General features: G+C 47.2%; 1 protein-coding gene across 1 annotated transcript; it reads left to right on the forward strand.

Annotated features, from left to right (window-relative positions):
- Positions 1-22917: 22917 nt before the first annotated feature.
- Positions 22918-44508, forward strand: ATIC (5-aminoimidazole-4-carboxamide ribonucleotide formyltransferase/IMP cyclohydrolase). Its single transcript, XM_063933160.1, has 16 exons — positions 22918-23058; positions 33374-33500; positions 35631-35707; positions 36480-36546; positions 36675-36763; positions 38135-38286; positions 38381-38537; positions 39956-40081; positions 40845-40952; positions 41051-41136; positions 41241-41330; positions 42070-42198; positions 42271-42363; positions 42870-43052; positions 43175-43327; positions 44322-44508. The coding sequence occupies exons 1-16, from the start codon at positions 23037-23039 to the stop codon at positions 44439-44441; spliced, it is 1779 nt and encodes a 592-aa protein (XP_063789230.1). The 5' UTR covers positions 22918-23036; the 3' UTR covers positions 44442-44508.
- The last annotated feature ends 18717 nt before the right edge of the window (positions 44509-63225 follow it).

A 63225-nucleotide genomic window follows, 5' to 3' on the forward strand; every position in this document is an offset into this window, starting at 1 on the left:
GACTCATTGCAGGATATTTTGGATTTACTAGACAAATTTGGACAAATTTCAGGATTCCAGGTTAATCTATCAAAATCTATAGGGCTATATTTAAAACTCGGGGTTAAGCGCCCGGGTTGGGGAAAACAGATCCCTATAAACTGGGCTAATACTCACATAACATATCTGGGCATTAAACTTCCGAAATATCCTTCGGATCTATATAGGCTGAATATAAAGACGACAATCACCCTCATTGCGAAAGAGCTTGAAGGATGGAACCATTTAATGCTTTCGTATTTAGGCAGAGCTGCTTTGATAAAAATGTGTACATTTCCACGGTTATTATATGTTTTGCAATCCCTCCCGATATTACTCAGTAGATCTGATCTTACCCACATAACTAAACTGTTTCGGCAGTTTATATGGAAAGGCAAGAGGCCTCGTATTGCCATGCACAAACTACAACAACCAAAGTCTAATGGCGGAATTAACTTCCCAAACGTTTTGCTTTATAACCACGCGTCTTTATTGAGATTTCTGAAAGACTGGCTAAATGATACGGACACATATGCAAATACACACCTTGAAACACAATTCATAACATCTAAGAATTTGATAAACTTCCTCCATTGTACGGAGGCGGACTGCGATCAGGATCTGAAAGATAACCCCCTTCTGTGGTCGGTCTATCGCCTTTGGCACTCCTTAAGAAGATCGGGAAGTTTGGGGAGTCACAAATCCTTGTTTCTGCGGTTTCTAGGTAATCCTGACTTCCAGCGTGGGGAGGCGGGGTTCCCCTTCACGATGTTCCATGAGGAGGGTCTGCAGGACGTAGGACACATAGTTAACACAGCAACAGGGAAACCTTTCACATTCACTCAATCGCAGGAAAAATTTCCATTCCTACGAGATTATCCATTGGCCTTTCTCCAGTTGCAACATTACACCTGTTCGGTACTTAGGGTATTGTTAGGGAAAGACTTGAATAATACACTGGATACCCTGTTACGTACACCTCCATCCACAAGGAAAGCCCTTTCACTACATTACAAACGTTTAAGCACACAACTAGATCACTCTCATTCAGACTCAGGAATACGCAAATGGATATCAGACTTCCCTGGACTGACATGTGATACACTATTGAAAAGTTTGCTACATTCCTGCAAACTGTTACCCTCAGCACAATACCAGGAGATGTTTTATAATATAGTTCATAGAGCTTACTTTTGCCCATATAAACAATATAAGGCAGGCATGACAGACTCGGACAAATGTCTGAAATGTCATGCTCCCAAAGCGGACTTATTACACTGCTTCTGGTCGTGCCCAATTCTTCGTCGCTTTTGGCTTCTGATACGCCAATATGCAATGGAACATCTGGTAAATTTTATCCCTTTTACAGCAGAATGGGCAATTTTTGGAATAATCCCAGCGGGGCAAAAGGTAACGAAGCGGGGTAGACGGTTGCTGTTGGCAATCAGTGCAGCTGCACGTAAAGCTATCCTACAGTCCTGGATACATAGAGATCCTCCTACTTTATCTCTGTTTAAAGGGAAACTACATCATATATTTCAAATGCACTGGATAGAAACATCTTTACATAAAGACAAACTAGTAGGGCAATTTTTTAACTCCTGGGAAAGTTATGTGGCTACCCTTCTGGTAGATTTCCAAACTAGAATTCAAACCTCACTTAAAAACACTGAATGGTTTGAAACACGATTGGCAATCGGAGATCCTCCCATAATATTGACAGACTAGGGGTTGGAGGTGCCGCGGGGCCCCGGCCTCCTCATATCTCTGCTACGGTTAGACTGACAGGTCTTTGGTATATACTTTTGTTTTGCACTCTCTTTTACATGATGTCTGTGAGTTTGCATAGTGTATATGAGAAGAATTGCTAACGATCATTCAATGTTCTCACTCCATCATGTTGTGACGCTATTTAAAAGCATTTGTTTATTATTGATGCAACCGACTATGTAACATGAAGCAATGTTTTAATAAAAAAAATGTTGTACTTAAAAAAAAAAAAACCTAAGAATTCACATGTACATAAGTATTCACAGCCTTTGCCATGAACCTCAGAATTGAGCTCAGGTGCATCCTGTTTCCACTGATCATCCTTGAGATGTTCCTACATCTTAATTGGAGTTCACCTATGGTAAATTCAGTTGATTGGACACACCTGTCTATGGGGGTAATTTCGAGTTGATCGCTAGCTGCCGTTGTTGGCAGCGCAGCGATTAGGTAAAAAATCAGCAATTCTACGCATGGGGCACAGTGCGCACGCGCGTCATACTTTCACAAACGCCGACGTAGTTTCACACAAGGTCTAGCAACACTTTTCAGTCGCACTGCTCGCCGCAGAGTGATTGACAGGAAGTGGGTGTTTCTGGGTGGCAACTGACCGTTTTCAGGGAGTGTGCGGAAAAACGTAGGCATGCCTGATGAAAATGCAGGCGTGGCGGGGGAAACGGAGACGTGGTTGGCCGAACGCAGGGCGTGTTTGTGACATCAAAACAGGAACTAAACAGTCTGAAGTGATCGCTAGCTAGGAGTAAGTCTCGAGCTACTCTGAAACTGCACAATCTTTTTTTGTAGCAGTTCAGCGATCCTTTCGTTCGCACTTCTGCTAAGCTAAGATACACTCCCAGAGGGTGGCGGCTTAGCGTTTGCACTGCTGCTAAAAGCAGCTAGCTAGCGATCAACTCGGAATGACCCCCTATATAAGGTCTAACACTTGACAGTGCATGTCTGAGCACAAACCAAGCATGAAGTCAAAGGAATTGTCTGTAGACCTCCGAGACAGTATTGTCTCGAGGCACAAATCTGGGGAAGGGTACAGAAAAATATCTGCTGCTTTGAAGGTCCCAATGAGCACAGTGACCTCTATCATCCGTAAATGGAAGACATTTGGAACCACCAGGACTCTTCCTAGAGCTGGCCGGCCGTCTAAACTGAGCGATCGGGGGAGAAGGGCCCTAATCAGGGAGGTGACCAAGAACCTGATGGTCACTCTGTCAGAGCTACAGCATTCCTCTGTGGAGAGAGGAGAACCTTCCAGAAGGACAACCATCTCTGCAGCAATCCACCAATCAGGCCTGTATGGTAGAGTGGCCAGACGGAAGCCACTCCTTAGTAAAAGGCACATGGCAGCCTGCCTGGAGTTTGCCAAAATGCACCTGAAGGACTCTCAGACCATGAGAAACAAAATTCTCTGGTCTGATGAGACAAAGATTGAATTCTCTGGCGTGAATGCCAGGCGTCATGTTTGGAGGAAACCAGGCACCGCTCATCACCAGTCCAATACCATCCCTACAGTGAAGCATGGTGGTGGGAGCATCATGCTGTGGGGATGTTTTTCAGCGGCAGGAACTGGGAGACTAGTCAGGATAGAGGGAAAGATTAATGCAACAATGTACAGAGACATCCTGGATGAAAACCTGCTCCAGAGCGCTCTTGACCTCAGACTGGGGCGACGGTTCATCTTTCAGCAGTACAACCCTAAGCACACAGCCAAGATATCAAAGTAGTGGCTTCAGAACAACTCTTTTGATGTCCTTGAGTGGCCCAGACTTGAATCCGATTGAACATCTCTGGAGAGAGCTGAAAATGGCTGTGCACCGACGCTTCCCAACCAAACTGATGGAGCGTGAGAGGTGCTGCAAAGAGGAATGGGTGAAACTGGCCAAAGATAGGTGTGCCAAGCTTGTGGCATCATATTCAAAAAGACTTGAGGCTGTAATTGCTGCCAAAGGTGCATCAACAAAGTATTGAGCGAAGGCTGTGAATACCTATGTACATGTGATTTCTTAGTTTTTTTATTTTTAAGAAATTTGCAAAAATCTCAGAAAAACTTTTTTCACGTTCTCATTATGGGGTATTGTGTGTAGAATTTTGTGGGAAAAATGAATTTATTACATTTTGGAATAAGGCTGAAACATAACAAAATGTGGAAAAAGTGAAGCGCTGTGAATACTTTCCAGATGCACTGTAACGTTCATAGCTGACTCTCCCTCTGATCCACTTAAGCTTCTGAAATGGCTTGCAGAGTGACTGAGGTGGTACTATGCGAGACTGGATTGTCTTAGCAAGTGAAGGATTCTGTAACTTCTCGTGATGACCCTTTTTAATCCTTGTTTTATGCATATTGATGAAAAAGAGATTAATTTGCAACGTGCGTGTGAGTTAGATCTCTTTATCTTTTTGTAGAATACACTATTATATTCATTATAAAATAAGTAGAGCACCAAAGTTGCTCTTCACACTTCAGGTTAAACTGTAGACTTTGGGTCAGGGCCGCCATTAAGGGGGTGCCCTGTGTACAGTTGTCCCGGGCCCGGCCACTCTGACAGAGAGTGGAGGGCCCAGGCCACTTGTACTAGCTACCGATGCTGTTATTCCTGGCACAGCGGTACCGCCCGCAGCTGCTGCTGTTTCTATTTCTGAGCCGGCACCGGCGGTACTTCCTGCAGCCGCGGCTGTTACTATTCCCGGCACCGCTGATACTGCCCTTCTCGCTTTTACCATCGGCGCCGGGCAGCAGTTCCAACTTGCTGTACAATAACGTTTTTTGTACGGCACTATGACATCACGCCACGCCAGTGAACAGAAGAGGAGCCACCGTGCCAGAGCCAGGATGGAGGAGCGGACATTACTGGGCGTGTGGTGTGAAGAGACGGACCGAAGTGGAGGAGGTACTTTCACAGCAAGATAGGTAAGTATGTAATGATGTAATTGTTTGTGTGAGAGGCAGAAGAGGGCCCGGGGCTGGCGGTGAAGAACATTTTAGGAGGACACAGGGCCTCACTGTGCATTGCAGGGCTCATCCATAGGGGGGATCAGAGGGCTGCAGCACTCTGAATGAAGGCATATTTTTCCACTGAATTAAGGCATACTAAAGAATGTTTTCATTTATTAAAACCTTTATCAAAGAATATATATATATATTTTTTGGCTCATATTGAAGGATGAAGGAGATAAAATTAAAAAAGAAGCATAGTTCAGGTGCAATTTTCCAGATCCGACTAGGGTTGTTAACTGCTGTATAATCCCATCTGTTTCTATGCTTACTGCACACATTATTTCAAGCAAGCTGGTTGATGTAATTATTGTGGAAAAACAGACTATCTGGGTGGCAGTACAGATGGTGTAATGGTTAGAATTACTGTCTCAAAGGTTTCAATGCCCACCATGGCTCTAATTGTGTGGAGTTTGTATATTCTCCCTGTGCTTGCATGACTTTTTCCCGAGTGCTCCAAGTTACAAATATGTTTAAAACTATGCTTAAAATGCTATATGTTATACGTGTAGATGCTGCAAGAACATTAGATGACAAAGATTGATAGTGTTTTTCACATAATGCACTGCATAATATTTTTTTTATTTACCTAGATCAAACCTAGATGTGAATTGTACAGACTTGCTCTAATTGTATGAAAGGGATGCGGTTAACTGGCCGGCAGTTGGGGGGGGGCTGCCTATTTTGTCAATCCCAAGCCCTACAATTTCTGATGGCAGCCCTGCTTTGGGTTACAGTAGGCATTGTCTGTTGCTAAAATAACATAAAGCTTTAACTGGAAATTAGCCACTAGAGGGCAGCCAAATACACTTAACAGCTGAGTTACTGCAATACAATGGTGGTCATTCCAAGTTGTTCACTCGCTGCCGATTTTCGCAGCGATTATGTGAAAAAACGGCAAAAATGCGCATGTGCATGGTACGCAGCACGCATGCGCTAAGTACTTTCACACAAAACTTAGTAGATTTTACACAAGCTCAAACGTTTTTTCATCGCTCGAGTGATCGTAGTGTGATTGACAGGAAGTGGGTGTTTCTGGGCGGAAACTGGCCGTTTTCAGGGAGTGTGCTAAAAAACGCAGGCGTGCCAGGTAAAAACGCAGGAGTGGCTGGAGAAACGGGGGAGTGGCTGGCCGAATGCAGGGCGTGTTTGTGACGTCAAAGCAGGAACTAAACGGACTGAGGTGATCGCAGTCTAGGAGTAGGTCTGGAGCTACTCAGAAACTGCAGCAAATTATTTAGTAGCAGTTCTGCTAATCTTTCGTTCGCTATTTTGCTAAGCTAAGATACACTCCCAGAGGGCGGCGGCCTAGCGTTTGCAATGCTGCTAAAAGCAGCTAGCGAGCGAACAACTCGGAATGACCACCAATGTGAGTTACTTGAGAACTCCATATTTACAGCATGAAATTATCTAGCTGAATATTACATTTGACACAATCCATGCTGTTTTTGTTGTATTAAGCAATTTGCACTGACCTGTGCTCTTGCTTTGTGGTACTGGGCAAGATCCTTGTTAAAGGAGTAACAACGCAACGCACTGACTGGTGATTATGGGCCGGGTGAATGGGACAGTTGCCCTTGGCCCCCAAACTACAAGGTTTGATAAAGCAGCCTGCAAGTCTCTCATATGCTCAAATTGGCTGAGTGACATCCTCTTTTACACTGGGTGCCTCAGGTAAGCTCTAATTGAGAGTCATCACTTTTTCTGCATCTGTTCTTTTTGTTTTATGTGAGCACAAGTCACTTTATTCTAGTCATGATCAGAAACAAAAACTTTTCTTCCTTTTCTCCATACCCATGATCCAATGCACCGGCTGAGTTTTGGGGTAATAAGAGTTAGAAGTGGAGGACAGGGATGAAAGACACTGCTACAAGCTGAAAACACTTTCACTGTTGGTACGCATATATTTATTATTTTTAAAGTATAGAACATACCCAGCAAGCAGCGACACTAGGAGACTTTTCACAGAGTTTAAATTGGAAAAAACGTGAAGTTTAATTCATCACACTGCAAAGACAGGCCAACGTTTCGGGGCACAACCGCCCCTTTGTCAAGGTGAAACAAAAGTCGTAATCTATCAGCCAGAAGTTATACTTGTCGAAGTCAAAAATATTACATATAGAAAACATACAAACCCCACACGGATGAGTCGCTGTGCGTGCGAATACATGCTGCGTGCACAGCGATATATGATAGCATACGCACTCACACAGACACGCCACAAAGATATGTTCAACACATATTTCATACCACACATAAATTAAACATGTCAAACACCAGACATTATAATGTATCAAATTATATAATGGAGTATAACATCATGTATACGTATTATTGGAACAGAACAAGATAGACATGTCATGCTTGGTGTCAAAGTAATCAGAGGAATGTGTAGATTGATTTGATGCCTGTGGTTAAGTTGTAGCTCATTGCAACAATTAGTTATGATTAAATGTATGAAAGCTAAAGTCACTCTTATTGGAACAAAAGACATCCTGCTTCTTCAAGGCTGGACGTTGCTTGCATATGAACTGACCAATGACACATCATGAATGAGAAAGTTCCCTCCCCTGGACCAATAACAGAAGACATGTACTCCCCCAATATACACAGTGTATAGCTGATCCCAGAGACAAGAAGTACTGTTTTGTTGTCTTTCTGCTACTGTGAGCATCGAGAGAGAGGGAGAGAGGGAGGAAATGGAGCTGAGGGTGCATTGAGCAAATGGGGTAATTGTATGCTGATTGTAACTGTATTGATTCTTGCTTCCTATGTAATTGTTAATATATACCATATATACTGTATACTGTACATGTGTTATATTGTATACATATCCTATTAATATCAAATATATATATCAATGAGCTTTGGAACTCATAAATGTGTGCGTGTACTTGTTTTCTCTTAAGGGATGTAGTGTTTGCGACGTACAGCACACTTATCGTATATGGTAATAAGATGCGCCTTGCGTCCGCAACATATATTAGCGCTGGCATTTTAAATATTTTTTAGAAATTAATCTGAAATGCTCATACTTTTGATAATTTAAGAGAATAGCACTTAAAACCCTGCAAAAAGACACTTCAATCGTCATCAGAAGTACTGATAAGGGTGGGGCAGTGGTCCTGCAAGACTTTACTATGTATGACAGAGGAGTAAGAAAACAATTAGCTGATGGTGTTCCTTACCAACGTGTGGATTTCAGCCCAGTAATGAGAATTCAAAAACAGGTTGATGAATTGCTGACTATGGGTCAGACCAAGGGGTGGATCAGTGAGGAGGTTGTGCTTTCATTAACAGTGGACTTCCCGATCTGTCCAATACTATATACCTTACCCAAGGTATATAAATCACTCACTGACCCCCCTGGGTCGGCCAATAATCTCGGCTAAGGGCTCTTTGCTCCAGCCGTTGGCAAAATTTGTGGATTATTATCTACAACCTGTTGTAAAATCTAAAGATACCTATTTGAAGGGGTGTAGTATGGCTGACGGTCAGCATACCGACACCGGGATCCCGGCAGCATACCGACGCCGGGATTCCGGCGGGGAGGGGCGAGTGCAGCAAGCCCCTTGTGGGCTCGCTGCGCTTGGCACTCTGCGGGCTCGCTGGCGACCACTCTATGGGTGTCGTGGACACCCACAAGTGGAAATAGTCCCTGTTGGTCGGCATGCCGACCATCGGGATAGTGAGGGGTCGGGATGCTGGAGGAGGTCATGTGACAGTCGGTCTCTCGACCGCCGGTCACATGAATACCACCCATTTGAAGGATACTAGACAAATTTTGTTTGATCTTAAACAAATAGCGGTTCTACCTCATGACTGTGTACCGTGTACAATGGAAGTTTGCTCCTTATACACGGTTATCCCTCATGAAGGGGGTATCCAAGCCGTGAAGGAAGCAATTGTAGCAAGTCCTTATGATGGTCCCCCAATTGAATTTATTCTGTTGTTACAGCTAATTCTAGAGTTTAATCATTTTATGTATCAGTGGTACATCCAATTAGGCGGGACCGCTATGGGGTCGAACCTGGCGCCGGCGTGTGCCAACCTGTACATGGATCAGTATGAGTGGAAGCACATTTTGGATAGTTTTTTGGATAGACTTGTACTTTTTAGAAGATTTATAGATAATGTTTTTGATATTTGGTGGGGGGATGCTGATTCCTTTATGAATATGGTAAGCTCTTTGAACCAGCTTGAGAATCCAATATGGTTTTCAGCAGCAATTGATGCATACTTGCCTACTTTTGAAAACTAGTTTCAGGGAGATTGTAGGTGTGAGCAGAATGCACTGCGCGAAGTGCCATTTTGAGGGGGCAAGTCATGTTACGCCCAAAGGGCGTGTCTAGCTCCAATTATGCGCATATCTATTGCCACTCATTTTAGTGACTGGCAGATAATATGGAGAGCATTTTAGTGACCACCAGTCAATGTGGAAAGCATTTCAGTGATCACCAAATAATATGGAGAGCATTTTAGTGACCGCCGGACAATGCTGAGAGCATTTTAGTGACCACCAGACAAAACGGAGAGCATTTTAGTGACCACCAGATAATACAGAGAGCATTTTAGTGACCGCCAGTCAATACGGAGAGCATTTTAGTGACCACCAGACCATATGGAGAGCATTTTAGTGACTGCCAGACAATAATGAGAGCATTTTAGTGACCACTGGGCAAAACAGCATTTTAGCGACTACAAGACAATACGGAGAAAATGTTAGTGACCACCAGACAATACGGAGAGCATTTTAGTGACCACAAGACAATACGGAGAGCATTTTAGTGACCACCAGACTATACTGAGAGCATTTTAATGACCACCAGACCTTATGGAGAGCATGTTAGTGGCTGCCAGATAATACGAAGAACATTTTAGTGACTACCATACAATACTGAGAGCATTTTAATGACCACCATACAATACCTAGAGCATTTTTGTGACTACCATGCAATACTGAGAGTACTTTTATGCCCACCAGGCAATATGGAAATCATTTTAGTGACCGCTAAACAATGCAGATAGCATTTTTAGGAATATTTATATATACCACATACCCCACTTCTATAATTAGACCCCTAATAACCCCCAATATGGACCCCGTGCTGGATGTGAGGGCGCAATTGCTGGTGTATATAATTATATGCTGCCCCTTATGTTGTGCCAGAGACTCACTGGTAGCAGTGGACACTGTGGGGTAGAAGTATGACCCATTATGTGCACTGATACCACTTCCACCCCCATGTATTACAGTGGCTATGTGTGCCAGGTGACAGGGGCGGGATGCACTAAAAGACGGTACTAATTGCATATGCACTAACATCACAGTGCTACTATTTGCATATGCACTAACATATGCGATTAGTACTGCAAAGGATCGCTCTTTTAATAAGAGCTGTCCTTTGCGATGAGCGTCTGTCACTGGACTTCCGGGTATCGGCCCCAGGAGTCCGTTTGCGTATGCACTGTAGCCGCGGATTATGCTGGGAGGGATCCAACTGGATCTGTCTCACAGCACAGTGAGGAAAGAAACCCATTGGGATTCTATAGGAAGCCTGGGGATAGAGGGCTTAGCTCATAAGGGAAATGCTGTAAAAACCCAGATAACTGGGTTTTTACCACAGTGTTCCTTTAATGCATACCACTCTGAGGTGAGGGGAAAAAAAGGCTTTATTGCTGCATCAGTTTGCCCAGCTAGTTTGGACTGCCCAATCCACTATGCAGCAGCATGCAGCACCATCCACAATGCAGCAGCAGCCCCATTATGCAGTTCAATTACCTTACATTTTAGTTGTAACAGGCTACCGTTGTGGGAGGAGAAAGAAGAGACTACCAATGCTGCCGCCCGCGTAGGTGACACTGCCGCTTAGAAAGTCTCTCCTCCTCCTCCGATACTATGAGGAAGATCCTTCTATGCGGCCACCGCTATCCACAATCCAGCGGTGGCCCACATTATGACATCATCCGTGCAGGCCCCACCTCCGGCATTCTAGATTCTCTGATAATGCAAACCGCATGCGTAAACCCGGAATATCAAGGGCGGGGCCTACATGGGTGATGTCATAATGTGGGTGTCATGTTATTTAAATATAGGCTACCGCGATTGTGGGTAGCGGTAGCGGCTGTCGTTTAAATAACATGATGGCCACTTCATGATGTCACAATGCAGGTCCCGCCCCCTTGCATGTCGAACTCGTGCATGCGCAGTTCGTATAATCGGCAGGCAACACAGAAAACCGGGAGTACCCGGAGGATTTGCGGGGCAGCAGGAGGCTCGTGTAAAAAACGGGAGCCTCCCGCTGAATGCTGGAGGGTAGGCAACCCTGAGTTGATGCGGTTCAAATGAACTTTCTTAATGTGACGGTGATTCGAAGTGGATCACATCTGGATTATTCACTTTACAGGAAGGAGACAGATAGAAATACACTACTGTGGGCTACTAGTCACCACCCTGACTCCTTAAAGTCAAATCTACCTGTCTCTCAATTTGTCCGAGTCCTTAGGAATAATTCTGACCCTCCACGGGCCGAGGATCAATTGTTGGAGTGCCAACACAGGTTCAATAAACGTGGATACAAGCGTAATGATATAGAGAGATGCCTCACCAAGGCCAAATCCATTGTGTATGGCACTAATGTGAGTGTGCGGAAGGACTTAAATGATACCGATGATTCTTAACCTACATTGTGACACTGCATTAAAGTCCACCAAGAGGGCCATGAAGAAAAATTGGCCTTTGGTGGTCTCTGACCCAGCATTCAAGAATCTAAAATGCAAAACTCCACTTATAAGTGTGAGTATAGGTTGTAACTTGAAGGACTTCTTACTTAGACCAGATATGCACCAAGAAACATCAGCAAAAAGGAATTGGCTAACATGTGCTAAAGGTTGCTATAGGTGTCTTGGATGCACTATCTGCAGAGCATTGATTATTGGAATTTTTTTTTTGCCATCTGCACAGTGGCCGTAAGATTAATCTAAAACATAGGCTGACATGTCAGCTTGATCATGTGATCTAGTTCCTCACATGCCCTTGTGGGTTAATTTATGTGGGGAAACCCGTGAGAACATTCAAAGAAAGGATGACACAACATCGGTACACTATTCGATTGGTGGCGCTTGATACAGGAACTTCGGACAAACCAATGGCAATACATTTTTTAAAGGAACATCATCAATTATCTACATTACGTTACATGATAATTGATTGGATCCCTCCACTGGCTAGGGGTGGGGATTGGGACCTCCGACTCCTAAAAAAAGAAGCCAGATGGATCCATGAATTGGATACAGTGACCCCAAGGGGTCTAAATGAATGAATCCTTTAAACATTATTCTTTTTATAAATATGTATTTGCTTATTGATCTATGATCTGCTCTCCTCCTAACTATTGGGTTTATGTATTGGGTGGTGCTGACACTATAAAGGTGCAGAACACTCAAGTACATAACTTTTTAATGTAGTACTTCCAAAATGAATTGTTTCTATCTGTTCATTAATTGAATCCCACAGCTCCACATTTATATATATGTCTGTGTATATTTGAAATTGTTTTTATACTTTGTTTATTTACGGCATTTCGTGTTGTGCACTCTGGGGTGCGTGTCCACGTCATCTAGGACAGGGGGCCGGGCCATGCGTTCCACTGAATTGAGAGGTGGAACGCATTACATCACTAGTATGACCTGCAGACTCCGTACTCTTGACACTTCCGGGTCCGCGGCTGTTGTTTATGTATAGCAGCGGGTGGAAGTAGCGTGTGATCACCACACCGCGGATGTAGTATGGCTGACTGGTGGTCTCCTGACCGCCGGTCAGCTTACCGACGCCGGGATCCCGGCAGCATACCGACGCCGGGATCCCGGCGGGGTGGGGCGAGTGCCGACCATCGGGATACTGAGCCGGCGGGATGGTGGAGGAGGTCATGTGACTGTCGGTCAGCAGACCGCCGGTCACATGAATACCACCCCCACACCGCCTATATGGAAAACAAGGGCTGCAGCCTCTGTTGGGTAGGAACGGTGAAGGGGGTGACACAGCCCTCAGCAGCGGTCCAGTACTTCTGGTTTAGCGTTTGGAACGCAAACCGACATTTATCTTTATGCTGGATTAGAGAAATATGTGTGTGCTTTATGAGATGAATGAACCGCCGGTCAGCCATACTACACCCGCTTGTTTATGCTAATTATCAGGTCACTGATGTTTTTGGAGGATAATTTAAGATTTTATTGCAGCTAATTGATATTGTGGTCTAGTTCAGGTCTGTGAGACGTGGGGGCGGACCCTATGATGAGCATTTGGGTATATATAGGTCCAGATTGGCCTGGGGTGAGTTATACTTTTTTCACTTGGGCATCTGGGTCTTGAGAAAGGGCCATGCTGGGCCCAAATTGACGACTTCTAACTTGGTGACGTATGATGGTTAAATAAACTAACTTTTTTGCTATACAAAGAACACTGGTGAGTGCACTCTCTATATCTGGATATATATATATATATATATATATATATATATATATATATGTGTGTATATATATATATGTATATATATATATATATATATATATATATATAAACCCTTCTCACGCTCTAGTTGTTCTGAAAGCAGCACCTCACTGCAGAACCCCTGTTAGTGGGAACCAAACAGAAACAGACACACAAAAAAACCTGGAGGGTGCTGGGACTTTACAAATGATTGTCCACTGCAAAGTCCAAAGTTTGGGTAATTAAAATCCATTAATATAAACAGTTTATTCAGGACTTTATTTTAGATCCAAAGGGGTAAGGATCTTCAACGGAGTTTGGGCCACCAATGATAACCGAGGTGAATTAGGCAATCTAAAATAAACCCTCACACTAGAGAAATACACCCATACACAACACAAATAGGCACTTGTTAATAAATTGTCTGATAATTGAATTAATCAGAATAAAACATATAGACATGATGACTTCTTACATAATAAAATAAGTTGTTGCTATGAACCCCCGCTAAATAGGAACAGATGGAATAGATCCTCACCAAACACCCTAACAGGTGTGAGCTCTATGGTGGGTAGTTCCAGTATTAGTCGAAAGAACAAATCACCAAATCCTACGCGTTTTGTTCCTTACACGGAACTTCTTCAGGGTTAACATTTTAAATTTAAGGCAGAGAACAAAGCAATGACTTGCTGATAAAATTCCACAGGTTGTTAATAACATTTTGAAGGACCAGTGAACGCTGTCATTTAGCACAAGAAACAGTATAACAGTTCACTAGGGAAATTCCACAGGCTGCTAGTAACCTTTTAAAGCAGGGGTGGGGAACCTCAGGCCCACGGGCCATATAAGGCCCGCAAAGCCACTTGATCCGGTCCTCCCAGGCTCACCTAACCAAGGGAGATGCCGGGCGCCCGCTGAGATTTTGTTACTAGCGGGCACCCGGCTTCTTCCCCTCAGCAGCAGCCGGAAGCAGGAGCTCACTCCTGAGCTCCAGCTTTTGGCTCTGGCAGTGTGTGTGTGTGTGCCTGTGCGGTGCTATGGAAGAGATGTCATGACGTCTCTCCCATAGTTCTGAGGAGTGGGCAGCCAGGCAGAGGGCAAGGGTCCGGAAGCAGGAGCGGGGCTGGTGAGTATTGTGTTTTCTTTCTTTTAATGTGTATGTGTAAGCGGTGCTACAAGGGGTCATATCTAATTGTATGTGTAAGCGGTGCTACAAGGGGTCATATCTAATGGGGGCATATCTACTGGGGCAGGCTAATTTTTAAGTTGATAATGTTTGTATGGCCCCTGAAGGATTTTATAAATATCCAACTGGCCCTTGATAGAAAAAAGGTTCCCCACCCCTGTTTTAAAGGGACCAATGCCTTTGGAGCAAAAAAAACAATAATTTTCTAGGGAAGTTCTGCAGGATACTAGTGGCCTTTAAAAAGGCCAATATGTGTTCAATACTTTCCAAAATGACAGAGCTCCTGTTCCTTTCAAGGCTGCATGATTAACACTGTAGCCATGGAAGGAACAGGAGCTCTGTCCCTACAAAGGGAAGTGGAAACCAGAACATAGCTCTCAAAACCCACAACCCAACCCACCCCCTGGAGACCATCGATGCGACCCAGGACCCGTTCACAGCATAGGGAGAGGCCGCGCAGAGATGATCTCAACTCCCAGCACCGCCTCCACACCTGATGATGCCACGGTCCCCGACCCCAATCCGGGTCAGGAAGCCAGTGTGAAAGGGTCCAATGCCAGGTCACACCCGGGAAGGACCCGTTTCCAGTTCCCGGGTGCGACCCGGCATTGGGATGTGAAAGGGGTATTACACACATCAGAAAACAAACAATAAACAATCTCCTATATAATAGCCCAGATCTGTGACTTTGTGATTCATTTGCTAACGCTGGGCGGAGTCACAAAACTGGGCGGAGTTAGTCAAATGAGTCACAGATCTGGCCAAATCTATAGGAGACTAGGAGCAGAAGCAGATAGTATGGGCATGGCACAGGCAGGGATGCATACCTCCCAGCTTTCTTCAGGAGCTTTCTTCAGGCAGGAGGGACACACACACACACACACACACACACACACACACACGGCGAAAAGGGGCGTGGCTTCACGGGAGGGCCCCCGTTTTCGTCAGTGAGGGGGCTTGCCCAGCGCTCTGTGAGCTGCTGGCATGCCCCCAGGGGCTGATTATGAGTCCGGGGGGCCCAGGGCACTTGAGACAGGGTAGCCCTATATCATTGCTGTGCCTGCTATGGGGTTGGGGGCGTGGCCTAATCGCGTCCGCGAGGCCACGCCCCCTTATGCAAATTCCGGGGGGGGGGGTTTATGGAATTTTGGCCCCTCAGCTAGGGCTAAATCCAGAGGAGGTGGTCGCTCCCCCCTACACACCCACACAGGCAGAAGAAAGCAGGGAGACTGCTGCCTCCCTGCAACACCACAGACCTGCCAACACGCAGCAGCGTGTGCTGACTGTAGCACAATGCTGCCGCTGTTACTGGCAGGACGGGAGAGCTTCTGAGCTGGGACAGAGCTACTCGAGCCGGGGAGACCCCTAAAACTGTGGGACCAACAGTACGTACCGCCTCCCCCCCCCCTTAATCCGGCTCTGCTGCTGGAACCCCCCCTTAATCCGTACCCCCTGATGCCCCCTCTCCCTGTCTCCACTATTCACCGCTGCTCTGCTAAGCAGAACAGCGAGTACAGGAGCTTTCCAACTGCCCCCCGGGTGGGACAGCGGGACAGACCCCAAAAAATGGGACTGTCCCGTGAAAATCGTGACATTTGGGAGTTATGGGGGTGTGTGAGGGGGTATGCCGTACAGACAGACGGGCACCGGCTCACTGTGTGCTTGACCCCCCACATCAGCATACTCAGCAGGGTCTCTCTGGCGCGGAGGAGCGTCACTTTCTGGCACACTCCACGCTTCTTAGCTGCAGTTTTGTGGGTCACCAGCCACTGTGCACTTTCCGTACTGCCTCTGTTATCTCCAGCCCCGGCAACCCCACCGCTAGCTGCAGCGCTGCCACCCGCAGTGAGGTGCGCCCAGCTCCTTCACACACTTTAGCCGGCGGGTAGCGCTGCAGAAGTCCGAGCTGCTTGCAGGCTCTGACCCCCTCCTCCCTCCAGCCGCAGCGTCTCCTGGGAGCTAACCAGTCACTCCCAGTCTCCCCTTACCACAGTGCCCAGCAGCCGCGAGGTCCGCGCCACGTGCATGCTATGACCCCCTCCTCCCTCCAGCCGCAGCATCTCCTGGGGGCTAACCAGTCACTCCCAGTCTCGCCTTGACCTGCCACCCTTATCCTGGCCCTTTCAACCTTATCCTGTCCCTTTCACCCTTATCCTGGCCCTGTCACCCTTATGCTGGCCCTGTTACCCCTATCCTGGCCCTGTCACCCCTGTGCTTGCCCTGTCAACCCTATACTGGCCCTGTCACCCCTGTCCTGGTCCTGCCGCCCCTACCCTGGCCCTGTCACCCCTATCCTGTCCTGGCCCCGTCGCCCCTGTCCTGGCCCCGTCGCCCCTGTCCTGGCCCCGTCACCCCTGTCCTGGCCCCGTCACCCCTGTTCTGACCCTGTCACCCCTGTCCTGGCCCCGTCAACCCTGTTCTGACCCTGTCACCCCTGTCCTGGCCCTGTTACTGCATACCCTCCAACTACCTTTTTGGCATGTACAGTACCCGCAGCACCTCCAGACCTCTCCCCAATGCACCACACCTCCGCACCTTCCCCTCCACCACATGCGGCACTCCACCCCTCCCCCACATGCTGTGCCTCCAGACCCCCTACACCACCCGCGGCTCCCACTCCTCCGCCCCTTCACCACCCCCAGCACCTCCAGGCCCCCTCCACCATTCACCCCCCTTATATGTCTCCCCCCACACCTGCCCCCCTCCACCCGCAGCATCTGCAGACACCCTCCTCCATCCGCGGTCCCCCCCTCACCCACCCCTCCCCCACCAATGGCACCCCCGCACCTGCCCCTCCACCACCTGCAGCACCTCCAGACCTCCTTCCCCATCCGCCGCAACACCCGTACCTGCCCCTCCCCTACCCATGGCGCCTGCGGACCCCTACCCCACCAGCGGCACTCCTGCCCCTTCCCATCCCACAGCACCTCCGGAACCCTTCACCCATCCACAACATCCCCACACCTGCCCCTCTCCCACCCATGGCACCCCTGCCCCTTCCCCACCTGCAGTGCCTCTGGACCCCTCCCCCATCTGCATCCCCCACTCCTCTGCCCCTCCCCCACCCGCAGCACCTCCCGACCCTTCCCCATCCGGGCCCCACCCCCACTTCCGTCCCCCCTCCACCCGCAGCATCTACAGACACCATCCGCAGTCCCCCCCGCACCCGCTACATTCTGTACATCGTGTCCTGCAAGTGCTGTTCACGCCGTCGCAAGGGGCTGCGCCTCCTTCACCATCGCACGCCCTTTCATAGTGCAATATTTAACCACTAACAAAGGAATGCAGGTAATACTCCATATAATACAAATATTGAACCCCAGAAAGGCATGCAAGGGTTAAGGGGGCGTAGCCCCTTGCGACGGTGTGAAGAGCGCCCGTAGGGCGCGATGAAGCACCTAGTATTCATATAATCGTACACTGATTAAAGCACTTTAGCACTTAGAGGGACATTGTACTAAAATTTGGTGGCATTCCACTTATTAGTTAAGGTATCTGGTTGATAGATCTACAGTACAAAGATAGACAGTCAACAGGTTCAAAATGTCGACACAAGTTACCATCCACATGGTCAACAATTGGAAATAGTAATCTGCCAGAAGCGTGGTGTCGACCATTTCCGTGTCGACCTTTTGACCCTGTCAACCTTTTGCATTGTGACCATTTGGGGTCAATCTATTATCTTTTTACTGCAGATCTATTGTGATAAAGCCTAATATTTATCCTATATTACACACTACAAAAGGTTAAGAGACACAGTACACAATTGGCGCACGAGGTACCGTAAGGGTACGCCCTTAGCGTAGCGGACGCTGTATCGGAAGCGAGCCGCTCGAGCGACACAAACGCTCGCGAGAATACGCTGTTGGTATCGGGCACACTATAGGCGAGCGACTACCGTAATGCTACGCTATCAGCGTAGCGGACGCTCGAGACCACGAGGAGATCACGAGCAGCACAGACGCTCACAAGATAACAATCAGTAGACCTTGAATGTAACACACAGAAAGGATATTCTTATACTGTAGACCTTGTACTGAAACACTGTAGCGATATAACGCTGCTTAACCTTGTTTACACTAGAGCTGTTTGAGCGATAGAGACGCTCCTATTACCCTCTGCAATATAGTGAACACACAATACCGTGCTAAGGATCCAACACCTTTACTAACAAGCTTTAAGTTACATCGAAAAGGGGTAAAACAGTTTACAAGTCATACACTACATACTAACATATAAATATAACAGAATATCTAGACAGAAATATACAATTGAGAATAATCGCAATTACAAATACATAGACTAAGTGTGAATGGCTAACATTATACGGGTAACAAAGTGGCAACAGAGAAACATACCATACGGGGAACACTCGCAGGCGCAACCGGAATCCAGTCCTCCAATTATCAGCGATAACTGTTGAAGAGAGAGTACTGGCCGGTCTGGGGACAGTGACCCTTATATACACAACATACAGTGTACTTCAAAGGGCCCTACAACCTTATTGTTCATTGGACACAGGAATGTCTCTCTGCACTATAACAAAAGGTCATAGGTGGATTTGAACAGGTGGGCTGTGACTATTTCAAACAGCTCAGGTGGGTGGGAATCTCCGAATTCCCGCCGCATGGATAATGAACTGCAAATATAGAATATGTCCAGAAACTACTAATGGCCATAACTATATGCAGGAGCGATTAATCTGTACCTAACCAACACCGGATTATTGCTATTAAAATACTCTTCGGTTAGGTACCAGACACAACTGTTCTACCTTTATCAGACCCTTTGTACTACGTAAAGAGGGATTCCCAAGTCCGTGAACAAGTTACTTTAACCAAACTTACAGTTATCACTAAAGGCAACAATACCTATAAAACCTGCTGTATGGATTTATTAAAGAGCGATTGAGTCGCTCGCTAGACGTACACAAACCCTACCGTAAGTGCACATACCATGCGCTCAGGCGCACGCCCGTTCAGGCGCCGTCACGCATCTGCGAGTATGTGCACGCACGCCAGTGAAAGTGCACTTGCAGCGGGCACGCGCATGAGGTGAATATATGGCAACGTGCAGCGCGATATTTTTCTGACTTTGACAATTGAAACACACAAACTTACTACTGTATTACCTGTGTTCTGTGTTTTCTATTGGAAGAGGAAGACTAATGCTGGGAACACACTAGACAATGTGGCTGTCGGCCGATGGGATGACCGATGTAACGATACACCGGCTGTCCCAGACACACTAAACGATACAGCGCACGATCGCACAATATATGTTCAGTGGCGTCATTCATAATATCTTCTGATCAGAAGACGCGATAATCAACCCGCGGGAGTGTGCAATAGTCTGTATACAAACTAGACGATGTGCGCGATATATATTGGTCTGAACTGCTGGATCGGACGATATATCGTCTAGTGTGTACCCAGCTTAATTTCCAATAAACCCTGCCTCCTCCACACAATTTCATTTGTCACATCAAAAGATCGGCTGCAAATTACACCAAACTTGGTACACATATGATTTACAAACTGGAAAAAACACTGTGGGGATAAGACACCCCTAGCACCGCTGGGAGTAGGGGTGGGAAGGGGGTGACATGTAAAAATCCATAGTTTTCGTGGTCGCTGACATGAATAGTGACACTCCCAATGCCCTTTCAGTCCAAGTTCAGTCCCCAACAGCATGAGGGGTGAGAAGGGGTGAAAAATAAAATGTCCTACATGACCGACATTAGTGTCAAATCCATAGTTTTCGTGGTCGCTAAGCTGATTGGTGACAGTCTCCATGACATGCAAGCCCAAGTTTAGTCTAATAGAACGTATAGAACTCTAAACACCCGGGCAACGCCGGGTAAGGAAGGTTTGTTTGTTTGTACGTACGTACGTACGAGATAAACTCAGGAACTGCTGAAAGCATTTTTAAAATTGATATGCTCCTTAGACTGTCCGTCAACATATAGGCTATGTATCTTCACGCCAGGGACGGATCTAGACTTTTCTTTAGGGGGGGCGGTTTACTGTTTAATATTGACTCCTCCCTCTAGTCCCAACTCCTCCCATCTGCAATCCTAACTCCTCCTCTTTCAATTCTGACTGAACTTTTTGAGTGAGACTGAGATAGAGCTTTGTGATTGTTCTATGTACATGTGACTGTGCTATGGGGTAATTGTATTTATTAGCCCTAGTACCCACACACCAGCAAGTGAGGGGCAATTGCTCTGTAACCCTTGCTCTCCTGGCTCCTCTGTGCTGCTGTGGTATAAGCTGCAGCACATCGTTCTGCCTCATGCTCTCCCCGGAGAGCTCTCTTCTGCTCAAAAGTGGGCGTGGCTATGACTGTGCTAGGGGGGGGCGGTCGCCCCCTTCGCCCCCCCCCTAGATCCGGACCTGCTTCACGCTAATTCTGTTAGGGGTTGGGTAGTGAACTTAAACTTGAAGATGGTCGCAATGAAAATAGTCTTATTGCGTCAAAATTTCCACGCGGGCGAAGCCGCGGGCAAAAAGCTAGTATATGATAAACCACTCACCACATTGATGTGCTTCTGCTACACAGAGGACCTGACTAAACAATAGCTAGATAAACTTGCCCTTTACAGCTTACATGTCTGTATTGTTACACTTTGGTGTCAGTATAGCTCTGGTGAAACAGACAGACAAAGAGGTAAGAGCTGACAGTACTTTGAAGTGTGCAGTCAGTGATGAAAACATTCTGGGGGAGATGTATTAAGCATTGGAGAGTGATAAAGGGGTCTATTTACTAAGCCTTGGAGAGAGCTAAAGTGGACGTCGATAAAGTACCAGCCGATCAGCTCCTAACTGCCATGTTAGAGGCTGTTGAAATAAGAGCTGATTGGTTGGTAGTTTATTCATCCCCACTTTATTACTCTCCAAGGTTTAGTACATCGGTATCCGGACTCCAGGTCGACACCAATTGGTCGATACACCTTAGGTCGACACCTGAAATAGGTCGACATGGAAAAAGGTTGACATGAGGTTTTCACATTTTTGTTAAAATTTTTTGAACTTTTTCATACTTTACGATCCACGTGGACTACAATTGGGAACGGTAACCTGTGCCGAGCGCAGCGAGGCACCTTGCCCGAAACATGGCGAGCGAAGCGAGCCATGTGAGGGGACACGGTGCACTAATTGGGGTTCCCGGTCACATTACGAAGAAAACGACACCCAAAAGACAATAAAAACTCATGTCGACCTTTTTCCATGTCGACCTTTTGTCCATGTAGACTTATTTCAGGTGTCGACCTAAGTGGTGTTGTCCCAGACCCAGTACATCTGCCCCCCGTGAGGTGGTTGTGCTGTAAATAAATCCCTTTTAAATGGTGGATGGTCTACCCTAAATCTATACCTAAGACCCCAGGTGTACTTTCCTGGTACTAATTACTTTTAGGCAAACACCAACACTTCTATTGGGCTAAGTATACATATGGAGTGAAAACACAACAAAAAACAACCACCACCTCCTGTGATTAGGCCACGCCTCTTGATAAGTACCTGGGCCCATCCTGTGCGAAAGAAACAGGCTGATTGGGGCCGCAGGTGACATCACACACCCACCATGAAAACGCTTGAGAGCGCCTGCATTTTTCCTGACACTCCCTGAAAGTAGCCAGTTACCACCTCCAGACTGTCAATCACCTTGCATACGCGTAGCGATCAAAATGCTGAATTATTTTGCAGTTTGGTCTCACACATGCGCACTACGATCCGTACGCATGCGCGGTCAATCGATAATCGGCCCCTTGCGAATCTGCACAACAGTGATCAGGTCTGAATCGGCCCCATAATTTGGGAAAATGATTTGGTTGGCAGATTTTGACAGTGATATTTAGAATGCCAGTAACCTGGCCGGACCACCTGGCATTTGCCAAAACATGAAGATACCTTGTCATCAAGATACCCTAGCAGTCCAGGTTTTAAGGATCATGCTTGAGCACATATGCTTAAATCAAATTGTCTGAGCTACTAATTCAGTCACCTGTGCTTAAGCATGGTTCTCTGGACTGTTATGGTGCCTTGAAGACAGAGTCTGGGAAACACAAGCACTTATGATGAGTCTAAACATTAAACATTGTTACACATTTTCCCAGGGTCCCATTCCCACGTCCCTGGGCTGCCTCTGTGTAATCTGTGAGTATAACAATGTCTCTGAGCTGCTGGGCGTCCTTGATAATGGCTTACATGGAGCAGTACCAGCAATCTGCGTCACACACAGTCAATAACCCGTATCCTCCAGACCTCGCCAGGGCCTCCATAACTATGGGGCGGAGCTAGTGTCAATCAATCTGCATCTGGCCCGGCCGCCAAGCGTAGCCCCGCCCACAGCCGCACAGCCTGACAGAATCTGCCCGGGATCAGTCACGCCCCTCGCCTGTTAGCCACGCCCCCTACCTGATTGAATCCGCTATACATACAGGCCCGTTCTCTTCCTGTCCTGTCCCGGCCCCGCCCCTCAGCTGCACAGTGAATGCTCTGTGTCTGGTTGGTGCTGTCACCACGTGTTAGCCTGAGTCTAGCAGTGAGAGGCTGTGACTAGCTGCAGCAAGGATGGCACAGGCACCAGAGTTGGGTAAGAGACCTTTGTACATACACTGTGATCTGTTCTAATGCATCTGTCCCTGTGCTACAGTCTCCTCTTCCTGCTCTGTGCTCCCACCAGTCCTCCTGTTTTGTGTGCGCCTCCTCACCAGCCTGTGTGGTGCCCTGATGCAGGCCAGGCAGGGTGGCACAGGGCACGCATGCCTTGTATAGCAGGATGTGTGTGGCAGGGGCACATTGCATGTCCATCATGTGTGCCCATCATTGTTTCCACCTCTGGCTGTATGTTCCTTAACTCTATCCATTGCCTAAACTTAGTATAACTTTGGTGGTTCCCCCTTCAGATTCATCTTGATGCACTGTGGTATGCAGCCCCCCCTTGCCGCACCACAGTGCCCTTCCTAATGCATGGACATGTGGGGAGCTAATCCAATTATTACATGAGTCAGATGACTCCACGGTGTAAATGAGTTATACTGCACCACCTGACCCTGCACAGATAGGGCTTCTGCAGCCTGCAGGCATCATGGGGTCAGGTGGGGATAGTTAAGCCTCTGGTACACTTTTTGGGGAGCCCATGAGTAAGGCAGATACAGAAGCTATGGCTATTGTGGTAACTAGGAACTTTAACACCAAGGTTTAACCACTCAACACACATGTTCCCTTCAAAGCAATTTAATGCTTAAAATAAATAAAAAAATTATGTGTGTGTGTATTGTTTTTTTTTATTATTATATTGGCACATCTGCAGACCGGATCTCCTTGTCAAACTGGGACATGGTGTGGTCCCATGTGATCTGACCATGCCTGTTAAGTGGTTAATAAAAAATGACTGATATCCCTTTGTCATCCTGTTTGCCAAGATGATTTTGTCGGTTACTCTGCAGCACCTTCAGCATTGTGCCGACGGTGGCTGCCCCTTTTGCACAGCCCTAGTTATGGACCTGTCTGGAGGTGGTAAGGTGTGGCCCTGGAACAGCAGAATGGCGAAGGCCGTTACTAATCACTGCTTAATTTTATATATGTGGCTGCAGCAAGTGTATGGAGATAGAATTGCTCCTGGCTGGCGCTTTCATTACTCATCATAAAGCAAGTTACTTAGTTCCTGGACAAACAATGTTGCAATGCAAGAGGCACAAATATGATTATTATATTAATATGATACAATAAGTCCCCCCCCCCCCCCCTTCCCCCAACTCTCTGCGCAAATCATTGTTTGCCGAAGTGCAAGTTTGCTACACTTTGGTTCTGCGTAGCACCCCCCCTCTGTTTCATTTAATTATTGATACTCAAGGGAGACCTAATAAATACTCGGCACTGAGATATAAAAAAAAAAAAAAAAAAAACAGGATGGGTACACTAAAATAAATCCTCATTGATTCAGTTGCTGGTGAGTATTTTGCCTGGCTGAATTAATGTGACACCTGCTGTGCTTTAAGGCTGGGGGATCTTAAGTGTTTGCTACTTCGTAGGGTAGCGTGCACTTCTGGCTGTGCATTGGGCTGCTGTTTAAATGTGCCCCCCCCCCCCCCCCCCCCCCACAACGTCTTTTATTTATAAGATACAGGTGGAACCCACAGCACAGATGTTAGCACATAGTACTACAATAACACATCTTTCTTGTTTCATTATTTAAAAAAAAAAAAAAAAAGTTGCATAGTGATAAACCTGGAGGAAGAGAATTAACCTCTTGCAGTATTTTATGATGGCTACAGACATCCTATTATGCTGAGGTTTTACGCTGTAACATCTGACCCATGTTGAGAACTCTATCAGTTTATTGCTATTCTATACAACCATGATTCCTTATGAATCCAAAGGGCTCTCGGCCGATATGACTATTTCAGTTCATCATGAAATAAGACGTTGGGGCTATCAAATTAGCTGCGCTAATTATTTGCATGGTAAAAATAAGATTTTAAACCTAGTAAAAAATTTTTCTCCTAGTCCGTAGAGCATGATGGGACTTGTAGTTTTACAACAGCTGGAGAGCCACAGGTTGTCCAGGCCTGCCGTAGAGGATGCTGGGGACTCTGTAAGGACCATAGGGTATAGATAGGCTTCGCAGGAGACATGGGCACTTTAAGACCTCTTAATGAGTGTGAGCTGGCTCCTCCCTCTATGCACCTCCTCCAGACTTCAGTTCTAGAACTGTGCCCAGAGGAGACGGACAGTACGAGGAAAGGAGTTTTGTTAATCTAAGGGCAAGATTCATACAAGCCCATACCATACACACTGTACAACATGGTATATACTAAACCAGTTAACAGTATGAACAAACGGTATCAGCCCGAGACTGATCTCAACTGTAACATAACCCTTATGTAAGCAACAACTATATACAAGACTTGCAGATTTAGTCCGCACTGGGACGGGCGCCCAGCATCCTCTACGGACTAGGAGAAAAAGATTTACCGGTAGGTTTAAAATCTTATTTTCTCTGACGTCCTAGTGGATGCTGGGAACTCCGTAAGGACCATGGGGAATAGCGGCTCCGCAGGAGACTGGGCACAACTAAAGAAAGCTTTAGGACTACCTGGTGTGCACTGGCTCCTCCCACTATGACCCACCTCCAGACCTCAGTTAGAATCTTGTGCCCGGCTGAGCTGGATGCACACTAGGGGCTCTCCTGAGCTCCTAGAAAGAAAGTATATTTTAGGTTTTTTATTTTACAGTGAGATCTGCTGGCAACAGACTCACTGCAGCGAGGGACTAAGGGGAGAAGAAGCGAACCTACCTGACTGGAGATAGTTTGGGCTTCTTAGGCTACTGGACACCATTAGCTCCAGAGGGATCGAACACAGGACCCGACCTCGATCGTTCAGTCCCGGAGCCGCGCCGCCGTCCCCCTTACAGAGCCAGAAGCAAGAAGTGGTCCGGAAAATCGGCGGCAGAAGACCTCTGTCTTCAACAAGGTAGGGCACAGCACTGCAGCTGTGCGCCATTGCTCCTCATGCACACCTCGCACTCCAGTCACTGATGGGTGCAGGGCGCTGGGGGGGGAGGGGCGCCGGGCGCCCTGAGCAGCAATATAAACACCTTGGCCGGCAAATCATCACAATATATAGTCCCAGGGCTATATATGTGATAAATTACCCCTGCCAGAATTCCTAAAAAAAGCGGGAGAAAAGTCCGCCGAAAAAGGGGCGGGGCTAACTCCCTCGGCACACTGGCGCCATTTTTTCTTCACAGTGCAGCTGGAAGACAGCTCCCCAGGCTCTCCCCTGTAATTTTCAGGCTCAAAGGGTTAAAAAGAGGGGGGGCACCAAATTTAGGTGCAATATTGTGTATACAAGCAGCTATTGGGGGAAAAAATCACTCAGTTATAGTGTTAATCCCTGCATTATATAGCGCTCTGGTGTGTGCTGGCATACTCTCTCTCTGTCTCCCCAAAGGACCTTGTGGGGTCCTGTCCTCGGTCAGAGCATTCCCTGTGTGCGGTGTGTCTGTACGGCTGTGTCGACATGTTTGAGGATACGTGGAGTCGGAGCAGATGCCGATAAATGTGATGTCGCCCCCTGTGGGGCCGACACCAGAGTGGATGGATAAGTGGAAGGTATTAACCGACAGTGTCAACTCCTTATGTAAAGGGCTGAATGACGTAACGGCTATGGGACAGCCGGCTTCTCAGCCCGCGCCTGCCCAGGCATCTCAAAGGCCATCAGGGGCTCAAAAACGCCCGCTACCTCAGATGGCAGATACAGATGTTGACACGGAGTCTGACTCCAGAAGAGTTGAAGACGTGCCCCTACCGGTGCGGACTCCCGCAGCGGAACCCCAGCGTCATGCGGTGGATTTGTTAGAGGCCTGGGAGGACTTTGGTCTTGGGAACTAGCCGTAGCTGGTGTTGTTTTCCCTCTACCTCTGGCGAGGAAGGATGAGCCACGCCCCTTTCTGAACTTATGAGACCGAAAGGACTGCATCTGATATTGAGGTCGTCTTTTGCTGTGAGGGAACGTAAGGCAAAAGACCCGCGGTAGCTGTGGCAACCAGGTCCGCGAGGCCCTCCCCAAATAAAACATCACCCTTGTAAGGTAAAGCCTCCATATGTCTGAGTCAGCATCACCAGTCCATTGACAGGTCCATAGGGACCTTCTAGCAGAAATTGCCATGACATTGGCTCTTGAACCCAAAAGACCAATATCTCTCGCAGCCTCTCTCATATACAACGCTGCGTCCTTGATGTGACCTAAGGTCAATATAATACTATCTTTATCTAGGGTGTCCATGTCAGATGACAAGTTATCTGCCCAAGCTGCAATTGCGCTACCCACCCATGCCGAGGCTACTGCCGGTCTGAGCAGGGCTCCCGTAGTCGCATAAATTGCTTTTAAGGTAGCTTCTTGCCTTCCGATCCGCAGGATCCTTTAGGGTCGCCGTGTCTGGGGGTGGTAGGGCCACCTATTTGGACAAGCGCGTCAAGGCCTTGTCCACCGTGGGTGAGGATTCCCGCCTTAACCTGTCCTTTGAGGGGAAAGTATACGCCATAATAATTCTCTTGGGAACCTGCAGTCTCTTGTCTGGAGTTTCCCAAGCTTTTTCAAAGAAAGCGTTCAGCTCATGAGATGGGGGAAACGTTACCTCAGGTTTCTTTTCCTTACACATGCAGACCCTTGTGTCAGGGACAGAGGGGTCCTCTGTGATATGTAATACATCTTTTATTGCAATAATTATGTATTGAATACTCTTGGCCACCCTTGGGTGTAACCGTGCATCATCATAGTCGACACTGGAGTCAGAATCCGTGTCTGTATCAGTGTCCGCTATCTGGGTAAAGGGAATTTTATGGGACCCTGAAGGGTCTTGTGACACCGTAAGAACCATGGATTGACTCCTGCTTGGTCTTTGGACTCTGCCCTGTCCAATCTCTTATGTAATAAAGCCACACTAGCATTCAAAACATTCCACATGTCCACCCAATCCACCGTCGGCTGTGCCGACGGAGACACTACCACCATCTGCTCTGCTTCCTCCCTAGATGAGCCTTCCGCTTCAGACATGTCGACACGCACGTACTGAGACCCCCACACACACTGGGATATATGGATATGGGGACAGACCCACAATAAGGCCCTTTGGAGAGACTGAGTATGCCAGCACACACCCAGCGCCACTTTGTTCTGAAACAAAGTCCCAGACCTGTAAGCGATTTTTATAACAAATTTAGCACCAAATCAATGTGCGCCCCGCCCCCCTCGTTTTTGCCCCCTGTTACTTGTACAGCAGGGGAAGAGTCCGGGAGCAGCTTCTCTGCAGAAAGCTGCGGAGAAAATGGCGCTGGTTAGTGCTGAGGGATCAAGCTCCGCCCCCTCAATGGCAGGCTTCGGTCCCGCTATTTGTTTATACTGGCGGGGTTTTTATATATACCTCTGCAGTGTCTATATATCTGTGCCAGTCTAATATGAGGCCTTAATTGCTGCCCAGGGCGCCCCCCCTGCGCTTTGCACCCTTGCTGTGTGTGTGTGGGAGCAATGCGTGCAGCACGACACCTCATGAAGATCTGAAGTCTTCTGCCGCCTTCGAAGCCTTCTTGTTTCCTATACTTACCCGGCTTCTATCTTCCAACGCTGTGAGGAGGACGGCGGCGGCGCGGCTCCGGGACGGACGACACCTGTGTTCCGACCCTCTGGAGCTAATGGTGTCCAGTAGCCTAAGAAGCAGAGCCCATCAGTCCAGGAAAGTGGGTCTGCTTCTCTCCCCTCAGTCCCACGAAGCAGGGAGCCTGTTGCCAGCAGTGCTCCCTGAAAAAAAAAAACCTAACAAAAGTCTTTTCTAGAGAAACTCAGTAGAGCTCCCCTATTGTGCAACCAGTCTCCTCTGGGCATAGGATCTAACTGAGGTCTGGAGGAGGGGCATAGAGGGAGGAGCCAGCTCACGCCCATTAAAAGGTCTTAAAGTGTCCATGTCTCCTGCGGAGCCAGTCTATACCCCATGGTCCTTACGGAGTCCCCAGCATCCTCTAGGACATAAGAGAAAATCATTAACTTAATGGTATTTTTGCCTGATATATGTTGTATCCTACTCTAGCACAGGTACTATTCTTGCTATATGGGTGTCGCGGGGGGGGAAGGCGGGTCACCAGCCTTGCGAGGTGCAGAGCCGCTGCCCAGCTGCAGGAGCACCGTACTGAGAGGTTGTTCAGCGGGGCACTGCACCTTGGCTGTCACTATCGCCGCCCCCCCCCCCTGTGTAATCTGGCTCAAGAGGGCTTAAACTAGCACTTGTGTGATGGTTTTTAAGCATGATAGGAGACAGGAAAAACGGACTACACAAATCTATTTACATGGCAGCAGGTGTATCGCAAAGGCTGGTCATAGCTGGTTGCTGGATGACCCATGCCATTCATACGTGGGCTACTCGGATTTGGGAGGGCCTCCCCGGGGGCTATGCCTCTGGTCACTGTGGTAACTCTCAAGCACATTCGGGACTCTACACACGTCCTGTGTGACTCGCTCAAGGAGATGGGGAATATTAATGCTAGGATTTCTGCCATGGCAGTGTCGGCGCGCAGGGCTTTGTGGTTGGTCAGTGGATAGCAGACGAAGAATCAAATCTCCAGTATGGAATTCCTCCCCTTTTTCTGGGGAATGGCTATTTGGGGTGGAGTTGGATACGTGGATTTCTAAAATCACTGCTGGGAAATCCACATTTCTCCCCTCTGGGATCCTGCTGGTCAGGCGTTCCTACACGGGGCCAACTGTTCAGTCCTTTCGGTCTAACAGATTTTGATCTACGGCAAGAGGTGTCTCCAATATGAATAGAGGCACCAGAGGTAGTCTGCGACCACCGGTTCTCAGGAACAGAGCACCAGTTCTGCTTCCACGAAGTCTGCAGCATGAGGTGGAAGCTCAACTGCATCACTCCAGCTACATCTGGGAAAGCTCCTGCCGGGATACCTGGGTAAGGGACCTCATTTCTCAGGGCTACAAGCTGGAGTTCGATGGTGCTCCTCCCCCAACAATTTTTCAAATCAAGCTTGCCAGCTTTGGAGGGATACGCAAGTTACGTTGCAACAGGCCATCCAAAAGTTGGTCTGGTCCCACATCATTGTTCCAGTACAGATACCACAGTGGGGCAGGGGTTATTACTCCAACCTCTTTGTGGTACCAAAGCTGGACGGCTCAGTATGAAGTCCTTGAACTCTTTCCGTTCAAAATGGAATCTCTGAGGGCAGTGATTGTGGGCCTGGAAGAACAGGAATTCCTGGTTTCCTTGGATATCAAGGACGCCTACCTTTTTTTAATATTCCAATTTGGCCACCTCATTAGGCTTATCTGAGATTTGCTCTACTGGACTATGACTACCAGTTCCAGGCACTAACCTTTAAACTAGTGGTTTCCAAACATTTTTGAATCACGATGCCCTAGAATATCAGAATTTTTTTTTTTTTTTTTTTTCACTGCACCCCTAGGCCAAAAATTTCTTGAGAAATTTTAAAAGAAATATTACATTAAGTAGATCGCGATGATGTCATTAGGGTAAGTTGTGTGGTGAGGGACAAGATTTGCTTCTGTTTGGCCACATATTTTATGACTGGTAGCCACCAGCACTGGTTTTGCCTATTATATTGACCATGAATAATTTGAATTGGTCCTGGACCACCAACCCAGGGCACCCCTGCAAGTGTCCCGAGGCACCCCAGGGAGCCACGGCACACAGTTTGGGAACCTCTGCTTTAAACTGTTCACGATTCCAAGGGTGTTCACAAAGGTGATGGTGGAGATGATGATCCAACTCCGGGTCCAGGGGGTCAATGTTGTCCCTTACCTGGACGATCTTCTGATAAAAGCAAGATCCAGGGAGCTTTTATTGCTCCATATCGACCACACTCTCCAACTTCTGTCATGCCATGGGTGTAGATTGTTGGGGAAGATGGTCGCCTCATATGGTTCCATGCCAGGACATTTCATTTGGTTCTCCTGAGCAAGTGGTCCGGTTTACATCTACAGATGCACCGGATGATTCGGCTGTCACCTCAGGCCAGGATTTCCCTCCTATGGTGGCTGCAGTCCTCCAACCTGCTGAAAGGCTGGAGTTTCGGGATTCAGGATTGGGCCCTCACGACGTATGCGATGATGGGGTGCTGTCACCGAAGGGGCAAAGTTCCAGGTCGGGTGGCCAGCCCTCCTTCCAATCAACATTCTGAAACTTCAGGCGATCTACAATCTCTGCTTCAGGCCTCTTCTCTGCTCATGGATCATGCGATCAAAGTTCAGTCTGACAACGCCACAGCAGTGGCGTACATCAGTCGGCAAGGAGGGACAAAAAGCAGAGCCTGCATGCGAGAGGTGTCCGCTACTCCTCTGGGCAGAAAGAAATGCAAGAGCAAGAGCAATGTCTGCAATCTTCATTCCGGGTGTGGACAACTGGGAAGCAGACTTCCTGAGTCGTTACGATCTCCACCTGGGAGAGTGGACTCCATCAGGTGTTCCAGCAGATCACCCACCGGTGGGGTTGCCCACAGATGGACATGATGGCTTCTCAACTCAACAAGAAGCTTCACTGGTATTGCTCACGAACCAGGGACCCTCAGGCGAGGGCAGTGGATGCAGTGACGTCGCCTTGGCCTTACGGGCTGGTCTACCGGTTTCCGTTGTTCCCAAGGGTGCTCAAGAAAATCAAATAAAGGAGTCCAGTCAATTCTAATTGCCTCAGAGGGTGTGGTACAAAGATCTTCTGGACAAGTCAAAGACCCTTGGCCTCTACCACTTACGGTGGCTTCGTTTGACTGCACAGAGGTTGAGCGGAACATCTTGGCTCACAAGGGCCTTTCCAGCAAGGTCATTACTACCATGGTTCAGGCCAGGAAACTTGTGATGTCAAAATACTCTCATATCTGGAGGAGATGTTTCTTGGTGCAAGGGACGCATGTATCCACCTGCAGAGTTCTACTTCGGGCGTTTCTTAAGTTTTCTGCAGACTGTTGTGGATAAGGGCTTACGTCTGGGTTCTATTAAGGTCCAGATTTCAGCTCTCCATTTTCTTCCAGAAGAAATTGGCAGTGTTCCAGAAGTTCACCCCTTCTTGCAAGGGGTACTCTACATACAACCTCCTTTTGTGCCACCTAAGGCACCCTGGGATTTAAATGTAGTGTTGGAATTTCTACAGTCCTCCTGGTTAGAATCTCTGATGGTAGAAGACAAGTACCTCACGCGGAAGACGGTGATGTTGCTGGCCCTGGCTTGTGCTGGGCGTGTCAGAATTGGGGGCCTTATCGTGTAGAAGTCCATACTTGGTCTTTTTCAAGGACCGAGCAGAGCTCCGGACTAGGCAACAATTCCTGCCGAAGGTAGTCTCTGCGTTTCACCTGAATCAACCTATTGTGGTTCTGACACTTCTGCTCCTCCGGCGGCTTTGGATGCTGTGCAAAACCTTGGCGATCTATGTCAAGCGTACAGCTAGGATCAGAGACTGATTCCTTGTTCGTTCTCTGATGCTCAGAAAGGATTGTCCTGCTTCGAAGCAATCTATTGCTCGTTGGCTTAGGCTTACTATCCAACGGGTCAATGTCGGCAGCCTTACCTGTTCTTAAGTCTCTGAAGGCCCACTCTGCAAGATCAGTGGGCTCTTCCTGGACGGCTGCCCATGGAGTCTCAGCCCCGCAATTAAGTAGTTCTACAAGTTGATACCTTGGCCAAGGAGGATACAGTTTGGGCAGGCAGTGCTGCAGCAGTCTCTGCATGTTGCCGCCCATTCTGGAAGCTTTGGGATGTCCCCATCGTACGAAGTCTCCCCAATATCCCTTATGGATGCTAGAGAAAATAGGATTAACTGGTAGGTAATTAAAATCCTTTCTCGTAGTCAATAAGGGATATTGGGCACCTGCCTCAGTGCGTTTGACTTTTCTGCAGGTTGTCTCTTTGGTTACCTGTTCAGCTGTTGATGTTACCAGACGTTGCTGGTTGTTGTATGTTAGTGGTGCTGGTATAAATCTCAACTCCTTGTTATGTCCTTTTCTCCTTTTGGGCACTTATACCTATAACTGCTTGTGGGAGGGGGCATAGAGGGGAGGAGCCAGCACACATAGTTTAAGAAATGTAAAGTGCACGGGTTCGTTTGGACACTGTCTATACCCATCATACTCAATATTTTATGGACTACAAGAAAAGGATTTACTGGTAGGTAATTTAAAAGCCTATTTTCTGCAAATGGGTCCAGTGTTAGAGGTACAATACACCTTACATATCCATAGCATGTTCGTTATTGGATTCTCTCTTTCAGTTGCAAATGCAGATGGCAGTTAACAGGATAATTCAAAATGATTCAATGTTCCTGAATTTGATGGACCTTTTATGTAAGTTGTGAACAAATCTTAACCATTACATCTGTGGGACCTTCTCTTCCAGCTCTCTTCAGTGTTTCTGACAAGCAGGGGCTTGTGGAGTTTGCCAAGCGGTTGAGCGCTCTTGGTCTATCCTTGGTGGCTTCTGGTGGAACTGCAAAATGTCTACGTGATGCCGGGCTCACTGTCAGGTATAGACCAGATCTAAATAAAGCTTAAGCATCATATTCTCACCTGGCACCACTTTCTCCACTGCAAGTGTTAATGCAATATTGCAAAAGAGGAATGTCTAAAGCTGGGTACACACTGGTCAATATATTGGCCATTCTATTAAACAGACATATCGTGGGCCTGTCGGGCTATGTTGGTGCATCGTTCTGTGTACGGGCAGTCAGCCGACCACCCGTTCACTTCCTGCAGAAGCCAGCAGTGATTGACTGCCCAACTGAGCGGGGGCATGTAAATGCCTGCCCAGTTCGTGACATCTGTCATGACTGGGCAGTGTATATGCACAGTGTATATAGCCTGATCCGGCTATAGATATAACTACCACTGTGTAGCCACCATTAGGCAATGGTTCCCAAAATCTGTCAAACAGTTCGCGTTTTCCAGTTCTCGTCCCAGAATAACAAGTAAAATATTAGCTTCACCTGTGGAACTTTCAAAATGTCAGTGAGTCACGAATACACCTGTGCACCTGCAAGGTGACCTGGAAAACGTGAACTGTGTGGGGTCCTGATGACTGACTTCTGGAACCACTTGTGTAAAGAAACCAAAATGATTGGCTGATTTACTGTTTTGGAACCGCAAATGGCTTGTATCGCTCAGTGTGTATGGGAGATTGGGTAGTGACGGACGCTTGGCTTGATGTGCTGCACATAAACCTAGTGACATCACTAGCAATATAGTGTACACCACCTTGTAGACTATGGTCTTCAACCTGCTGTGGAACTACACATCCCAGGAATGCCCTGCCCCCGTTTTAGCATGCCTTAATAGCAAAACTGTGGCAGGGCATCCTGGGATGTGTTGTTCCACAACAGCTGGAGTGCCACAGGTTGAACACCCATGTTGTAGACACTCCCTGTTCCTCCAACTGTCGTCAGCCGTTTCTGTGTATGCTGGAGGACGGGTGGTCTTCTGTTTGCCGGCGGTCGGGCTCCCGGCGCTCAGTATACCGGCGCCGGGAGCCCGACCGCCGGCTTACCGACACTTATTTTCCCTCGTGGGGGTCCACGACCCCCATAGAGGGAGAATAAAATAGTGTGTAGCGCGCCACCGTGCCCGTAGCGTGGCGAGCGCAGCGAGCCCGCAAGGGGCTCATTTGCGCTCGCCAAGCTGTCGGTAAGCCGGCGGTCGGGCTCCCGGCGCCGGGATGCTGGTCGCCGGGAGCCCGACCGCCGGCCACCCGTAGTGAACCCCTGGAGGACAGTGCTAATCGTTGTGGAGTGTAGTCTGTTGTATATGTTTGCATATGGGGAAGCACTGTGTGATGGCTGTTGCTCTGACGTGGCTTTTTCCATATTTCCTCTTTATTACAGCAAAGCCCATTGTACAGCTCATTCAACTTTCCAGGGGATCCCAACGACTGTTCTAGTGTGTACAGGAGCGATGATAAATCGCATACAGCCAGACTAGAAGATATTTATTTATATATAGTTCAGAATATTGCAGTGTGCGCGCTCAATTTGGTTTGTTCTGGGCTCAAGGGAAATAGTAAAGCTGGAACAAATGGCTTCCTTGTCTGTTTGTTGCTCCTGATTGTCAGGAGATAGTATAGACCTGTGTTGAGACAAGGTATACTTATTGGCCCCTCTACCACAGTATGATTGGCTCATGGAGAGCCAGGGCCATCTGTGACCCAGTCCTGCTGTGGATGACAAGTGGAATGCAATTGAAACCACTTCTCTCCAGGTTTGTGGCAGAAATTAAGGTCTTGCCAATGGGAGCGGAGTATTTGTTCTTCCACATTATTTCCTTTTTAGCTGCTGTTGTGAAATGGTTTTCTATAGCTGTAGTGAAATGATTTGCAGCCCATCAGATGGGAACATGCAACCGCACAATCAACATTGTGTGTCGACACTACACAACGATCATGTAGATTGGTTGCAGGTACCGTGAATCGTGGTAAATTTAGTATTTATCCAGCTTTAATTAGACTAGGCCACCACAAACTGAAGTACACACATTTGTCCGTCCGGGTGTTAAGTCCTCTTTTGTACAATGTTCTGTATTTATGTGCCGTGTGAGTTTATTATCAGGATTGCGGGTCTGACACTGCAGCATATCTCGCTAATACTTCCCCCTATCTTATCTCTCAGAGATGTGTCTGAGCTTACCGGCTTTCCAGAGATGCTTGGTGGACGTGTCAAAACCCTTCACCCCGCAGTACATGCAGGTGAGCCCGGGGTGGGTGTACCAGAAACGCATCTGATTGTGTGAAAGGAGCAAGATGTTCTCATTATAGGAAGACTTTTGTGGAATGCTTACCATATTATCCCTTTAAACCAGGATACTCATGAATTACAGGTTCTCTACCTGTTTAATGCCAGGTGAAATGTAGGCTTAAAGGAAGGTAGCTACAGAACCAGTCTAATTCAGGAATGTCCTGGTTTAAAGAGATAGGTTGGTAAGCCTACCTGTGTAATCCATCTTTGTGGTGTACGTACAACCTCATGAACTTGTAAGAAGGACTTCAGTCAGTTGTCATAGGCACATACTGATCTGAACGCTGAGATATATATGCAGATGACTTGGAGGGGATTCTATTCTTAAAAACAAAATGGTCTGTGGGATTATGGCTCACTGCTTATGTACTCTAAAATGTGTGGGTTGTTTGTTTTGTTTTTGTGTTTTTTTTTTTTTTGTTTGTTTTTTTTTTTACATTGCATAGCCAAAACTTAACTGGCCCATACATTGGGCGAGGCCTGTGTCTGGGATTGGCAAAATCAAACCTGTTGGAAATCCTTGCTCTACAGATTCTGATCCAGCTCACTGATTCCAATTAATTTTGGGTATCTAGAACATGCTGTGTTTTGGCAATTTCCAGATGGATTGCTGATCGTCTGAGGCCCCCAATTGGCAGATTGCCTGTTTTGTTGATGCAATCAGCCCATAGATGTATGGCCCGTTTAAGTGCTTGATTTTAAATGTCACTCTGTTTCTCTTAGGTATCCTGGCAAGGAGCACCCCTGAAGACCAAGCAGATCTTACTAGATTAGGTTTCAGCTATGTCAGGTATTCCAGGCTTTCCATATGTGGGGATCTGAAGTGTGTGTATTTGGAATGAGTATGAAACGTGTGTTTGTATTACTGTTGATAAATAGACCTGTTACAATAACTCGCTCACTGACTTCTTCTTGCAGGGTGGTTGTCTGTAACCTGTATCCTTTTGTGAAGACTGTGTCTGCAGCTGGTGTCACAGTGGAGGAAGCTGTTGAGCAGATCGATATTGGTAAATGTTGTCTTTGTCATGGTGGTAAAGCCAAATGACCCTTCCTACACATTGCTCAGTGTTTGTTTTTCAAAACATTGGCATTTCTGTTAAAAATGTGGTACTAAATTTTGATGCCCTTATGTGAGAAGTGCCTGATACGTGCACATACATCTCCTGGGCTCCCTAATCTACTTATTGCCTCATCTTGCTGGAGTTGTACAACCTGCTTTAATGTGAAGGTTATTAAATTGATATTTCAACACGCATCATATAAAGGGGTGATGTATCGCAGCTTAGAGAAATTGCCAACCAAACTGCTTCTGTCCTCTTACAAGGGTTTTTGTTTTTTTTTACTAGTCAGGAGCGGATTGGCTGGTACTTCATCTTTTGCCAAGACTTTTTATTGCCCAACCATAATATGTTTGTGTGTGTATATAGGGTGTCATTCCAAGTTGATCGCTAGCTGCCCCTTGCAGCGCGGCGATCAGTGAAAAAAACAAACGGCTAATCTACGTATGCACCGCAATGCGCAACGTACAGGTACAAAGAGCATTGTGGGTTTGCACAGGTTCTAGCGAAGCATTCGGTTGCACGGCTGAACGCAGGAAGATTGACATGAAGTGGGCATTTCTGGGTGTCAACCGACCGTTTTTCAGGGAGTGCTTAGTAAAACGCAGGTGTCAGGCAATGCGTTTGCACGACTGCTAAAAGTAGCTAGCAAGTGATAAACTCTGAATGACCCCCATAGTTCTTACTAATTTCACCTTGCAGTGTCTACACCACTGCTTCTTTACATAAAGGTACTGTATACCAAAGGCTGATTTAAACTTGGTAACCAGGATTACTGTAGATCTCTGTAGGTGAGGTTTCCCAATTTGATGCTTGTTCCACAAGTGTAATATGGCTAAAGATCAAAACCATAACTTTTATCCCCACAGCTGTACCATACAGCTATGTATTTTGTGTTCTGGATCTTTAACCCTATGATACGCACTTGGGCTGAATCATTGGCTCTTGTAACTCCCACCTACGGAGCCTTACAGTAATCTCCATGGCCAAGTTTAAGTCGGGCATGGATTGTTTTATACATGTTATACCTATATGTGCATCCAAACACACTTGAGTTAGTTGCCAATGGAAGAGCTATATACCCTATGGTGTAGTGGCCCCCTATGGTGTCATGGAAACGGTTTAATGCAAGCCACCGGTTCCAGTTCTTATGTCTCTTAGCAGTTTGCTTCCTGCAGACTATATTGTTGTGTGTAATTCTGGTTGCCTATTTTATTGTCCCCTCTCCATCTGCCTGCTGATCCTTCTCACTACTGTCCTGGAGCTAGTGAAGTGCAATATTTATATACTGTATCACAATATGCCTGTTGTGTCCTGCAGGTGGTGTAACACTACTGCGTGCAGCTGCCAAGAACCACGCCCGCGTTACGGTTCTTTGTGACCCCAGTGATTACAACAGTATTGCAGATGACATGGAAAAATCTGAACAGAAGGACACTACCCTGGAGAAACGCTGCCAGCTGGCCCTGAAGGTGCGATGTAACGTTGGGGGGGTGCATTGAGCTGGTCTCGGAAACTTAGACTATAGTCTAACAGTATATTGCTGTTTGTGCTGATCTTCCACAGGCATTTACGCACACTGCACAATACGATGACGCCATATCGGATTACTTCCGCAAGCAGTATAGTAAAGGGGTATCCCAGCTGCCGCTACGATATGGAATCAATCCTCACCAGATACCTGCTCAGATCTTTACTCGTGGAGCACAACTTCCACTCACCGGTAGGATATGAAAGGCGAGCTGTATCAAGCCTCGGAAAGTACAACCAATCAGCTCCTGTTATCTTCAAGCACAGCCTGTGAAATGACAGATGCTGATTGGTTAGTACATTATCTTTCTCCCAGGCTTGATACATTCCCCATAAAAGGGCAGATGTATTAACCTGGAGAAGGGATAAAGCAGTGATATGTACAAGGTGATAACGCACCAGCCAATCATTACAGACTTGGAAAAATAACAGTCAGGAGCTGATTGGCTGGTGCGTTATCACCTTGCACTTATCACTGCTTTATCCCTTCTCCAGGTTAATACATCTGCCCCATTGTGTGGTGTTTGTTTGCACTGACTCTTTATTTTTTTGCGTGTTAAACCACTTTGATTTGTGTCTATCAATAGGTACTAGATCCATTTCTGTGCCGGTGTCCACCCTGTGTTGTGGGTGTTTTACCGAACTTCAATATCCACAGCTCTGGACGCCTTTGTTTGCCTTAGGCTGCATAATGCATTTGAGATATGAAACCAACCTTGTGTACATTTGATATTTCCTCAACCGTTGAATTTTCCACAAGACTATAACTTGTGGCTAGCTGTATATAGGTTGTTTACGGAGACACTAGGGGGTATATTCAATTAAAGTCTGATCCATTCCGACATGTATTTGTCGGAATGGATCCGACAACCCCTATTCAATCCCATCTTAATTTGACTTTTTCAAGTCAAATTTAGATGGGACGTGGAGGAGGAGGAGGAGAAGGGGGGCGAGCTGCGGGGGGACAGCCGTGAGGTCGGGCGTCTGAGTGACATCCAGCTGCAGCGCTGATCTCCCTGTATGCCCACCGGCTGTCGTGTCCGTCCCCATAACCCCGTCTCCATGCGACTCTCCTCCGCATAATTTTGATGTCTGACTGAGATGGGCAAAAACCTGTTGGTTTTGGCCCCGTTTTCAACACAAGTACGTGGATCGGCAGCTATTCCGCCGATCCACATGCTTTTCGACAAGTCGAATTCGACTTGTCGAAAAATTTAAGGACATATTGAATAGGTCGTATCAGGATTCGACCTTAAAGTCAAACTGCCGTCTTTTTGACTTCAATTGAATATACCCCTAGGAGTATTAAACTCCACTACAAATGAAGTGTAGCAACCTGGGTTGTCCAGAAGGTGGCGCAGTTGCCTAGGCACAATACTTTACCTTGATCAGTTTTGGCAGCATACGCATTAGCTTTTAAACACCATACAAGAAATGTGCACTCTTCTGGCAATTTTTCTATTTCCAGAAAATGTGAATTATTGTAAGTCTTATGAATGTTTGCTGTCTGACAGTATTTTTGTATTGCAGAATATATTATAGTACTAGGAAACCTGACCATTAGCATAGATCTGGTACAGGAGAACAATAACACTGTTGGTTTATCTGCAGTGCTGAATGGATCTCCTGGGTTTATTAACCTATGTGATGCTTTGAACGCCTGGCAGCTGGTGAGGGAGCTGAAAAAGGCGCTAGGACTCCCCGCAGCCACTTCATTCAAGCACGTGAGCCCAGCAGGTAATGCGGCCTAGTCGCCACAAAGAACATGATACACTTATATATACAAAACACAAATGGTAGAATTCCAACACCAACTGCACAGTAGGCTACATAGTTAAAATTAAAACAAAATTCAGCCACAGATGTCCGACTATAGTAACTTTCTTGAATTTCACATTCTGTACTCTTAACTGTAAAATGAGCCTTCCTACTTGAGGTGTCTGACAACATTGAATAGGTTTTTCCCAAACGAGTCAAATTACTGCATGCGTACTACAGGTTGAGTATCCCATATCCAAATATTCCGAAATACGGAATATTCCGAAATACGGACTTTTCTGAGAGAGAGAGATATTGAAACCTTTGTTTTCTGATGGCTCAATGTACACAAACTTTGTTTAATACACAAAGTTATTAAAAATATTGTATTAAATGACCTTCAGGCTGTGTATAAGGTATATATGAAACATAAATGAATTGTGTGAATGTAAACACACTTTGTTTAATGCACAGTTATAAAAAATATTGGCTAAAATGACCTTCAGGCTGTGTGTATAAGGTGTATATGTAACATAAATGCATTCTGTGCTTAGACTTGGGTCCCATCACCATGATATCTCATTATGGTATCTAATTATTCCAAAATACGGAAAAATCCCATATCCAAAATACCTCTGGTCCCAAGCATTTTGGATAAGGGAGACTCAACCTGTAATATTAAAAATATGGATACTGCCCTTGTTGCAGTCATTGAGATTGTAATACCACTTTCTGCCACCAGGTGCCGCTGTGGGTGTTCCACTGTCTGAGGAAGAGGCTCAGGTCTGCATGGTGCAGGACCTGTACACAACACTCACCCCATTGGCCACTGCTTACGCCAGAGCTAGAGGTGACACTGCTCTTTACGACTTTGGGAGGATGTTTAAATCCTCTGTTGGCAGTCGTGCAACCTGTGATCTGTGGGGGTTTTTGTTTGCTTTTCCTTAGGTTCTGACAGAATGTCCTCGTTTGGTGACTTTATTGCCATTTCTGATGTGTGTGATGTTCCCACTGCAAAAATAATATCTCGGGAGGTATGCAGCAATTGCAGGAAGGGAGAGTTGAATATGAGTAAGTGGAATTTGCTGCATTTATGTAATAGCAATGGTAACTGTTTTCCCAATTGTTGTACTCCTAGGTGTCTGATGGAATTGTGGCTCCGGGATATGAGGAAGAGGCTCTTAAAATCCTGTCCAAAAAAAAGAATGGGGGCTATTGTGTCTTGCAGGTGATGTATTTTCTTTCTATAGCTGCTTGCTCAGTATGTGAAGACCATAACTGCATCCTTGTATGCACCAAATATACAAAGGAGTAACAGCCGTATTCTGCAGGACATTAACCTCCCTTGTGTTAAACTTCCACCATACAAGCTGGGGGCACTCTAGGAAAGCTTCTCCTGCTATTCCTAGCTAGCTGTCCTCCTACGGCCAGGGAGTCTTAGCAATTAACATGTATAGAAATGTTCATAGATGTACAGGTACAACAAGTCTCCATTGAACTCTCCTCTGGCCACCCCATTTTATACCATTGGGCATGGAGTGTCTCGCAACTAGTGAGCTGGGCAATGGCATGTAAATAAATGGACCCTAACCCTCAATAGCAACTTTTTTATTTTTTTGCGTTACGGAATCCCTTAATCTGCGTCATCAAAGTAGTCCACTGCATCTATTCCATGTCTCTGCTATCCATCAAACAGAACATTATGCAGGTGTGGTCCTGCTTGTGGAAGAAACATTCACTATATCTGACTTGTACATAGATTTGTATTTTTGTTCTCGATTGCAAAAAAAAAAGTTAGACTTTAATCAAGTTCTGAACTCAAGCAGCCATAAACCAAAGTTCAGATAGTCTTTTTATTTTTTTGAAAGGTTGTGATCACTTTTAATTTTGTTTTTCACCCTTTAAAGTTGGCCTGTCTAGTCACATTCCGATTCACGGTGTATTTTTTTTTTTTTTTTTTTTTTCAGATGGACCCAACTTACGAGCCAGAAGGCAGTGAGATTCGGAGCCTTTTTGGCCTACACCTGGAGCAGAAGAGAAATGATGCCGTTATAGATGGCTCACTTTTCAGCAACGTAGTGACTGCAAAGAAAGAGGTACACTTTTTGGTCCTCGGATGTCCCTAGTACCTGTCGGGAAGCCCTCTCATAACTTGTGTGTTCTTTCAGCTCCCGGAGTCTGCTGTCAGAGACTTGATTGTAGCCACCATTGCACTGAAATATACCCAGTCTAACTCTGTGTGCTATGCCAAGGATGGACAGGTATGCGAGCAGATGTGACTTAAGCGAATGCCTCTGCTAGTCGTGGTCACCGACGAGTGATTAGTCCCTGTTGGTCAGGATTGTGAGGGTGCAGGATTAGGGGGGAGAGGTCGCATAACTACATCCCATACAGTAGATGTATGTCCTTCAGTAGAAGGGGCCCAGATGGCAGAATGTTGCACAGCTAGGAAACCAGAACTGGGAAAAGAATTGAAACTGCACCCTATAGCACCCCTTCCCTCCACCGGGTTATGGAGTCCTGCATAGGTGTCCTCTTCCACCCTTACTTGCATTATTTGTTATGGTTTACATTGTGTGTGTGTGTAAAATTATAATATATATTTAGTTGGGTCATGACTTAATTACGATTGGTTAGATATTATACCCATATCATCTTTAAAATTAAGCCTTATATTGTAAGTTAAAACACCCTGAACTTTTCGTAATTAAAATTGTAAAAAGCGCAGCCGGTTATTGCATATTAATGTGCACTCTTGCTCTGACAGGTGGTAGGAATCGGTGCCGGGCAGCAGTCCCGCATACACTGCACTCGTCTTGCCGGCGATAAAGCTGATAATTGGTGGCTGCGGCACCACCCACGGGTTCTCGGCATGAAGTTTAAGGCAGGCGTGAAGAGAGCGGAGATCTCCAATGCCATTGATCAGTATGTGAGCGGTACATTAGAAAAGGTATACATATATTGGGTGCACAAGGCCCGTCTGCGCCAGAATGTGTGACTAGCTTCTGTGTGGCTTAGTTTAATATCCATATGTGTATGCTGTAAGTGCATGTTGTGCTTCTGTTGTCTCAGGAGGAGCTAGAACAATGGAAGGCCCTTTTTGAGCAGCCTCCAGAACTTCTGTCCTGTGAAGAGAAGCAAAGCTGGATTTCTACTCTTAGTGGGGTCTCTCTGAGCTCTGATGCCTTCTTCCCGTTCCGGGATAATGTGGAACGGGCGCGTAAGGTGAGATTACTGGCAGGTGTGGATGGCTGTCGTGGGCATTATAGTCTGAATATACACTAAATCTACAATACAAGTAGATATTTCTTAGAGAACAAGCAATAACACTTTTTTTTATGAATAAACTACATTTTGTGACAACCTGTTCCTGTTCTCACACCTATTCACGCGGTTATTTGCAAAGTTGGCTGAATATTTGGGTTTATTGAAGTAACTATGTTAAGCCCATAAGTGCATCTGTCTCACCGGTCTGTAAATTCAAGGTTTTTCTTGAAGAACCAAGATTTGAGAGGTAGTGAAGCTGCACCATCCAGTCACAAGATTCTAGGCATAGGTTAACCATTTGTTTTAAATGTCATTGGTCAATCTAGTCTTCATTATACATGTCAATTCAGATCTGAATGAGCTAAGCTGCGGGTTTATTAGAAGTAAACTTATGAAGTTTCACTTCATGAAGGGAGTGGTGCTTTGCACTTTAAAGTGATTTTCTCCATCCCCATTCTGCCAAATGTGCAAAACTGGGAGCAGACGGACTTTAGGTCCAGTTACAAGGATCAGTGTGCACCAGTAGATTCCTTGGCGATCTGTCTAGGTACACATTCTTGATCATTGCCTGGGGATATTATAAGTGCATGTATAAGTTGAGACTTGATTATTTTTCAAGTCTAGCTATGATAGGTTTTCTTGGGAAAAGGGAGGGGGGGTTTATATTAGGGCAGTTGAAACTAACATTTATATAATACACTAGTAGCCTTTTGGTCCCACCATGGACCCTGGATGCAGCAGGTTGTATTGTTCTGCCTGGTATTAAAAACAAATGGAGTACTGACATTGTAACCCTAGTGCGGAGTAGTCTATCGCTATTCTAAAGTCTGCTGCAAATGTATTCCCCTTCACGCGACTTGCCACACTGCTGGTCACTCTTGAGTTGTGGTGGGGTGTTTTTTTTTTTTTTGTTTTTTTTTTTTTTTGCTTAACTGCCTTGTTTTCTTTACAGAGTGGGGTTCAGTTCATCGCTGCTCCCTCAGGTTCCACAGCTGACAAAGTAGTCACTGAGGCATGCGACGAGCTGGGCATTGTGTTGTCGCACACCAACTTGCGTCTCTTCCACCACTAATGCTCTAAAATCCTGTTGTCTACTCAAACTTTTGTGCTGTTACAATAAAACCTTTTGATGCATCGTTGAGTTGCTTCTATCTGTCTGACTACATAACACATGGAAATGCACTAAAAGGCATAAGATGGTCTGCAATGGGTATCTAAAATCCCACAGCCACAGTTGTGAGAAACAGTTAGGGGTCTATTCATGAAGCAGTGAAAAGTGTGGAGAAGTTGCCCATGGGCAACTAATCGGCATTGAAGTAACATTTATAACTTGTATACTATTCAATTGTATGGAGCAGCTGATTGGTTGCCATGGGCAACTTCACTCTTCACTTCATGAATAGACCCCTTAATCGGCTTTAAGATCTGTGCTCTTATATACAAGGACATAATTAACAATCCTCTAATCCTAAAAGTCTTTAATCATTGGTTATTTACCAACAAAACTAGCTGAACTGTGGAAGCCATTATTTGTCTGAGTATTTCTAAGGTCCCACCACAGCATCTCAAAGGTTTGAGCCTGGAATTTGGCTTGGCCATTCCAAAACCTGTTTTGTTATACCCCAGACATTACATTATAGATTTATGGGTGTGCTGGGAGTCCATGTTCTGCAGTATGATCCAATTTCACAAACTTGTATGCTGCTCATGCCACCAGCTTCCTGTATCTCAAAGGGTAGATTAACTAATCTACTTGGATCTTTGTACTAAAATCCAAGGATTAACTGGCACCATTAGGCCTAGGTGGTTTAAGCACATCCAGGCGGTCCAGGCTTTTCTAGCACAATGGATAACTGGGTGGGCATAGCCTTAGCCTATTTAAATGTTTGAAAAATCTAATGTCAAATTTACATCTGTCTCCATCTGCCTAAAGATTCAATGCATAGAGCAGTCTGGGCATCGATATAAGTCACCAGCATTCTAATCTACAATACAGGTGTGATACACCAACCTTAGTGAGATAACTAAACCAGTGGTGCCCAAGATTTTTTTTTTTTGTTCTTGGAGCACCCTAGAGTATCAATCTTTCTGCTGCTGGGTACACTGGGCTCCACAGGGAATGATATTGGGGTGTAGAGTAGGATCTTGATCTGAGGCACCAACAGGCTAAAAGCGCTGGGATAGCGACACCTCCTCTCCCTGCCTCCATGCACAGGAGCTCAGTTCTGTAGTTTGTGCCATGCAGTGCAGGCATAACAGGTGGGCTGCTCCAGCAGCCCTCAGAAGAGCTTTTTTAAAGACTTCAAGGGCTGCAGCAGAGACTGAGTGTTAGATGTCAGTCAGACATCTGCTGCAGCTCCATCACCACCCCCCCCCCCAGTGGCGATGTATCCTCCCGCGCCCTGGTTGCCGGGTGCTTACAGCTGAGGCTCCGGTTTGCTCCTGTCAGCCACACACCACCGCAGCTCTCTTGGATCGCGTGGCCGCACTCGGGAGGTAAGAGGGTCCCCCAGGCAGGACCTGCTGGAAATCTCGATCCGGCGTGGGAGGTGGGCTGCGTGTGCTGGCGTGGACACTGTGGCAGTACAGGGACCCCACTAGACCGCAAGGGCACAAGTAGTTTTTACTAAAAACCATTTGCCTTGAAGACCGCAGTACCCGGTGGTGAAGTCCAGCAAGGGGATAAGGCTTTGACTTGTAGCCCCTCCCCCAGCCCCAGGGCGCTATTTAGAGTAAATGTTCCCGCCCTGGAGCTGCATAGCGCACTCACTGTCAGCGTTTGGGTGCCATTAGGACGAGCTGATACTGGGACTGTTTAGGCAAATCCTCCTCTGTAAAGCCACCTGCAATGTCAGCGCTGTGCATTTTACAGGACAATTAAGCATTCTACATGTCTACTGACACTGTTTAGTTAAACAGTGCATTCAGTCAGTGTTTTTTAGTATAAGTTCCCTGTGATACACATCCAGTCTTTAATGTGCATTGTTATATCTATTAAGTGTATAGCTATACTTGGTATTATGATGTATTGCTAGTCCAGTGCAGTTTTATTGCATGTCATAATTTCTGCATTGTACAATGTGACTCTGTGTATAGCTGCTGTGTGACCTCCATTTCGTGTATCTCGCTCAAATTGCTATCCCTATTTTCTGTAACCTGAGGGGGTGATGTGCGTCAGGATTATTAATATAGATGTTTCACACTAAGTATCTTGTATTTCTCTCTGATTTTTTAGTCACCATATACCTCTGGAACTCTGTTTGTGCTGATACACTACTCAGGGGGTTCTTGTCGGGTGGTGTGCTGCTGATATTGTATTGTAATGGGTTGCCTTGCATTGAGCTTTCAGATATGTCGGCTACAAGGGGCGAGGAGCTGGGGCTGAACCCACATTGCGTGGTGGTGACACTGCAGACATGTTTGAGAATATAGCAGCTGAGGGTTCAGGTTCTGGGGGTTCCTTACTCCCCAGTGGGACCGTAGCAACGGGGGTTCAAAATTACCCACCTTGGGCTACTTTCTCCATGTTCTTAAATACGCTGATAATTAGACTTACGCCCCCTATGGGACCTCCTGTACCGGTACAACAGCTTATGGTCCCTGCGGTTAATCCGCCGTGGGCAGATCAACTGTCCGCTCAGTTACAGCAATCAAACCGATCACTGACTAAAGTCTAACCCTCGCCCGCCTAAGACCAAGAGGTCCTCTAAATGGGCCGTTACTTCCTCACAATCCACTAATGTCCCACCCGTATGATGAGGATGGCTTATATACTAACTCTGCAGACACTGATTCTAATGGGAATCTGTTTCACAGGTGGATGTTCCTGACTTGTTGGAGGCTATCGGCTTAATTCTTCAAATTACTGATGACCCAGAGCCTGATACTGCCTTTAAGAAACTGGACAGATTTAAACGTCCGAGTGGTTAAACAAGTTTTACCTTACTCTGACCATTTGGTTGACATGCGTCAGGAATCCTAGGAAAATCCAGGAAAGAAATTCACACCTCACAAGAAGATGTTGGCTTGCGGCGGAGCTAAGTAAAAATTGGGAGACACATCTTCCCCCCCCCCTTGCCAGTGGATTCGCAAGTGGCAAGGCTGGTGGTATCCTCCGCTCTGCCTGTAACTACAGTCACATCTCTGAAAGAACCGAAGGATAAGCGTGTGAAGGTTTGTTTGAAGGCAACTTACACCTTAGCTGGTGCTGTGCATAGTCCCACTATTGCAGCGACTTTGGCTGCAGTGGCTATTGAAGCGTGGGCTCAGGAGTTGGAAGCTGAGTTGCCTTCCAACGCTTCTGATCATGCTAGACCATGTCTGTTTTTATATTGTCACATCTTCTCATTACATTAAAGAGGTGGCTTCTGATGCCGGTATTCTGGCGGCCAAGGCTTCTACGGCATGCATTTTGGCTTGCCGGATTCTCTGGTTGCAGTCGTGGTCTGTGGATCTGGACTCTAAGAAAACCCTGGAGGTGCTCCCTTTTAAGGGAGACATTCTTTTCGGAGAAGACCTCAACAAGATGGTGGCTGGCTTAGCTTCTGCTAAAACAGCATCTCCTAGTACTGTACCTAGTACCAGCACCTAGTACTGCTCCTTCGGTAATTCTGGTTCCTTTCTGAAACAGGCTCACACGTTCAAGCCCAAACCTAAACGGGCCTAGGCTGCCCGTCAGCCTGCTTCCAAAACTGACAAGTGCTGCATGACAGGGTGGGGGGCCAACTTCTAGGGTTTACCCAGGAATGGTTGAAGACAACTTCAGATGCCTGGGTACGGGAAGTCGTAACTCGAGGGTACTGCCGTATCCTTCAGAAATCGTCCCCCTCATCGATTTTGCCTGACAGATGTCCCTTTGGATCTGGTGAAGGCAAAGACTCTTCTGTGGTATAGTCCCACCTGGACACAGGAGTGGTAATACAGGTGCCTCTGGCTCAGGGGGGCAGAGAGTACTATTCACCGTTGTTCCTAGTCCCAAAACCGAATGGGTCCTCTGCCCATTCTCAACCACACGTCCTTGAACAAATTTGTGAGGGTCTCCAAATTGCGTATGGAAACGCTTTGCTCTATTTCTCTGACGTCCTAAGTGGATGCTGGGACTCCGTAAGGACCATGGGGAATAGTGGCTCCGCAGGAGACTGGGCACAACTAAAGAAAGCTTTAGGACTACCTGGTGTGCACTGGCTCCTCCCACTATGACCCTCCTCCAGACCTCAGTTAGAATCTTGTGCCTGGCTGAGCTGGATGCACGCTAGGGGCTCTCCTGAGCTCCTAGAAAGAAAGTATATTTTAGGTTTTTTATTTTACAGTGAGATCTGCTGGCAACAGACTCACTGCAGCGAGGGACTAAGGGGAGAAGAAGCGAACCTACCTAACTGGTGGTAGTTTGGGCTTCTTAGGCTACTGGACACCATTAGCTCCAGAGGGATCGACCGCAGGACCCGACCTTGGTGTTCGTTTCCGGAGCCGCGCCGCCGCCCCCCCCCCCCCCCCCCCCCCCTTACAGAGCCAGAAGCAAGAAGTGTTCCGGAAAGTCGGCGGCAGAAGACTTCTGTCTCCAACAAGGTAGCGCACAGCACTGCAGCTGTGCGCCATTGCTCCTCATGCACACCTCACACTCCGGTCACTGATGGGTGCAGGGGGGGGCGCCCGCCCTGAGGGCAATATAAACACCTTGGCTGGCAAATCATCACAATATATAGTCCCAGGGCTATATATGTGATAAATTACCCCTGCCAGAATCCATGAAAAAAGCGGGAGAAAAGTCTGCCGAAAAAGGGGCGGGGCTATCTCCCTCGGCACACTTGCGCCATTTTTTCTTCACAGTGCAGTTGGAAGACAGCTCCCCAGGCTCTCCCCTGTAGTTTTCAGGCTCAAAGGGTTAAGAGAGGGGGGGCACTAAATTTAGGCGCAATATGTGTATACAAGCAGCTATTGGGGGAAAAATCATTCAGTTATAGTGTTAATCCCTGCATTATATAGCGCTCTGGTGTGTGCTGGCATACTCTCTCTCCCCAAAGGACTTTGTGGGGTCCTGTCCTCAGTCAGAGCATTCCCTGTGTGTGTGCGGTGTCGGTACGGCTGTGTCGACATGTTGGATGAGGAAGGTTACGTGGAGGCGGAGCAGAGGCCGATAAATGGGATGTCGCCCCCTGTGGGGCCGACACCAGAGTGGAGGGATAGGTGGAAGGTATTAACCGACAATAAAAGGCTGGATGACGTAACAGCTGTGGGACAGCCGGCTTCTCAGCCCGCGCCTGCCCAGGCGTCTCAAAGGCCATCAGGGGCTCAAAAAAACGCCTGTTACCTCAGATGGCAGACACAGATGTCGACACGGAGTCTGATTCCAGTGTCGACGAGGTTGAGACATATACACAATCCACTAGGAACATCCGTTGCATGATCTCGGCAATGAAAAATGTGATACACATTTCTGACATTAACCCAAGTACCACATAAAAGGGGTTTTAGGTTTGGGGAGAAAAAGCAGCCAGTGTTTTGTTCCCCCATTAGATGAGTGAATGAAGTGTGTAAAGAAGCGTGGGTTCCCCCTATAAGAAACTGGTAATTTCTAAAAAGTTACTGCTGGCGTACCCTTTCCCGCCAGAGGATAGGTCACGTTGGGAGATATCCCCTAGGGTGGATAAGGCGCTCACACGTTTGTCAAAAAAGGTGGCACTGCCGTCTGGGGATATGGCCACTTTGAAGGAACCTGCTGATAAAAAGCAGGAGGCTATCCTGAAGTCTGTATATACACACGGGTACTATACTGAGACCTGCATTTGCCTCAGCATAAATAGTGCTGCTGCAGCGTGGTCTGATACCCTGTCAGATAATATTAATACCCTAGACAGGGATAATATTTTGCTAACATAGAGCATATTAAAGACGTCGTCTTATATATGAAGGATGCACAGAGGAATATTTGCCGGCTGGCATCCAGAATTAATGCAATGTCCGTTCTGCCAGGAGGGTATTAGAGACCCGGCAGTGGACAGGTGATGCTGCCTTTAAAAGGCACATGGAGATTCTGCCTTTATAAGGGTGAGGAATTGTTTGGGGATGGTCTCTGGGACCTCGTATCCACAGCAACAGCTGGGAAGAAATTTTTTTACCTCAGGTTTCCTCACAGCCTAAGAAAGCACCGTATTTTCAGGTACAGTCCTTTCGGCTTCAGAAAAGCAAGCGGGTCAATGGCGCTTCCTTTCTGCACAGAGACGAGGGAAGAAGGAAAAAGCTGCACCAGACGGCCAGTTCCCAGGATCAAAAATCTTCCCCCGCTTCCTCTGAGTCCACCGCATGACGCTGGGGCTCCACAGGTGGAGACAGGTGCGGTGGGGGCGCGTCTCGGGAACTTCAGGGACCAGTGGGCTTGCCCACAGGTGGATCCCTAGGTTCTGCAAGTAGTATCACAGAGATACAGGCTGGAGTTCGAGGCGACTCCCCCTCGCCGTTACCTCACATCAGCCTTGCCTGCTGCCCTCGGAGAAAGGGAGGTAGTACTGGCGGCAATTCACAAGCTGTACTTCCAGCAGGTGAAATCAAGGTACCCCTCCTTCAACAAGGCCGGGGTTACTATTCCAGAATGTTGTGGTACCGAAACCAGACGGTTCGGTGAGACCCATTCTAAAATTGAAATCCTTGAACACTTATATACGAAGGTTCAAGTTCAAAATGGAATCGCTCAGGGCGATTATTGCAAGCCTGGAGAATTTCATGGTATCACTGGACATCAAGGATGCTTACCTGCATGTCCCTATTTACCCTATTCACCAGGAGTACCTCAAAATTGTGGTACAGGATTGTCATTACCAATTCCAGACGTTGCCATTGGTCTGTCCCCGGCACCGAGGGTATTTACCAAGGTAATGGCCGAAATAATTATCCCGTACTTGGACGATCTCCTTATAAAGGCAAAGTCCAGGGAGCAGTTGTTCGTCAGAGTAACACTATCTCGGGAAGTGCTACAACAGCACGGCTGGATTCTGAATATTCCAAAGGCGCAGCTGGTTCCTACGACGCGTCTACTGTTCCTGGGTATGGTTCTGGACACAGAACAGGAAAAAAGGGTTTCTCCCGGAGGAGAAGTCCAAGGAGTTGTCGTCTCTAGACAGAGACCTCCTAATACAAATACAGGTGTCGGTGCATCAATGCACGCGAGCACTGGGAAAGATGGTAGTTTCTTACGAAGAAATTCCATTCGCCAGGTCCCATGCAAGGATCTTCCAGTGGGATCTGTTGGACAAGTGGTCCGGGTCGCATCTTCAGATGCATCGGCGGATAACCCTGTCTCCAAGGGCCAGGGTGTCGCTGTTGTGGTGGCTGCAGAGTGCTCATCTTCTAGGGGGCTGCAGATTCGGCATACAGGACTGGGTCCTGGTGACCACGGATGCCAGCCTTCGAGGCTGGGGGGCAGTCACACAGGGAAGAAACTTCCAAGGACTATGGAAAAGTCAGGAGACTTCCCTACACATAAATATTCTGGAACTAAGGGCCATTTACAATGCCCTAAGTCAGGCTAGACCCCTGCTTCAACACCGGCCGGTGCTGATACAGTCAGACAACATCACGGCGGTCGCTCATGTAAACCGACAGGGCGGCACAAGAAGCAGGATGGCAATGGCAGAAGCCACAAGGATTCTCCGATGGGCGGAAAATCATGTGTTAGCACTGTCGGCAGTGTTCATTCCCGGAGTGGACAACTGGGAAGCAGACTTTCTCAGCAGACACGACCTCCACCCGGGAGAGTGGGGACTTCATCCAGAAGTCTTCCAAATGATTGTACACCGTTGGGGAAAGGCCACAGGTGGACATGATGGCATCCCGCCTCAACAAAAAGCTACAAAGATATTGCGCCAGGTCAAGGGACCCTCAGGCGATAGCAGTGGACGCTCTGGTAACACCGTGGGTGTACCAGTCGGTGTATGTGTTCCCTTCTCTGCCTCTCATACCCAGGGTAATGAGAATAATGAGAGGAGTAAGAACTATACTCATTGTTCCGGATTGGCCAAGAAGAGCTTTGTACCCAGAACTCCAAGAAATGATCACAGAGGACCCATGGCCTCTGCCGCTCAGACAGGACCTGCTGCAGCAGGGGGCCTGTCTGTTCCAAGACGTACCGCGGCTGCGTTTGACGGCATGGCGGTTGAACGCCGGATCCTGAAGGAAAAGGGCTTTCCGGAGGAAGTTATCCCTACGCTAATTAAAGCTAGGAAAGAAGTGAACGTAAACCATTATCACCGCATATGGTGGAAATAGGTTGCGTGCTGTGAGGCCAGGAAGGCCCCAACGGAGGAATTTCAGCTAGGTCGATTTCTGCACTTCCTACAGTCGGGGGTGAATATGGGCCTAAAATTGGGTTGCATTAAGGTCCAGATTTCGGCTCTATCGATTTTCTTCCAAAATGGAACTGACTTCACTGCCTGAAGTTCAGACTTTTGTTAAGGGAGTGCTGCATAGTCAGCCCCCGTTTGTGCCTCCAGTGGCACCGTGGGATCTCAACGTGGTGTTGGATTTCCTGAAGTCGCATTGGGTTGAGCCACTTAAATCCGTGGAGCTAAAATACCTCACGTGGAAAGTGGTCATGCTGTTGGCCTTGGCGTCGGCCAAGCGTGTATCAGAATTAGCGGCTTTATCATGCAAAAGCCCTTATCTAATTTTTTTTTTTATATGGATAGGGCGGAATTGAGGACTAGTACCCAATTCCTTCCTAAGGTGATATCAGTTTTCATGTGAACCAACCTATTGTGGTGCCTGCGGCTACTTGGGACTTGGAGGATTCCAAGTTACTGGACGTAGTCAGGGCCCTGAAAAATATGTTTCCAGGACGGCTGGAGTCGGGAAAACTGACTCGCTATTTATCCTGTATGCACCCAACAAGCTGTGTGCTCCTGCTTCTAAGCAGACTATTGCTCGCTGAATCTGTAGCACGATTCAACTTGCACATTCTGCGGGTGGACTGCCGCACCCTAAATCTGTAAAAGCCCATTCCACGAGGAAAGTGGGCTCTTCTTGGGCGGCTGCCCGAGGGGTCTCTGCTTTACAAATTTGCCGAGCTGTTACTTGGTCGGGTTCAAACACTTTTGTAAGATTCTACAAGTTTGATACCTTGGCTGAGGAGGACCTAGACTTTGCTCATTCGGGGCTGCAGAGTCATCCGCACTCTCCCGCCTGTTTGGGAGATTTTACTCACCGGTAAATCTATTTCTCGTAGTCCGTAGTGGATGCTGGGCGCCTATCCCAAGTGCGGATTGTCTGCAATACTTGTATATAGTTATTGCCTAACTAAAGGGTTATTGTTGAGCCATCTGTTGAGAGGCTCAGTTATATTTCATACTGCTAACTGGGTATAGTATCACGAGTTATACGGTGTGATTGGTGTGGCTGGTATGAGTCTTACCCGGGATTCAAAATCCTTCCTTATTGTGTCAGCTCTTCCGGGCACAGTATCCTAACTGAGGTCTGGAGGAGGGTCATAGTGGGAGGAGCCAGTGCACACCAGGTAGTCCTAAAGCTTTCTTTAGTTGTGCCCAGTCTCCTGCGGAGCCGCTATTCCCCATGGTCCTTACGGAGTCCCAGCATCCACTACGGACTACGAGAAATAGATTTACCGGTGAGTAAAATCTTATTTATTCTGGCCCTGGAACCAGGGGATCATATGGTCTCCCTGGATATACAGGATGCTTTCCTGCATATTCCCATTGCAATGTCTCATCAACAGTACCTGAGCTTTGCGGTTGGCAACCTCCACTACAAATTTTGGGTGTTACCTTTTGGCTTGACCACGGCTCCGAGTCTTCACGAAAGTCATGGCAGTAATGATGGCTGTATTCCGCCATCGAGGGGTCAGGATCCTGCCGTAGCTGCCGTATCTGGAGGATTTGCTGATCCTGGCAAATTCCCCAGAAATTCTCCTAAGCAATCTGGATCTGACTATCCGGTTTCTGCATGCCCACGGGTGGCTCATCAACTGGAAGAAATCGTCCCTGCTCAGAGCATGGTGCACCTGGGGGCGTTGTTGGACACTCACAGCCAGCGGTCGTTCTGGTCTCAGGAGAAAGTTCTGAAACTTCAGGATAGGATTCGATACTTCCTATCTCGTCCGCTAGTGTCTATGAAAGTGCTAGGTCTCATAGTGTCTGCTTTCGACATGGAGTACGCTCAATTCCATTCCCACCCTCTGCAGAAACTGATTCTTGCCAAGTGGGACGGCCTGCCTCACCTGCTCAGGTCCCAAATGATCTCCTTGTCTCCGGAGGTCTGTCTGTCACTACACTAATAGCTGCAGGACCATCCATTAAGCAGGGGTTGTCCCTACTGGATCTCCAACTGGGTCCTTCTGACGATGGATGTCTGCCTGAGAGGTTGGGGTGCGGTGCTGGAGCAACACTCCCTTCAGGGTCGGTGGACCAGTCTCTCATCCCAAAAAAACATTCTGGAACTGCGGGCAGTGTTCAACTCTCTGAACTTGGCCCAGCATTTTAATACAGAACAGCCCTGTTCAAGTACAGTCTGACAACGCCACCACAGTGGCGTACATAAATCAGCAAGGCGGCACTTGAAGCCGCATGGCAATGAGGGAAGTATCCAGGATTCTTCAATGGGCATCACGCCATCTGTCAGCCATATCTGCAGTATTCATTCCGAGGGTCCTAAACTGGGAAGCAGACTTTCTAAGTCGTCAGGACGTACATGCCGGAAAGTGGAGCCTTCATCCAGTAGTTTTTCAAGTCCTCGTGGACAAATGGGGCCATCCAGATGTGGACCTGATGGTGTCTCGACACAATCACATGGTTCCGGTCTTCGGAGCAAGGACAAGGGATCCTCAAGCTGTGTTCGTGGATGCACTGGCAATTCCATGGAACTTTCAGCTGCCATGTGTTCCCTCCGGTTTCACTCCTGCCCAGAGTAATAAGGAAGTTCAAGCAAGAAGGAGGATCTTACTTCTGATCGCTCCCGCGTGGCTCAGACTGCATTGGTTCTCAGACCTTCAGGGTCTCTCGATAGTGTGCCCTTCTACTTCCACAGCGCACAGATCTCCACGTTCAGGGCCCCTGTGTATATCAGGATTTAGCCCGGTTGCCTTTGACGGCGTGGCTTTTGAAGCTTCAGTCGTGAGGGCTTTATTAAGCCTTGGATGGCGATAAAGTACCAGCCAATCTGCTCCTGTCACTTTTCAAACACAGCCTGTGGCATAGCAGTTAGGAGCCGATGGGCTGGTACTTTATCTCCATGCAAGGCTTAGTAAATAGACCTCTAAAACCTCAACAAGCCATTATGGCAGAGGTTGCCATGGCAGCCAGGAGTCTGCTGTGCAGACTTGACCCAACTAGTGGATGGAAACGTGCATTCCACCCTATAATAGAATAGCCACTGCCTGAGGGTTGGTAAACTCAGAGCTGAAGCAGCAGAGGCCGAGAAGAGCTGATTAAGAGACTGGGAAAGCGGCAAAATGGCAGGTGGAGGAGGGCATATAAAACATGCTGAGAACACTTGAGTTATGTAGTATGTGCTTAATCAGTGGCAGAGCCAGAGGCTTTCACAGCTGTCTAACTGCATAACAAGCTGTGGAGAAAGCTCAACATGGAAATTTCTGCTTAGCACTTAGTGTCACAGACTTGGTGTTCCGGAGGTGAAGTGATAACCATGCTTGCTGTGAAGACTCAAAGCACCTGGCTTAGATTCTGATTTGGAAGAAAAGCAAGTAACTCCAGAGTTGGGAGTGAAGTTTGACTGGAGTGGTACACCTGTCAAACTGTAATTTCTTTAGCATCCATAAAGGATATTGGGGACAGATTAGTATGATGGGGTATAGATGGGTCCAAAGGAGCCAGTGCACTTTAAAATTCTTCAACTGGGTGTGCTGGTTCCTCCCCTCTGTGCCTCTTCCTACAGCTCAGTTTAGAAAAAAAGTGCCCTCAGGAGAGGATGCACACTCTGCAAGCTCCAAAGTTTTTCTTCAATTTCTTTTTAAAAGTTTTATTTCTCTCGGTATGCTGTTTGGGCAACAGCATACCTGCACCGTGGGGTGGAAGGGGGGGGGGGGGGGGTGTCACTGGCCTCTTGAGGTGCAGAGCTGCTTCCCTGCTGCTGTTTGTTCAGTGGGTAAAGGCGCCTTGGTTGCTGCAGCATGCCGCACACCCCTAACGCTGCCTGATGGTGAGCATCAGCGGTGAGTGCCAACTGGGGGTCCCCCGATTTTACTGTGCGGCTGAAAGCGTGGGTGTGACATACGGGTATCTCCTGGGGGGGGATCCGTTATAGCCCCTGCATGAGACTGGCTAAATACAGTAAACCAAGCATTTGTGAGGTTGTATATATTGGGAGACATGGCCAGTGTAAATATACAGAAGTAGCTCTGGTGCCATGGTGGGGGGTGGAGCTACACGGGAGTGGGCTCAGTGCCATTTTGGTGCCTTCTGCATTGCAGCAGCCTCCACAGCTCCTCCAAACGGTCCCTGGATCGCTGGTACCAGGTGTAGAGGGGGAGAGCCGCTATACTAGTGCACAATAGCATCCATCTGAGGGATTTTATCATATTGGTCTCACTGTGTTTACATATAAAAACGCTGACAGCCTCACTGGGCTGTGCAGCGCTGGGTGTGTTGGGGTCCTCTCTCCTGTGTCTCCTCTCACATGCAATAGGGCAGGCTTGCAATATATCAATATCAGGCTGTGTTGCATGTGTATTGTACCTGTTTTTCTTGTTCAATATGATAAAACCGAAGTCATGCAGTGTTTGTAATGCTAGATTCTCTCCTAGTTCATCTGGCTCAATATCATGTGAGCAGTGTAGTCAGCCATCTCAGAATGCTGATTTCAATGTGGGGGAGAGTCCAGAGCCCTCCTGGTTGGGGGCTATCAAAAATATGATGTCTGATAAGTCATCTCAGCTCACTGCAAATAATACTCAGGAACTGCAACAAGCAGTGGCAAGTGTAACTGCTAAACATCCCCCCTGTCTACTACAGGTGCACAAAAATGTGCTCTATCAGATACTGATGATATACAGGATGATGTGGACTCCATAAGTGGGGATTCCACTCCTACCTGGGGTATTTAACACATCCCTAATAGCCAAAATGAGGGGTTCAAGCTCCCCCTGGAGGATGCTACTACTCGGCAGCCATTTTTCCTCCCACAAGACAAACTGACAGTCACATTTCCTTATTCCAAGGAATTGAATGACTTATTTAAAATAGCCTGGAAGACTCCAGATAAAAAATATCTGGTGTCAAAGCGGTTTTTGCATACTGCCCCTGAAGGCAGGAAATTCTGGGAGGAGTCTTCAGCAGTTGACGTCTTAGTCTCTTGCCATTCTAAAAAGGCGGTACTCCCTGCTCCGGGCTCCTTTATGTTAAAGTACCCGGCAGATAGGAAACTTGAAACCACTGTGAAATCTATTTACATTGTTGCAGGTGTTGCTCAAAGGCTGGTCATTGCAGATTGCTGGATGACGCATGCAATTAATTCCTGGGCTAATCAAATTAAGGAAGGACTTTCGGGTGATATGACCTTAGATAATATGGTTACTATCCTGAATCGCATTCCGGACACGGCACGAGTCCTCTGCGACTCCCTTAAAGAGATTGGCAACATTAATGCTAGGACAACAGCTATGGCTGTGTCTGCACGCAGATCCATATGGTTGCATCAGTGGATTGCTGATGCTGACTCCAAACGTAATGTGGAATATCTTCCCTTCACAGGTGAGTGGCTCTTTGGAGGAGAATTGGACGCATGGATTTCTAAAGCTACTGCTGGAACAGTCCACGTTTCTCCCCTCAGGAGCTCCGCCTGCTAGACGTACCTACCCAGGACCATCTACTCAGCCCTTTCGGTCCTCCAGATTTCAATCTAGGGCCAGAGGGGCCTCCAGAGGTAAACCTAAGAAACCAGCCGTTGCCGGATCTCAGGACCAGAACACCAGCTCTGCTTCCGCAAAGACTTCAGCACCCCGAGGGGGATCTCGTAGTGGCAGCTCGGTTACGTCTCTACAGCCACATCTGGGACGGTTCCTTCCAAGATGCTTGGGTAAAGAACCTTATCTCTCAGGGTTACAAGCTGGAGTTTGACGGTACGATTTTTCAAATCAAGCTAACCAGCTTTAGAAAATATGCGTGGTACGCTACTGCTGGCCATCAACAAGTTGGTCCAGTCCCAAGTCATTGTTCCAGTACCCCTACTACAACAAGGACAGGGTTACTACTCCAGTCTGTTCATAGTACCAAAACCAGACGTGTCTGTGAGACCCATTTTGAATCTGAAGTCCTTGAATCCTTACCTGAAGGTTTTCAAATTCAAGATGGAATCTTTGAGAGCGGTGATTGCAGGCCTGGAACAACAGGAATTCCTTGTGTCCCTGGATATCAAGGACGCTTGCCTACATATCCCAATTTGTCCTCCTCATTAGGCCTATCTGAGGTTTGCCCTGCTGAACGATTTACTACCAGTTTCAGGCATTACCCTTCGGCCTGTCTACAGCTCCGAGGGTGTTCACGAAGGTGATGGCAGAAATGTTTCAACTCAGGGTCCAGGGGGTCAATGTTATTCCATACCTGGATGATCTCCTGATAAAAGCAAGCTCCAGGGAGCTTCTATTGCTCCAGAGAGATTGCACTATCCAACTTCTGTAACACCACTGGTGGATTTTCAATCTGCCGAAGTCCCACCTGGAACAGTCTCAACGGCTCCTGTTTATGGAGATGCTACTGGATACTGTAGCACAGAAAGTGTTCCTCCCAGAGGACAAAGTAAGAACACTTCAAGAAATGGCTCGCATGGTGCGCCGATCTGCTCGAGTCTCCATTCATCGTAAAATAAAATTGTTGGGAAAGATGGTGGCCTTGTATGAGGCGATTCAATTTGGAAGGTTTCATGCCAGACCATTCCAATTGGACATCCTGAACAAGTGATCCGGTTCCCATCTTCAGATGCACCGGATGATTTGGCTGTCACCTCAGGCTAGAATCTCACTCCTGTGGTGGCTACAGTCTTCCAACCTGCTGGAAGGTCGACACTTTGGGATTCAGGATTGGATCCTCCTCACGATGGATGCGAGTCTGAGCGGATGGGGAGCTGTCACCCAGGGGGTGCAGTTCCAGGACAAGTGGTCTGCCCAAGAGGCCCTTCTTCCGATCAACATTCTAGAACTTCGGGCTATATACAATGCTCTGACTCAGACATCCCCTCTACTCCGGGATTAGGCAATCCAGGTGCAGTTGGACAACACCACGGCTGTGGCGTACATCAATTGACAAGGAGGGACGAAAAGCAAGGCCTGCATGCAAGAAGTGTCAAGAATACTCCTCTAGGCAGAAAGAAATGCAAGAGCACTGTCCGCGATCTTCATTCCGGGGGTGGACAACTGGGAAGCGGACTTCCTAAGTCGCCACGCCCTCCATCCGGGGGAGTGGGGACGACACCATCAGGTGTTTCAGAAAATTGACAGGTGGGGATGCCCACAGATCGACTTGATGGCCTCTCGTCTCAACAAGAAGCTTCGCTGCTCTTGCTCACGAACCAGGGACCCGCAGGTGAACGCAGTGGATGTGCTGACATCGCCTTGGCCTTACCAGCTGGTCTACCGGTTTCTCCGATTTCCGCTGATCCCAAGGGGTGCTCAAGCGGATTAGACATGAGTGGAAGCAATTTTCATTGCCCCGAAGAGCGTGGTACACGGCTCTTCTGGACATGTCTGTAGAGGACCCTTGGCTTCTACCGCTAAGAAAGGGATCTTCTTCAACAAGAACCGTTCGTCTACCCGGACTTACGGCGGCTTCGTTTGACGGCATGGAAGTTGAGCGGAACATCTTAGCTCACAAAGGGCTTTCCAAAAAGGTCATTTCCACTATGGTGCAAGCCAGAAAACCTGTGCTGTCAAAATACTATCTTTATATCTGGTGGAGATATGTCTCTTGGTGCGAGGAACGCACATATCCCGCTGCAGACTTCAACTTCGGAAGGTTCCTACGATTCCTGCAGGCTGGAGTGGATAAAGGCTTACGTCTGGGATCCATTAAGGTTCAGATTTCAACTCCTTTCCATCTTCTTCCAGAACCAGTTGGCTCTCTTGCCAGAAGTTCTGACCTTCTTGCAAGGGGTGCTTCACATACAACCTCCATTCGTGCTGTCTACGGCACCTTGGGATCTGGATATAGTGTTAAGTTTTCTACTGTCCTCCTGGTTTGAACCTCTGACGACGGTAGACGATAAGTACCTCACGTGGAAAACGGTGATGTTACCGGCCCTGGCTTCTGCTAGGCATGTCTCAGAATTGGGGGACTTGTCGTGCAATAGTCCGTACTTGGTCTTTTACGAGAACAGAGCGGAGCTCAGGACTAGACAGCAGTTCCTGCCGAAGGTGGTCTCCATGTTTTACTTGAATCAACCTATCGTGATTCCCTCCAGTTCTGACATTTCTGCTCCTCCGGAGGCATTGAAAGCTATGCGTTCCTTGAAAATTTTTAGCAAAAGGATGGCTCTGATCAGAAAGACAGATTCCTTGTTCGTGCTCTATGATGCGCAGAAAAAGGGTTACTCTGTTCTAAGCAGTCCATTGCTCGTTGGATTAGGCTTACTATCCAACAGGCCTATGCGTCAGCAGCCTTACTGGTTCTGCAGTCTTTGTAGGTCCACTCTACAAAATCGGTGGGCTCTTCCTGGGCGGTTGCCCATGGAATCTTGGCCCTGCAACTATGCCGAGCTGCTACCTGGTCGGGGAACAACACCTTTGTGAAGTTCTACAAGTTTGATATCCTGATTAAAGAGGATACCCAGTTTGGGCAGGCAGTGCTGCAAATGTCTCTGCACGTTCCCACACATTCTGGAAGCTTTGGGACATCCCCCATCGTAATAATGTGTGACACAATATCCCTTATGGATGCTAGAGAAAATAGGATTTTAATACCTAGTGGTAAATCCTTTTCTCGTAGTCCATAAGGGGTATGGGCGTCTGCCTCTGGGCGGAGACTATCTGCAGGTTCTCTGTTCTGTGTTACCTGTTCAGCATTGCCAGCCAGGTTATGCTATGGTGTGCTGGTGTGTAAATCTCAACATGCTTATTGTTATTTTCCTTCTCTCAAGTATGTCATTCTCCTTTGGGCCCTGTTTATACCTATTACTGAGCTGTAGGAGGAGGCATAGAGGGGAGGAGCTAGCACACAGTTGAAGAAATTTAAAGTGCACTGGCTCCTTTGGACCTGTCTATACCCTATCGTACTAATCTATCCACAATATCCCTTATGGACTACGAGAAAAGGATTTATGGGTAGGTATTTAAAATCCAAATATATATATATTTAAAATAAATAAATAAAGGGAACACTTAAGCAACACATCCTAATTCTGAATGAATGAAATATACATAGTTAAATGTGCTGACAACAAAATCACACAAAAATTAACAATGGAAATCAAATTTATTAATCCATGGAGGTCTGGATTTGGAGTTACACTCAAAATTAAAGTGGAAAAACACTACCGGCTGATCCAACTTTGATGTAATGTCCTTAAAACAAGTCAAAATGAGGCTCAGTAGTGTGTATGCATGCGCAGCCTCCATGGGCCTGTATTACCTCCCTACAACGCCTGGGCTTGCTCCTGATGAGGTGGCGGATGTTCTCCTGAGGGATCTCCTCCCAGACCTGGACTAAAGCATCTGCCAACTCCTAGATATATTTGGTAACTACAGCAGAGTGCTGACCACTGTTTGTTTCTTGCTAAAAGATATATTTGGTAATTTTTTTAAGTGGATTAATATCTGTAGTCGGCAAAAACTTTGTGATTGACTGGGGTTTAGTGATCTCACATTTGGTAGTTGATTAACACCTTTTGGTGGAGGGTTGCTGTGTGGGGGAGGGGGTTGTAATCACAAAGAACATGTGTTTGTAGACTTACTTAGCCAGTATAGTATAGGATGCCAGGCCTATTAGGACGCTGCAGTGGCTAGTTATCAATAGCAGTGTTATACCTGTGTTAAACCGAAGATAAACAAACTAATAAGATAACAAACGGACTACATTACAACCTAAAAACTCTGGAACTTTATGTGGCCTCTCCTCAAACATGAGAACATCAAGACTAGGCTTATCACCTCTCTGGCTGAGAACATCAAGTCTGCCCCTGGGCCTAACCATCAAGATGAACAGGGAACTGTGGGGGAAGAGCACCAGGACCAGCAGGGACATCCCCATTGCGTCTGAGTATGCCCACCACATTCTCCTACCCACCCGTACTATGATCTTACCAAAATAATGTTATCCCAATTTTACTTCTGCCACTAGTTACTTGCTATTGTGTGCTTTTTTTTTTTTCTCCTTCAAAAGCTCGCTTCCACCCCACCATGTGTTTTTCTTGTAATGTTTACCTCCACTGATTGCACACCTTTCCATTGTGCCCTACATGCAGGGTACATCATACTACTACATAAGCATCAATTTTCCCATATATGAACTTGGCCCTTGTATGGCTCACCTCACACAGTGTAACCTTCAAAGTGCGCCCAACATGGCTGCCCCATATGGTACACTTGTGGATGAGATGAAAAATACATGGACCTTGTGGTTTTGTTGGAACCCTACTCTAAACTGTAGGACTCTGAAATCACCCCCATTTTGTGTGTGTCATCTCTTCTAGGGGTAGACTATTCCACCCTGGGTAATCCTACGCTGAGCGCCTGTGAGGGTGGAATACACAACCCTTGGAAGTTATTACCCAAAATGCCTGCACCAATCCTGCGTTATGCTTTCTGTGGGCTTAAGATTTTTCTTTTATGTCTGTGTTGCTTATCTATTGTTGTATTACTCAAATCCTCTGTATCATGTGCATTGTTTTTGATGTCTGTAAAGCGCCTTGAG

Source organism: Pseudophryne corroboree, chromosome 7, assembly GCF_028390025.1.
Source record: "Pseudophryne corroboree isolate aPseCor3 chromosome 7, aPseCor3.hap2, whole genome shotgun sequence".
Lineage (NCBI taxonomy): Eukaryota > Metazoa > Chordata > Amphibia > Anura > Myobatrachidae > Pseudophryne > Pseudophryne corroboree.

Excerpts from the sequence above, each read along its gene's own strand:
- ATIC (XM_063933160.1), top strand. The coding sequence starts at position 23,037 with ATGGCACAGGCACCAGAGTTGG. Across the intron at positions 23,059-33,373 it reads GGCACAGGCACCAGAGTTGG|CTCTCTTCAGTGTTTCTGAC; the intron begins GTAAGAGACCTT and ends CTTCTCTTCCAG. Across the intron at positions 40,082-40,844 it reads CAAGCACGTGAGCCCAGCAG|GTGCCGCTGTGGGTGTTCCA; the intron begins GTAATGCGGCCT and ends TTCTGCCACCAG.